General features: G+C 41.2%; 6 protein-coding genes and 1 pseudogene across 7 annotated transcripts in view; all 7 read left to right on the top strand.

Moving 5' to 3' along the window:
• The window catches only part of LOC108638296 (keratin, high-sulfur matrix protein, B2D-like), a 14,277-nt gene extending 13,432 nt beyond the window's left edge, over window positions 1–845 (top strand). Inside the window, exon 2 of the mRNA XM_018065087.1 lies at window positions 14–845. Coding sequence (XP_017920576.1) covers window positions 14–422 — 409 coding nt within the window. The 3' untranslated portion in view covers window positions 423–845. The remainder of the gene's footprint in view (window positions 1–13) is intronic.
• Window positions 1–5,851, top strand: part of LOC108638291 (keratin, high-sulfur matrix protein, B2D-like) — an 11,317-nt gene extending 5,466 nt beyond the window's left edge. Inside the window, exon 2 of one of the 2 annotated variants that reach the window (XM_018065079.1) lies at window positions 5,501–5,851. The gene's annotated coding sequence lies outside the window, so the exon portion shown is untranslated. Of the gene's footprint in view, window positions 1–429; window positions 842–5,500 lie in introns of those variants that run through there. The other variant, XM_018065080.1, reaches the window with a different exon arrangement.
• On the top strand, window positions 4,906–5,851 carry LOC102183595 (keratin, high-sulfur matrix protein, B2D). The gene has a single exon (XM_018065086.1). It carries the CDS (start codon window positions 4,945–4,947, stop codon window positions 5,491–5,493), a length of 549 nt encoding a protein of 182 aa, XP_017920575.1. The 5' UTR covers window positions 4,906–4,944; the 3' UTR covers window positions 5,494–5,851.
• Window positions 7,813–9,018, top strand: LOC102178483 (keratin, high-sulfur matrix protein, B2D). The gene has a single exon (XM_018065081.1). The coding sequence runs from the start codon at window positions 7,860–7,862 to the stop codon at window positions 8,436–8,438; it is 579 nt and encodes a 192-aa protein (XP_017920570.1). The 5' UTR covers window positions 7,813–7,859; the 3' UTR covers window positions 8,439–9,018.
• On the top strand, window positions 33,223–33,537 carry LOC108638301 (annotated as a pseudogene).
• Window positions 47,204–47,812, top strand: KRTAP3-1 (keratin associated protein 3-1). The gene is given in 1 exon segment (NM_001285774.1): window positions 47,204–47,812. A coding segment is annotated over 1 exon segment (297 nt). The 5' UTR covers window positions 47,204–47,254; the 3' UTR covers window positions 47,552–47,812.
• On the top strand, window positions 56,807–57,333 carry LOC100861179 (keratin associated protein 3.1). The gene is given in 1 exon segment (NM_001285773.1): window positions 56,807–57,333. A coding segment is annotated over 1 exon segment (315 nt). The 5' UTR covers window positions 56,807–56,847; the 3' UTR covers window positions 57,163–57,333.

Raw genomic sequence — 57,772 nt, 5'->3', positions numbered from 1 at the left:
CTTCCATCCAAACCAGCTGCTGCCAGCCAACCTCCTGCCAGACCAGCTGCTGCCAGCCAACTTCCATCCAAACCAGCTGCTGCCAGCCAATCTCCATCCAGACCAGCTGCTGCCAGCCAACCTGCCTCCAGACCAGTGGCTGTGAGACCGGCTGTGGCATTGGTGGCAGCATTGGCTATGGCCAGGTGGGTAGCAGCGGAGCTGTGAGCAGCCGCACCAGGTGGTGCCGCCCTGACTGCCGCGTGGAGGGCACCAGCCTGCCTCCCTGCTGTGTGGTGAGCTGCACACCCCCGTCCTGCTGCCAGCTGTACTATGCCCAGGCCTCCTGCTGCCGCCCATCCTACTGTGGACAGTCCTGCTGCCGCCCAGCCTGCTGCTGCCAGCCCACCTGCATTGAGCCCGTCTGTGAGCCCACCTGCTGAAAGCAAGGCTGCTGATTTTCAACTTGAAAGTTCAACTTCAGTCCATGAAGTAATTATCTCTTCCACCATCCTTGAACCATTAACAAGTTCTTGAACTTTAATCAAAATTTTATGAGGGGTTACCAAATATTTGGGCTTCATAGACTTATCTGATTCCATTCAATACTAAAAAGATGTTGATTTCTCCTCTAAGCTGACCAAAATACAAATATGACCCAGTAAATGGGAAAACCAGTTTGAGTCAGGATTGACTTTCAGCAAGCCTCCTCTTCACAGCTCGTTGCTGCCAAGGCTGAGGAAGAACCATCTCTCCTTCTCAGATACATTCACCTCCTAAACTCCACCATTTTGCAAACTGCACTTCTTATGAAAAGGGAATAATATACAAAGATCTAATAAAATATATACATTTGATACAGCAAACTTATCTCTTTTTCTTCACTGAGTGTTGCACAAAAGATTCTAATCTGACTATATTCCATGCTATTCTTCTTATACCATGTTAGGAAATATGATCAAATCCCAGAGAGGTTAATCCCCATAAAAAGCACAAACTAAAAAAAAATTGAGGGTTTATCAATAGGGGGGTGATTGAATAAAATGTTGTATGATCATACTCTGGAATATTACATGCTGCTTAAATGACTAATATGCACAATCAAGATGAAATGGATAAATTTCTAGAAACACACAACATACTGAAACTGAATCATGAGTAAATAGAAAATCTGAACAGATGTATAATTAATAAGGAGATGAAATCAGTAATAAAGTTTCTCAACAAAGAAAATTCTGGTACCAGAAGTTTTCACTAGTGAATTCTGTAAAACATTTAAGGAAAAATTAAGCACTAGTCCTCCTAAGATTCTTCCAAAAACTTGAAGATAAAGAAACTCTTCTAAATTCATTCTGCTAGACCAGCATTACTCTAATACCAAAGCCAAACAAAGAAAATACAAGAAAGGAAAGTTACAGACCAATATCCCTGATGAATACTGACACAAGAAATATCAGTGAAATATTATCAAACAGGATTCAACACCACATTTAAAAAGACTATACACCATGACCCAATGAGATTTTGTCCTAGGATACAAATATGATTTAATATATGAAAATCAATCAATGTAATACATCATATAAACAGAATTAAGTGAGGGAACATTTGGTTATCACAATAGATGCAGAAAAAGTATTTGAGGTAATTCAATAACCTTTTGTAATAATAAAAAAAAAAAACACTCACAAACTAGAACTAGAAGGAAACTGCCTCAGCACAACAAAAGCCATACATGAGAATCCCACATGAATATCATACTCAACAGTGAAAAACTGAAACCTTTCTTCTAGGTCAGGGACAACAGAAGGATGTCCACTTCACTTATTCTATTTAATCATAGTACTAGAAGGCATAGCCAGAGCAATTAGGCAAGAAAAAAAATAAAAGTCATAAGATTTACAATTGTCTCTATTTGCAAATGATGTGATATTATAAACAGAAAATCTTAGATTCTACCAAAAAAATGTTACAAATTTAGTTAAGTTTTTGGATATGAAATCAATACATAAAGTTTCTTGCACTTCTATACACTAACAACATTCTGTCAGAAAGAAAATTTCAAGAAACAATCAAATTAACAATAGCATTAAAGAGAATAAAATACTTATGAATAAACTTATCCAGGATGTGGAAGGTCTGTACACTGAAAAGTGTAAGATGTGAATGAAAGGAACTAAAGAAAGATACAAATAAATTAAAGCTAGTCCATGCTTGTGGCTGGAAGAATTTAATATTGCTTAAATGTCCATACTACCCAAAGCAATCTATAGGTCAATGCAATCCTTATTAGAACATAATCGCATTTTCCTCAGAGATAGAACAAACTATCCTAAAATTTGTGTGGAACCACAAAAGGCCCTGAATATCCAAAGCAATCTTGAGAAAGAAGAACAAAGCTGGAGGCATCTTACTCCCTGATTTCAAACTACACTACAAAGCTAGAAACTACACTACAAAGCTAGAGTAGTCAAAACAGCATGGTACTGACACAAAAGCAGGCATAGAGACAAACATGAAACAGAACAGAGAGCCCAGAAATAGCCCTCATCTATATTGTCAAGAGATTTGCAGGAGAAGTGCCAAGAACATTCAGTAGGAAAGGACAATCTTTTTCCACAAATGGTGTTGGGAAAACTGGATATCAACATGCAAAAGAATGAAGCTGGACCTTTATCTTAAAACTTCTACAAAAATTAACTCAAAATGGATCAAAGACTTAAATAAGAGTTAAAACTATAAAATTATCTAAAGAAAACATACAGCAAAAGCTTCATGATACTGGATTTGATGATTTCTTGCATATGACACCAAAAGAACAGGCAACAAAAGTTAAAAATAAACTGAACTACATAAAAATTAAAAACTTCCCCTGCATCAAAGGACACGCAAAGAGTCAGACACAAACTTAAGTGACTGAACAAAATAACAATTAACAAAATGAAAGGGCAATCTGCAGAATGGGAGAAGATATTTGCAAATCATAGATTCCAGAATATATAAGAATCCCTACAACTCAACAAAAGGAACACCAACTCTAAAACAACAACAAAATTTGGGCAAAGGATATGAATCCACATAACTCCAAAGAAGATATACAAATGGCAAAAAAAAAAAAAGACCACATGAAAAGATGCTCAGTGTTATTGATAATTAGGAAAATGCAAACCAAAACCACAATGACATACCACCTCACATCCATTTGAACAGCTATTCTTAAAACACTCAAAAAGTATTGGCAAGGACATGGAAAAATTGGAACCCTTGTGCACTGCTGGTGGGAATGTAAATGATATACCCACTATGGGAAGCAATATGACAGTTACTCAAAAAATCAAAGATAGAATTACCATATGATCTAGCAATTGTACTCCTAAGTATACACCCCAAAAAATTGAGAGCATGTTCTTGAAGAGATATTTGTACACTCATGTTCCTGCATGATTAATTATAATAATTAAAAGATGGAAGCAGCCCAAGTGTCATTGATGGATGAATGGATAAACAAATTGTGGGATATGCACATAAAGGAATCTTATTCAGCCTTAAAAAAGAAGGAAATTCTGTCATACTCTTCAAGGTGGATCAATCTTGAAGACATTAATGCTTAGTGAAATAACCCAGCCACAAAGGACAAATACTGTCTGATCCAATGTAAATGAGGTACAAAGAGTGGTTGAATTCATCAAAACGCAGAGTAGGATAATGATTGCAAGAGTCTGGGGAGGGGAGAATGGGAAGTGGTATTTAATGATACAGAGTTTCAGTTTTGTAAGATAAGAGTTCTGGAGATTGATTGCACAACAGTGTGAACATACTTAACACTAGTAGAGTGAACTATTAAAATTTGTTAAGATGGTAAATTTTATGTTGTATATATTTTATTAAATTTTTTAATAATAAATAGGTATAGTGTGTTAGTCATTCAGTCATGTCAAATCTTTGCAACCCCATGGACTGTAGCCTGCCAGGCTCCTCTGTCCTTGGAGTTCTCCAGGCAAGATTACTGGAGTGGGTATCCTCCCAGCCCAGGGATCAAAAGCAGGTCTCTTGCATTGCATAAACAGGTATAAGAGATTCCAACTCTACTAAGTTAAATGATGTATATGTGCATACTCTGGTTTATGTTTGCAAAAGCAGGGAGAAATGTGATAGAACATGCCCTAAAACTGTTAACATTGATTATCTCTGAAGAACTAGTTTTGGGAGGGATGCGTATGTTTTGGGAAAAGGGAGAATAACATTAATTTTTCTTTATATGTCTGCATACTCTTTGACTTATTAAAAATGTGTCTTCATTGCTATCTTATTACTTTTAAATTAGCAAAGGTCAGAAAACAATCTACAGGAAAAGTCACTAAGGGTTTCGGTTGAGAATGTGTGCATTAATAACAAAAATACTAGTTAGAGAGAGTGCTGAGGATCCTGTAGCTTACACAAATGGAGCATAGAAAGGCATGCTTCTTTTGATGTTGATGACTCAGGTGATAGTTCATGTTCTGGTGACACTAATAGACATTCCAAGTCTAGACAAATTGTTTACAAAATCATGATCCTTAATTGAATGACCACTTAGGAAGGGAATGTTCAGTTTAGACAAAGTCTGCCTAAAGGCTATCAAAGAACATTTATGACAAAGCAAGCCAGGGCAACGGTTAGCCAAAGTCTAATCTATCACACAACTTCCATGATGAGTCTTGGCTTGACCCAAAGGGCAAAGAAGAAACATAATGAGATTTAATTGAACAATGACAAAAGCAGGCTATTCAAAATGCTATTTATAACCTTAACAACTCAAATATTAGCCAATCAGAGACTGAATTTCAATGGTATCCAGGAAAAACGCTAAATGTTAGGGAAATAACATAGCTCTACAGGATATATAAAAGGACAGATGTAGGAGGTGTAGCCAAAACTCAAAAACTTCTCTTAACAACCCTCCTCTCAAACCCAACTCCTGATACCATGGCCTGCTGTTCCACTAGCTTCTGCGGATTTCCCATCTGTTCCACTGGTGGAACCTGTGGCTCCAGTCCCTGCCAGCCGACCTGCTGCCAGACCAGCTGCTGCCAGCCAACCTCCATTCAGACCAGCTGCTGCCAGCCAACCTCCATCCAGACCAGCTGCTGCCAGCCAACCTCCATCCAGACCAGCTGCTGCCAACCGATCTCCATCCAGACCAGCTGCTGCCAGCCAACCTGCCTCCAGACCAGTGGCTGTGAGACCGGCTGTGGCATTGGTGGCAGCATTGGCTATGGCCAGGTGGGCAGCAGCGGAGCTGTGAGCAGCCGCACCAGGTGGTGCCGCCCTGACTGCCGCGTGGAGGGCACCAGCCTGCCTCCCTGCTGTGTGGTGAGCTGCACACCCCCGTCCTGCTGCCAGCTGTACTATGCCCAGGCCTCCTGCTGCCGCCCATCCTACTGTGGACAGTCCTGCTGCCGCCCAGCCTGCTGCTGCCAGCCTACCTGCACTGAGCCCATCTGTGAGCCCACCTGCTGTGAGCCCACCTGCTGAAAGCAAGGCTGCTGATTACTTAAGAATGAAGGGGGAAGCAAAACAAACCTGCGCTGATCTCTGAAGAACCGTTCAATTTTTCTTGGGTGCTAAGTATCATGAAGTTTCTAAGCTGCTCAGAAATGAAAGTCTTAGGACACTTTTGAATGTTCTGAAATAGCACACTGAAAACAGGCCTCAACCACGGTGTCTGGATTTCCTGCCTTGCTTGAGCAGAGTACCAGACTTGAGTAGCTCTTCATTTCAGTGACATCTCCGATCTCTTTCCTCTCTCTTGTTCCCATATATTTTCAGACCTGCTTTCTCCTTCAATATCCTCTGTTAATTTCAAATAAAATATTTAAACTTGCAAAGCAAACTGAGTTATTTTCTTCCTTCTACCTTCAAGAGTGAATTTGACAGTAATGCTAAGGCATGAGCATAAAGTCTAAGCCAGAGAGATTAAATACAAATTACATTATACTTAAATCTATTGCTTAGCAAAATGCTCCATGCATTAAATAATCTTTGTAGTTGTTCAAATACTTACCTGATCTAATCTGTTGTGAAAAGAAAGAAAGTGAAGTCATTCAGTCGTGTCCAACTCTTTGCAACCCTATGGACTGTAGCCCACCAGAGTCCTCTATCCATGGGGATTCTCCAGGCAAGAATACTGGAGTGGGTTGCCATTTCCTTCTCCATGGGATCTTGCCAATCCAGAGATCAAATCCAGGTCTCCCACACTGCAGGCAGACTCTTTACCCTCTGAGCCACCAGGCTCTTTTTACCTAACATTTTCAGATTGATCAAAGCTACAGATGTAGTCCTATCATATTTTAATCTCTTTCTGCTTAACAGACTAGATGTTCTCCTTCATGCAGGCCCCATATCTAAAGAAATTGTATTACCTATTAACTAGATTTCAAAATATCAACCAGATACTATCAGATACTATCTATTTTCCAAGATCATTTATGTTCAGTTCCTATACCTTAGCCTATTATATTCTTCCCGCTGATTCCCAAATTGCTCTCTAAGTTTCAAACCCAACACTAACTGCCATTAACTGTATTTTTATGGTGTATCTATGGTCTCAATGAGAATAGAACAAATAGCTGCAGAGATAGCCAGTGAGTTCTACCATCACCATTCTAATGGATGTGTCAGACACATCCATTAGAAATCTGAAACAACTATGTATTTTATACTTTGCAGCCCAATCTGAAAAATGTTCTCAATAAATGCACACACATCTGGAACAAAAAATACCTCTTAAAATTTAATTTTTTCAGTTCTTAAGTATGTGAGCACAACATACAAAACACAATAGGAGAAAACGTAGAACACATTGAGAACAATATTTTTGAGACAATTACAAGCTCCCGGCACTCACCTCTATCATTCAGTTGGTGGCAGTGATAGGTCACACACAAGATTACTTATTTCAGAGAAGAATAAAGTAGATACAGTGCACCCTTCAAAATGTCAGAGCTTATCGATGCTTCTCCTTAAGACTTAGTTCAACTATTAAATACAAAAAGATGTCAGCTTTTCCTGTTCCCTTTTGACAATAATAAGGACTGCTTCATGAGAGGCACTACAGCTTAAAAGTTCTATTTAATCATTTATAAGTGGTATAGACACTCATGAATCATGCCTTTTACTCCACCCATTGAAAATCAGATTCAATAAACATTTATTAAGGTTCTACCAGAAGCGAAGCACTGTGGTGGTGATCTTTCTGTATACTATATCATTTGGTTCACAAGGAAATATTTCTGGCCTGGAACACAAGTAATATTTACACATTTCAAATTGGTTGAAATCAAAGGAAAAATGATGGTGATTTATTTGATGTTGGAATAAATGAGTTGGAAGCTTTTAATTATGTGTGACCAAAGGTACCTTTCAATTCAGTGGATGTCTTGATGTTCTAAATTCAAGAGAATTCAGTCTATATATTCAAGAGGGGGAGAAAAAAAAAATAGCTAAAAACAGCACAATTACTCTTAGCCTTAGAGACCTGGACAGAGAATCACATGGAATAACTACCTCTACAAAATGAGGGTGTTGACATGGACAAAAATGGGAGGGCTCTTTGAACATGGAAAACCACAAACCTATTCCAAAGAGCAAAGGACCAATATGAGGAGTCCAAATGAAACTATAAAACGAAGTAATTTCTAAACTGCTGTTCATAATGTATCATAGGTATTTTAATGTAAGCCAATCAGAGGACCACTGAAAAACAAATTTATACAAAAACAAGGAAGATATGCCAAGAATTTTATAAATAGCAGCTAGCGCAGATATATAAAAGGCCTGACACAGAAGTCACCACCCAAAATCCTCCAAGCATTGCAATTCTCAGCCCAACTCCTGACACCATGGCCTGTTGCTCCACCAGCTTCTGTGGATTTCCCACTTGCTCCACTGGTGGGACCTGTGGTTCCAACTTTTGCCAGCCAACCTGCTGCCAGACCAGCTGCTGCCAGCCAACCTCCATTCAGACCAGCTGCTGCCAGCCAACCTCCATTCAGACCAGCTGCTGCCAGCCAACCTCTATCCAGACCAGCTGCTGCCAGCCAACTTCCATCCAGACCAGCTGCTGCCAACCGATCTCCATCCAGACCAGCTGCTGCCAGCCAACCTGCCTCCAGACCAGTGGCTGTGAGACCGGCTGTGGCATTGGTGGCAGCATTGGCTATGGCCAGGTGGGTAGCAGCGGAGCTGTGAGCAGCCGCACCAGGTGGTGCCGCCCTGACTGCCGCGTGGAGGGCACCAGCCTGCCTCCCTGCTGTGTGGTGAGCTGCACACCCCCGTCCTGCTGCCAGCTGTACTATGCCCAGGCCTCCTGCTGCCGCCCATCCTACTGTGGACAGTCCTGCTGCCGCCCAGCCTGCTGCTGCCAGCCCACCTGCACTGAGCCCGTCTGTGAGCCCACCTGCTGTGAGCCCACCTGCTGAAAGCAAGGTTGCTCATTTAAAATTGCCCAGGACACAGTATCTCTGAACAATTTATCGCCTCAACCACCCATGGACAGCTAACAAGTTCTTAGTCTCCCATTTGGGTTTTTGTTATGGGCGCTACCGAGTATATGAGTTCTATCTGATTTCATTCTACAATGAATATCTGGACTTTCCACGGCAGATGCTGCGTACCACCTGCTCATCATCAAATTGCTTTGGCTATACTATTTCTGATTTTCATGCAAGATTGAATATTGCTGACATGTTGTGGAATTTATCCTTTTGAACTGTCCACAAGCCTATTTCTCCTGCTTTATGATCTATTTTTAGCTTCTGTTTGTCCCCAAATTTTTGCAACATCAAAGGCACCAGAGTATAGATAAGTGACATTTTCAGATGTCACCAATGAGAATAGAAGCTCTTCACCCACTGTTCAGCTTCTAAGAAGGAAACGAGACTTTTCCATTTTTTAGCACCTGATTCCATCCTCCTCTTTGCCTGTTGGCTATTTCAATTATATCTGTGATTCAGTGTCTTCTGTAATTTTTTAATAAATGTTACATACTGGGCAAAGAAATCACGGTCTTTGTGTCCACTTACACATAAAATGGGTTAATTTCTTCTGATTAAAAGATGCCTATTTTAAAGAAATACATTTGTTTCTTTCTGAAAGGGACTGAAGTCATATACAGTGTAATAATTTAGTCATTTTTCCAGTAAAAGTTTATTGACTACCACTTCTAAAGCAAGAACTAAGAAGATCAGAAAGATGAAAAATTGGTTCTTATCCTTGAGGACTTTATTATCCAACAAGAAAAAGTATATGTGAAAGTAGTTACATACAATATGGCAAGATAAATTGTATTCCCTTAGCAGCTGATAGAAGAAACTCTCTCTGTCTCAGGGGCAGACGCTTTTGTGGCCAGTATGCCTTGACAGTCAACTTTCTTTCTCTTTTTTTTTTTCAAACCTGGCTGTATCTATTTATTTTATTTTTTTGGAGGCTAATTACTTTACAATATTGTACTGGTTTTTGCCATACATTGACATGAATCAGCCCTGGGTTTACCTGTGTTCCCCATCCTGAACCCCCCTCGCACCTCCCTCCCCATCCCATCCCTCTGGGTCATCCCAGTGCACCAGCCCCAAGCACCCTGTATCATGCATCGAACTTGGACAGTGAACTTTCAACAGGTACATCCACATGGAAAGAAGTGTGTTAGCAACCCCAAAAGCCCAGAGAAGAATGTAAAATAAATTACACATGAAACAAAGAGAGGAACATTTTTTACTCCATAAAGGGAGTGAAGAAAAAAGAGAGGAGAGATCTAGTTCAGGAAGTTATGAACATTACTCTCTTTTTTGTCCTTTTGCATTAAATCACCAAACTAACAAAATTCTCGTGTATAGATCATCTTTCCTACGAAAACCAGTGAAGGAAGTCAGTTTCCTGTCTGGATTGATTCAAGGAAAGATGGAGTTCAGCCCAGGAGCCAGACAGAAAAGTGGGACCACAAGAAAGTAATGCCTCAGGAACACTCAGAAATTGTAGAGGTGATTTGATAGGCATTACTGTGGAAAGTAATATCTTGGTTATGTAGACTTCAGAGAAAACAGAAGGACCAGCAACAGGATTTCAAAATGGAAGTGATCACTTTGAAACAAGAAGGGACTATCCTGGGGGAAGCATCAGAGAAGGCTTCACAAAGAGGTGATCTTTGAAGTGGACCTTGAAAGTCATTCTAAATGTAAGGAAAAGAGTTAAACACCTTGTCAGTCGTATCACTAGCAAATATTTTTTTTCCATTTGGTAGGTTGTCTTTTCATTTTGTCAATGTTTTCCTTTTTTGTGCAGAATCTTTTAAATTTAAGTTATTTATTGGTTTATATTTGGTTTTATTTCTTTTGCCATAGGACACAGATCTAAAAAAATATTACTATGGCTCATGTCAAAGAGTGTTCTGCCAATATTCTCTTCTAGAAATTTTAAAGTTTCTGGTCTTACATTTAGGTGATTTTGAGTTTATTTTTGTATACAGTGCAAGCAAATGTTCTCATATCATTCTTTTATGTGATATGTAAAAAGCCACAGTCATCAAGACAGTATGGTACTGGCACAAAGACAGAAATATAGACCAATGGAACAAAATAGAAAGCTCAGAGATAAATCCACACACCTATGGACACCTTATCTTCGACAAAGGAGGCAAGACTATACAATGGATTAAAGACAATCTTTTTAACAAGTGGTGCTGGGAAAACTGGTCAACCACTTGTAAAAGAATGAAACTAGAACACTTTCTAACATCATGCACAAAGATAAACTCAAAATGTATTAAAGATCTAAACGTAAGACCAGAAACTATATAACTCCTAGAGGAGATCATAGGAAAACACTCTCTGACATACATCACAGCAGGATCCTCTATGACCCACCTCCCAGAATATTGGAAATAAAAGCAAAAATAAACAAATGGGATCTAATTAAAATTAAAAGCTTCTGCACAACAAAGGAAACTATAGGCAAGGTGAAAAGACAGCCTTCTGAATGGGAGAAAATAATAGCAAATGAAGCAACTGACAAACAACTAATCTCAAAAATATACAAGCAACTCCTGCAGCACAATTCCAGAAAAATAAATGACCCAATCAAAAAATGGGCCAAAGAACTAAATAGACATTTCTCCAAAGAAGACATACGGATGGCTAACAAACACATGAAAAGATGCTCAACATCACTCAGTATCAGAGAAATGCAAATCAAAACCACAATGAGGTACATTTTCATGCCAATCAGAATGGCTGCGATCCAAAAGTCTACAAGCAATAAATGCTGGAGAGGGTGTGGAGAAAAGGGAACCCTCTTACACTGTTGGTGGGAATGCAAACTAGTACAGCCACTATGGAGAACAGTGTGGAGATTCCTTAAAAAAACTGGAATTAGAACTGCCTTATGACCCAGCAATCCCACTGCTGGGCATACACACTGAAGAAACCAGAATTGAAAGAGACACGTGTACCCCAATGTTCATTGCAGCACTGTTTATAATAGCCAAGACATGGAAACAACCTAGATGTCCATCAGCAGATGAATGGATAAGAAAGCTGTGGTACATATACACAATGGAGTATTACTCAGCCATTAAAAAGAATACATTTGAATCAGCGCTAATGAAGTGGATGAAACTGGAGCCTATTATACAGAGTGAAGTAAGCCAGAAAGAAAAACACCAATACAGTATACTAATGCATATATAGGGAATTTAGAAAGATGGTAATGATAACCCTGTATGTGAGACAGCAAAAGAGACACAGATGTATAGAACAGTCTTTTGGACTCTGTGGGAGAGGGAGAGGGTGGGATGATTTGGGAGAATGGCATTGAAACATGTATAATATCATATAAGAAACGAATCGCCAGTCTAGGTTCAGTGCAGGATACAGGATGCTTGGGACTGGTGCACTGGGATGACCCAGAGGGATGGTACGGGGAAGGAGGTGGGAGGGGGGTTCAGCATGGAGAACACATGTACACCCGTGGCAGATTCATGTTGATGTATGGCAAAACCAGTACAATATTATAAAGTAAAATAATAATAATAAAATAAAATCTGAAAAAAATACATGATATTCTACATGATATGATATAAAATGTCCACCCAACCTGTCCAGTTTTACCAGCACCACTTACTGAGGAGACAGTATTTCTCCACTGCATATTTTTGCCTCCTTTGTGATAGATTAATTGATCATAGGTTTATAAGCTTATTTTCTGGGCTCTCTATTTTGTTTCTTTGATCTATGTATCTGTTTTTTGGTGCCATAGCCATGCTATTTTGATTCCTATAGCTTTGTAGTATTGTCTGAAGTCAGGAAGAGTGACACTTTCAGATTTGTTCTTTTTTCTCAAGACTGCCTTGGCAATTCTGGGTCTTTTGTGGTTCCATGTAAATTTTAGGATTATTTGTTCTAGTTCTACGAAAAGTGTCATCGGTATTTCGATAAGGATAACATTACACCTGTATCAGTTTAAATCGGTTTCTTTTTTACTTTCTCTTTCTGATAGATTATTACTGGCATATAGAATAACAACAGATTTCTGTGTATTAATCTTTGTTCTGCAACTTTATTGAAGTCATTCATTAGTTTTATTACTTAATTGGTGGAGACTTTCGGGTCTTCTGTGTCAGGTATCATGTCATCTGCAAATAGTGACAGCTTTACTTCTTCTCTTCCAATTTGGATGCCTTTTGTTTCTTTTTCTCATCTGATTGCTGTGGCTAGGACTTCCAGTACTATGTTAAATAGAAAATGTTGCGAGCAGGCATCTTTGTCTTGTTCCTGAATTTAGAGGGAATATATACAACATTTCACTGTTGAGTATGATGTTAGGTGTGGCTTTGTCATAAATGGCCTTTACTATATTGAGATATGTTCCCTCTGTGGAAACTTTTTTTGATGAGAGTTTTTACCAAGAGTGACTATAGAGATATACAACTCAATATAAAAAAAAAAAAACAAGCAACCCAAACAAAATATGGGCAGAAGACTTGAATAGACATTTTTCCAAAGAAAACTTACAGATTGCCAACAAGCACAGAAAACATGATTAATACAGCTAACTATTAGAGAAATAAAAATCAAATCAACAATGATCACTCACACCTATTAGAATGACTGTCATCAAAAAATCTACCAATTACAAATGTTGGTAAGGATATGGAAAAGAGGGGACCCTTGTACAGTGTTAGTAGGAACATAAATTGGTGCAACCACTACAAAAAACAGCATGGAGTTTCCTCAAATATCTAAAACTAGAACTATCATACAATCCAGCAATTTCACTCCTAGGTATTTAGCTGGAAAGACTGAGAACACTAATTTGAGAAGATATATGTACCCCAATGTTCATAGCAGTGCTATTTATATTAGCCAAGAAATGGAAATAACCTAAGTGTCCATCAACACATGAATGGATAAAGAAGATGGGTGTATGTGTGTGTGTGTGTGTGCGTGTGCGTGCACATGCTTAGTCACTCAGTTGTGTCTGACTTTTTGCAACCCCATGGACTGTAACCCACCAGGTTCCTCTGTTGATGGGATTTTCCAGGCAAGAATACTGGAGTGGGTAGCCATTCCCTTCGCCAGGGGATCTCAGTAACCCAGGGATCTAACCTAGGTCTTCTGCATTGCAGGTGGATTCTTTACTGTCTGAGCCCCCAGGGAAGCCCATATATGTGTGTGTGTGTGTATACATGTATATATATACACACACACGTATTTATATAGGAATATTACTCAGCCAGAAAAAAGGAATGAAATTCTGCCATTTGCAGCAAATGGCAAATTTCCAGTGGATGGACCCAGAGAATTTGCAGCAAATTTGCAGTGGATGGACCCAGAGAATATTAAGCTTTAGTGAAATGAATCAAAGAGAAAAAGATAAATACTGTATCCTTGACATACCATCAAGTAATTTCTCTCGTGAATGGATTACTCAGTAAGCTAAAAACCTAAGCACATGATGGAGCTAGCACAGAAACATTTATATCAGGTTTTTTTGTAATTTCCAAAAATTATAAGCAGTCAAATGTTCTTCAAGACACAAATGGATAAACAAATTGTCTTATATGAATACAATAAAATACTACTTCTTTATTTTAAAAAACGACTTATCAAGCCACAAAACGACATGGAAGAATCCTAAATTCAAATTGCTAAATAAGAGTAGCCAATTTGAAAAGGTTATATACTATGTAATTCCAGCTAAATGACATTCTGAAAAAGACAAAACTATAGAGATGATAAAAAGCTGTCAAAGTGTCCTGCCTACTATGCCCTGCAGATGCCTGTAGTCCAACACTGAAATATAAGTTTGCATGCCAGCTCAGTCACTAAGTCATATCTGACTCTTTGTGACCCCACGGACTGTAGCCCACCAGGCTCTTCTGTCCATAGGATTCTCCAAGCAAGAAAACTTGGAGTGGCTTGCCGTTTCCTGCTTCAGGGGATCTTGCTGACCCATGGATCAAACTCAAGTCTCCTGTATCTCCTGCATTGTCAGGCAGATTCTTTACCACTGAGCCACCTGGGAAGCCCAAAATACAAGCTTGTGGGTTAAAAAAAATAAAATTACGGAAATAAAAAGATGCAGGAATGGTCTATGAAATCCAAACATGAGCCAGATGTGAGCTTCTGAGAAAGCTTCCCTTTGTTGATAAAAGAGACACATATTGCTGGTGCTCCTACTTCCGCTTCACCCTGACTCTTTGTACTTTAAATGATTCCTGAAGTGAAGTGAAGTTGCTCAGTCGTGTCCGACTCTTTGCAACCCCATGGACTGTAGCCTACTACACTCCTCCATCCATGGGATTTTCCAGGCAAGAGTACTGGAGTGGGTTGCCATTTCCTTCTCCAGAGGATCTTCCTGACCCAAGGATCGAATCCAGGTCTCCCGCACTGTAGGCAGACACTTTACTGTCTAAGCCACCAGGGAAGTCCAAATGATTCCTAGAGCCACAAAATCCCAAGAGAATGGAGGAAGCACTGATCCTGACATAGCTGAACCTCTGAACCAATGCCTCCCTGTAAGAATAGGTCCTTTGATTAAGCCAGTATTTGTTGGCTTTTCTAAAACTGGAAACCTAGAACATTCCTAACTTACACTAAGCAATAGACTGCAGTAGGCTTTCAAAATGGTAACTTCCTATATATGACACATAAGAGTACTTGAGGTTCATAAGTTGAGTGATGCCAAAAGGACATCAATCATAGATGCTAAAGCAATAGTGGGCAGTGTTTTCACTGATATTCATTGACCATAATATGAGTAGGTAGATAACAAATGCAGGGATAATGGGCAAGAAAAAGATGAGGAAGAATGACGGTGAAGACACTTATGCAGGAGAAAGATGAGAACCAACGTGACCTTATTTAGTACCACATGTGGTGCTACATGCTAACTATACTTCATGTGAACTTTATTTCATTTAATACTTGCTACAATCCTGTGAAGTAGATGTGGTTATTCTGTCTTGTAGCTGAGAAAAGTATATATATAAAAAGCTAAATAGCTTGTTTAAGTCACATATTCTTATAAGTAAAAACAAAACAGAAAACAGGAAAACTGAAATTGGAACTCAATTCTGCCTGACTCCAAAATTCACAAAGACTAAAATTAGGAATTAGATGTAAATAAAAGTGTGCTGAGGCTCAGCAGATTTTTAAGATAGCTATTTTGGAAGCTCTGGGCTTCAGAACACGTTCCTTCTTTGAGCCAGTTCTTACGTTATTGTCTCTCAGCCCATCTGGATAATCCAGAACACTGTCCACATTTTAAAGTCAACTCATTAGTCACCTTAACTACATCTGCAAAGCCCCTTTTGTACTGTAAAGTAACAAATTCATGGGCCTAAAACAATGGTTCAGAGGTCATGAGGATCAAAATTCTGCCTACCACAGGGATTACTAGACACTGAGATGACACTAAATTCTGGAGACCCAAAATGTCATTCTGATCAAATTCACCTCTCCCAAATGTGCACACCAAAATTACAACTATGTATAGAATAACTTTCAGGTGAGAAAGACCTGAAGACTAGAAAAGATTTGCTACAGCTAAATATACTAAGAAGGAGCCACAGCGAGATGGGTAGGAGGGGCAGATACATAGTAGAGTCAAGATCCAAACCCCCAGTGAGTGACCCACAAACGGGAGGACAATCACAATTCAGGAATTCTCCCCAAGGAGCAAAGGGTCTGAGCCCCCAGTTGGGCTCCCCAGCCAGGGGGTCCTCTACTAGGAAGATGAACCTCTAGAATGTCTGGCTTTGAAGGCCAACAAAGCTCAAGAACAGGAGAGCCAGGGGACAGTCAGAAACAGAGGCTCCGCTCTGAAAGGGTGAACACAAAGCTTCACATGATCCAAGTCCCAGCACAGAGGCAGTTCAGTTGAAAGGAGCATGGTTCAGATCCCCCTGCTGATCTCAGAGAGCCTCCTAGGGAGGCAGGAGGCAACTGGGACTCTCCCTGGAAACACAGAGTCTGACAGCAGCATTTTTGAGAACTGCTCCAAATGCTACCAAGTGCAGTTTTGAAATCCTCACTACCAAGATCACTACCAAGTGCAATTTTGAAATCCTCCCTGTAGCCAACTAGCTACAGGGGCTTACCTAACTACCAGGGGGCTGACACAAGTCCTGAGAGCTCCTTAGCCATACAGCCAGCCATGGGGGCACCTGGACCAACCGTTAACTAAGTCTTCTGATGTCTGGTGGATAGTTGGAGTCTTAAGCTGTTTTGTCTTATTATATTTACAACTTTTGTAATAAGAGGGCCAAACGAAATAACTTTCATTTCTGATTTTGTTTATTAGAGTCCTCTTTTTTCCCGAGTCTAGCTAAATATTTATCCATTTTGTGTATCTTTACAAAGAACCAGCTCTTAGTTTCATTGATCTTCTCTATTCTTCGTTTAGTGTCTATTTCATTTCTTTCCACTCTAGTTGCTTTTCCTTTCCTTCTACTAACTTTGGGTTTTGTTTGTTCTTTCTTTTTCTAGTTCTTTCAAGTATACGGAGAGGTTGTTTCTTTGAATTTTTTCCTGTTTCCTGAGGTCAGTTTATATCACTATAAACTTCACTTTTAGCACTGCTTTGGCTGTGTGACTTAGATTTTGGATCACTGTGTTTCCATTCTGATTTTTCTCCAGGTGAATTTTATGTCCTCTTGGATGTCTTCAGAGACCTACTGGGTATTTTAGTAAGATGTGTTTAGTATCTCGGAGATTTGTACTTTCACTTTCATTGCAGCATTATTCACAGTATCCATAACATGGACATCACCTAAATGTCCATCAACAGATGGAGAAAGAAGATGTGGTATTTATATATAACGCAATATTATCCAGCCTTTAAAAAGAAGGAAATCATGTGAATTATAACATGAATGAACCTGTAAGACATTATGATAAATAAGCCAGACATAGAAGAGCAAATGCCAGATGATTGCACATATGTGATGAATCAAAACTCATAGAAGTAGAGAGTAGAATGCTTGTTACCAGAGGCTGGTGGTGGGTGAATTGGGGAGATGATGGTCAAGTGGCAAAAGTTTCACGTCTGCAAAATGAACGAACTTCTTTATTTGAAATTTCATTTATTCTTAGAGACCCACTGTACACTACAGGGTCTATAGTTAACAATAGTGTACTCTATACTAAGAGATTCAGTGAAAGGAAAGATATCAAGTTTTGTTATCACGAAAAGAGAGAACAGAAGGAAACTTTTGGAATGGCTATATTTATAGCTTTGTTATGTATATTAGATATCTATAGCTTTTATATGTCAATTGTATCTCAATAAAATGTTTTTTATCAAATAAATAAATGAGGTTTAAATAGCTTGCTTAGAGTCACACAGCTCATACATGAAATCTGAACTATGAACCAAACTCTGACTCTAAAGCCCATGAAGAGGCAATGAAATTAAGAAACTGGTGTAGGGAGATTCGACTGATTTGAAGATGGCTGTTTGGGGAGCTGTGGGTTTCTCTGTGCCAGTCGTGAAGCTGTTATCTCTCAGCTTCACACCCTCCCTTCAGTACTCAGCTTGTCGTGTTGTGACAGTGCTCTGCCAGTTTCGCTGCGGCTTCACCAGCTGCCCTGTGTCAGACTTTGCCACTAGAGGGTGACAGAGGAAAACTGCAAAGCTGGAGGAAGAAGGGATGATTCCTTTCTTTTTGCTTTCTTCTACTTAATGGGGGGCTTCCCTGGTGGCTCAGAGGTTAAAGCGTCTGCCTGCAGTACGGGAGACCTGGGTTGGAGACCTGGGTTCGATCCCTGGGTCGGGAAGATCCCCTGGAGAAGGGAATGGCAACCCTCTCCAGTATTGGGGCTTCCTCATTTCAGTCCTCTGTGCTGAGGATTAGGACCCCAGTAACTTCTCTTCACAGTCTGAGCGCCGAAGAACTGATGCTTCTGAACTGTGGTGTTGGAGAAGACTCTTGAGAGTCCTTTGGACTGCAAGGAGATCCAACCAGTCCATTCTGAAGGAGATCAGCCCTGGGATTTCTTTGGAAGAAATGATGCTAAAGCTGAAACTCCAGTACTTTGGCCACCTCATGCGAAGAGTTGACTCATTGGAAAAGACTCTGATGCTGGGAGGGATTGGGGGCAGGAGGAGAAGGGGACGACCGAGGATGAGATGGTTGGATGGCATCACTGACTCGATGGACATGAGTCTGAGTGAACTCCGGGAGTTGGTGATGGACAGGGAGGCCTGGCGTGCTGTGATTCATGGGGTCGCAAAGAGTCGGACACGACTGAGCGACTGAACTGAACTGAACTGAACTGAACTTCTCTTCACTCCAGTATCAACAGATGTTTTCCATTGCACCACCTAAATTTGGTATGCAGTTTAGAATCATCAGCACCAGTCAGTCAGGTCCCTAAAATGCCTTGTTTCAGCTCTACAGGATGACCTCCTCTCTAAATTTCTAAGTCTTAATTCTTCCCTTCTCCTTTCAAAGAAAATATTCCTATGGATTTCTGAATTTCCTACATTTATAGTAGCTCAATATCTATGTTTTATTCTTTTAGTTACCTAACAACTTAGTTTAAGAAAACTTAGGGTTATCAGAGGATAAGAGGAGAAGAGATAAATTGGAAGATTAGGACTAACATATACACACTACTATATATAAAATAGATAACTAATAAGGACCTATATGGGAAAAGAATCTTTAAAAGAGTGGGGATATATATATATATATAACTGATTCACTTTGCTGTACACCTTAAACTAACACATCATAAATCAACTAAACTCCAATAAAAATTTTAAAAATAAAATGAAATTTTTCATGCAAAATCCACTCAATTCAAATAATAAATCTTGTTCTTGTCTCTAGACTGGACCCTGTTATACTCATAATGCCTTTAAATTTTCAGATTATTTAGTGAACCAGTTTTCAGACTTTTCACTTACTCCTGTTATTTAATCACAGTAGACACTTATGGAAAAAATTAGTCTCTGAGCTTTGGAGGTGACAGCCAGAGAATTACAACATTTCAAGCCTGAGAGGATCTGGTGGAGGAACTAGAAAGATTACTTAGTGTCAGTTAGTTTTGTAGATAAGTAAGTTTTACCTAACTCCTCCATGTAAAATAAACTTTGCCCTTTTTTAATTACAGACTTATCTCCAAAACCGTAACTCTGACCTATGAAATCTGCTTTCCATCATGATTATTCTATTAAGTGACAATAAGCAAAATTGGTTTTAAAAGCCCAAGGACACAAAGGGATTTTGAGAAGCTGCAAGGGAGAAAATGTTGAATCATCACATCAACTGAAGCATATGAGATTTGGATAAGGCTGGGGATTTGAGTGTTAAGTAAAATTGTTTTTGTGAGGTTGAGAGAGACTCATTCAAAGCCCCAAGTATTAGTCCACATTGAACCTTTTCATTTCTAGCACATTCCTTTTTTTCCTTCTTTGTTCCTGCACTATAAATATGAGACTGAGAAACAGGATATACTATCTGATCTTAAAAATCAAAATTTCTGTCTTTTAAATGGCTAATATTTAATACATAGCATTTCAAGACCTTTGGTCTCTTGGTTTTTTAATATTGTATTTACTTTAGGTAAAGGAGACAAATCAGATCTTTTACCAGAAGGATCAGAGGATTCTTGGTCTGGATATGGCCAGAGCAAAGTAATGCAATTATGTCATCTGTAAGACAGTACTCGGACTTCCCAGGTGGCTCAGTGGTTAAGAACCTGCTTGCCAATGCAGGAGACGTAGGAGACGTAGGTTTGATCCCTGGGTTGGGAAGATCCCCTGGAGGAGGAACTGGCAACCCACTCCAATATTATTGGCTGGGAAATCCCATGGACAGAGGATACCTGTGGGCTACAGTCTTGGGGTTGCAAAGAGTCAGACACAACTGAGCAACTGAGCATGCATGCAAGATAGTACTCATTTGTTCAGAAGATGAGACCTGTAAATCTAGAAGGCAAAAAAAGAAGGATCCTGTGTTTATGACACTGTGGGAAGAAAGGGTGAAAGAACTCAGGATTTTCAGAGAAACTGAGGTCAGGAAACATGAAGAAGTGTGAGAAGAGTCAAAGATGATAGAAGTTTAGTCCCGAAAGAGCTAAGTTCAGTTCAGTTCAGTTCAGTCACTCAGTCGTGTCCGACTCTTTGCAACCCCATGCAAAAGAGCTAAAAGTCGGAGGAATTCATGGTTCTCCTCCTTGGTGGTGAGTGGGGAGAGGAGAGAGACAATATAAGACACCTGAAGAGAGAATTGAGGAAACTCTGAGGTTAGTATTTTGAAACTTCACCCCATCACTTACTGTTTTATTGAACAGAAAAGACAAAAAGGAGAAAGAGAGGCACACAAAGTTGGGAACAGAGGTTGGTGTGAATCAGCTGCTGAGACTAGGAGTAATATTAACCAATATGTTGTTTTATGTGTTCATATGAACTAAGCCAAACAAAAAACTTGTTCTATTCAACTGTATTTTCTACATATTGATTACTCTAAAGATACTTTTACCTGTAGGAAAGGACAGAGGGCAAGATAAGAAAAGGAATCAGAAGACTTGAATTGAAAATCCCAAATCTACCCACTTACTGATTGACTGTGACCTTAGACAAATCTTATAGCTTCTCAGAAGTACTGTTTTATCTTGTCTTCTATATGAGGGTTTTAATATCTCATAGTGTCCCTATGAGTATCAAATAAGTTTACCAATAGTAATATGCCTGGCACATGGCAGGTGCTCAAGAAATGAGGTTTTTTTTTTTCCCTCTTCCTCCTCTTGATTTCAGTGTACGTCCTTAGAAACAAAAAATCCTATTGACTATCGGAAGGATCAATTCAGTTCAGTTCAGTCATGTCGGTCTCTTTGCAACCCCCTGGACTGTAGCATCAATATCCAAATACTCATGTGTGGGGAAAAGGCTGAAAAAACTAAAAGACAACTTTATAGGATGATGTTTTACTCCAGTTGGTTGGTTGGTCCTTCTTTATCCAACTCATCTGTATTGTAATAAGAATTAAATGACATAATATATTTAAAAAACACTTAGAACTGTATCTGTTCCAAAGTAAAAACTGTACTGTTCTTTTTTCAAACACTTCTTCCCAACTGATCAAAAAGCCAAATTTCTACTGAAGAACACTGACCAACTATGATTACGTGCTATCCCAACACATCTTATTCCCTAGCTAAAGTGTCTAACCAGATTTAAATATGAATATCATCCCTTCACAAAAATCACAGATATTAATGAGGAATAGAGAATGGGACAAATTCGATACTCAAGCTAACAGAGATTTTGCACTGGTTGCTCTAAGTAGTAGATCTTACCAGGGATTTGAGATGATTGAGTCCACAGAAGGGCAACATGGCAGAAGGTACTTGAGAAGCAGGCATGGCCTCCCAAGACTCTCTCACGGTCCCATAACTGCAAGCCACTAGTCCTTCCTTTGCGGTGGCAGAGTTGCTACTTATTACAAAATCATAGTGAAGGCTACGAACAGCCAGAAGACTTTTCAGACATAAGAGACTAGAAAGCTGTATTTCCAGATTTACGTCCAGATCACTTCACTAGTGGATGGAGAGAATACCTAAAATGATAAGAAAAGAGCTCCAGCTTCCCTCAGCTTACTTAATAATAAGTACCACACCTATAAGAACCATTGGAGCACTTACTATGTTCCAGACAGTGTTAAATATTTTAATGCATTATTTAATTTATTCTTAAAAGAGTCATCAATGTGATGGTCATATTTTACATATGAGAGGATTGATAAAATTACTTCCCTGCTTTAGAAAAACAAATACCAGCGTCTTTCGATAATCTACCTGATTAAGTTCAAACTCCTCATCCCAGGAGTCAAGACTCTCTGTGTTTAGCTTTTATCTCACATGATTATTTCCTAGAAGCACTGCACTACTCATTGCTTCTTGTTTTCAGTTTTTTCTCTTCCATTTCTGTGCACTTACTGCTGCTGTTCACTACAGATGGAATAACAGCACTGCCTTGCGTTCAAGTCCTATGTGTCCAACGAACCCCTGTATAATCTAAATTACCTGAGTGTACACTTATCTCCTGCTCAAGCTTGAATGCCCCAAATCTCCTAGGACAGTGCAAGGCAAAGAGCAGGTGCTTAACAATGATTCAGTTCAGTTCAGTTCAGTTCAGTCGCTCAGTCGTGTCCGACTCTTTGTGACCCCTTGAACAGCAGCACGCCAGGCCTTCCTGTCCATCACCAACTCCCGGAGTCCACCCAAACCCATGTCCATTGAGTCGGTGATGCCATCCAACCATCTCATCATCTGTTGTCCCCTTCTCAATGATTGGTTGAAATAAATGAAATTATTAATTTCACCTTGAAAATATAACAATCAATAATGGAGAGACTGTACATTAGTGTATGGCAATTAAGAATACAGACTTTGGAGCCAGACAGCCTTGGTTCAGATCCCAACTCCACTATTTACCACTTACTAACCTTAGGCAATTTAACTTCTCTTTGTCTCAGTTTTACTTATCTATAAAACAGAGGATAGCTTTAATACCAACCTCTTAGGGTTGTTGTAAGAATTAAGTGACATAAAGTATGTAAAGCACTTAGAACTGTATCTGTTATACAGTAAACGCTACCTGTGTTTGCTGATGTTATAAAAACCAGTTGTATATTTAGCAAACTAAGCTAGTGATTCAAAATATATTTTTAAGTCATAATGTCTACTAATATTTAAATACATAATTAATTCCCTTAATTAAAATTTTTTCAAGTACTGTAGGAGCTCTGTGGAAAACCAGTGGTTATTTCATTCAATTTCGTATTAAAATTTGTCTAACCAATGAACAAAAACATCTCTGATTCAAAATAAAATCACAAGATACAACTGTTATTAGCAAATAATTCCATGGACAAAAAAAGTCTAAGGTTTACTATAGAATGATTATAAGTTTAAATATTTCAACAGTTTACTTGACATAGTGATTTTTGTTATAGTAGTTTTGTTATGTTTGTTACAGTAAGTTTTGTTCATAGTAGCATGAAATTTTTATTTTCCCAGTGCCTGGAATATATTAGGCATTCAAGTTTCATTTTTCTGAGTCAGGTTAACGTTCAGTTCAATTCAGCTGCTCAGTCGTGTCTGACTTTTTGTAACCCCATTAACTGCGAGGTTAATGTTAGTTAGCAAATATATTTAGGCTTTACTTAACTACATATACTTCTCTGTTACTACCTGCATATTCTATATCTTACAGTGATACATGAGAATTAAACTGAAAACCTAAGATCCCTAAGAAAAATAGGCAACGCTTCCAACAGAAGCTGGCTCATGCTGGGTGAGTGCTGTGAGAGCCACTCTGGCATGTTGCAATGGGAACATATGTGTCCAAGTGAGACAGGGCAGAAGAGCCACCTCCGTTAGGTCTTATGCATGTGAGGTAAGTCACTTTGGTCATGTCCAACTCTGTGCAACCCTACAGACTGTAACCTGCCAGGCTGCTCTGTCCATCGGATTCTCCAGACAAGAATACTGGAATGGGTCGCCATGCTCTCCTCCAGGTTAGGCCATATACATACACAAATATAGCCAATATCATCTGTCCTCAAGTGGCAAAACCACATTTTTTCCATTTGAATGAAATCAATTTGAGAATAATTTTCAGTGCAGGTTAAAAATCTAGAAAGAATTATATCAGTCTTTTTTATTTCTTTTTTCCAAATCTCTCCATAGAAGATGCATTTTATAATATGTCCCAGAATCCCCAGAAAGTAAATATGAAAATCTTTGACAATCCTTTTCATAGTAAAGCTATTTGACAAAATTATTTGTCTTTAATTTTATACAAAATCAATGTATCATTACATAATATAAAATAATTTATGGGATCGATGGTTGCATAATGTGTGACTTGTTTATATACTTTCTTTCTTTTCTATAACAAAATTACTTATCAGATTGCCTCTTCAACAGGGAGAGTTAGAGATCAACGTAATGCATGCCCTTTAAGAGAAAAATGATGTTTTTCCTTTGTATTTCTGAATATATTCTCCTTGGCTTTTCGCTTCTCTTCTTTTCACAGCTATTTGTAAGGCTTCCCCAGACAGCCATTTTGCTTTTTTGCATTTCTTTTCCATGGGGATGGTCTTGATCCCTGTCTCCTGTACAATGTCATGAACCTCATTCCATAGTTCATCAGGCACTCTATCTATCAGATCTAGTCCCTTAAATCTATTTCTCACTTCCACTGTATAATCATAAGGGATTTGATTTAGGTCATACCTGAATGGTCTTGCGGTTTTCCCAGCTTTCTTCAATTTCAGTCTGAATTTGGTAATAAGAGGTTCATGATTTGAGCCACAGTCAGCTCCTGGTCTTGTTTTTGTTGACTGTATAGAGCTTCTCCATCTTTGGCTGCATAGAATATAATCAATCTGATTTTGGTGTTGACCATCTGGGGATGTCCACGTGTAGAGTCTTCTCTTATATTGTTGGAAGAGGGTGTTTGCTATGACCAGTGCATTTTCTTGGCAAAACTCTATTAGTGATCACTCATGTAGAGCCAGACATCCTGGAATGTGATGTCAAGTGGGCCTTAGAAAGCATCACTACAAACAAAGCTAGTGGAGGTGAAGGAATTCCAGTTGAGCTCTTTCAAATCCTGAAAGAGGATGCTGTGAAAGTGCTGCACTCAATATGCCAGCAAATTTGGAAAACTCAGCAGTGGCCACAGGACTGGAAAAGGTCAGTTTTCATTCCAATCCCAAAGAAAGGCAATGCCAAAGAATGCTCAAACTACCGCACAATTGCACTCATCTCACATGCTAGTAAAGTAATGCTCAAAATTCTCCAAGCCAGGCTTCAGCAATACATGAACTGTGAACTTCCTGATGTTCAAGCTGGTTTTAGAAAAGGCAGAGGAACCAGAGATCAAATTGCCAACATCCGCTGGATCATGGAAAAAGCAAGAGAGTTCCAGAAAAACATCTATTTCTGTTTTATTGACTATGCCAAAGCCTTTGACTGTGTGGATCACAATAAACTGTGGGAAATTCTGAAAGAGATGAGGATACCAGACCACCTGACCTGCCTCTTGAGAAATCTGTATGCAGGTCAGGGAGCAACAGTTAGAACTGGACATGGACAACAGACTGGTTCCAAATAGGAAAAGGAGTATATCAAGGCTGTATATTGTCACCCTGCTTATTTAACTTATATGCAGAGTACATCATGAGAAATGCTGGACTGGAAGAAACACAAGCTGGAATCAAGATTGCCAGGAGAAATATCAATAACCTCAGATATGCAGATAACACCACCTTTATGGCAGAGAGTGAAAAGGAACTAAAAAGCCTCTTGATGGAAGTGAAAGAGGAGAGTGAAAAAGTTGGCTTAAAGCTCAACATTCAGAAAATGAAGATCATGGCATCCAGTCTCATCCATGGGAAATAGATGGGGAAACAGTGGAAACAGCATCAGACTTTATTTTTCTGGGCTCCAAAATCACTGCAGATGGTGATTGCAACCATGAAATTAAAAGACGCTTACTCCTTGGAAGGAAAGTTATGACCAACCTAGATAGCATATTCAAAAGCAGAGATATTACTTTGCCAACTAAGGTCTGTGTAGTCAAGGCTATGATTTTTCCAGTAGTCATGTATGGATGTGAGAGTTGGACTGTGAAGAAGGCTGAGCACTGAAGAATTGATGCTTTTGAACTGTGGTGTTGGAGAAGACTCTTGAGAGTCCCTTGGACTGCAAGGAGATCCAACCAGTCCATTCTGAAGGAGATCATCCCTGGGATTTCTTTGGAAAGAGTGATGCTAAAGCTGAAACTCCAGTACTTTGGCCACCTCATGCGAAGAGTTGACTCATTGGAAAAGACCCTGATGCTGGGAGTGATTGGGGGCAGGAGGAGAAGGGGACGACAGAGGATGAGATGGCTGGATAGCATCACTGACTCAATGGACGCGAGTCTGAGTGAACTCCGGGAGTTGGTGATGGGAGGCTTGGCATGCTGTGATTCATGGGGTCTCGAAGAGTTGGACACGACTGAGCGACTGAACTGAGCTGAACTTGGGGTCTTCACACAACTAATCCCCTTTGCCCACTGCCATCCCTCTATTTCTCCCAGGCTAGCCGCTATCGAGGTCACCTTATAGATAGGGTGCCCCACAAAGGGCACAAGAATAGCAGTCAGGGATCTGAAAATGGTAGACAGGGCATTGTTCAAACTGGTGCCTCAAATGCCGCCAGTAAAACGTTTGTCATATGGGCCTTGGGTATTTGGGTTAAATATCTGCTGCTTCATGCCCAGTTCTCTCACCACGTGGGTCAACTTGGCATAGGTATGCCATGTACTCACAGTATATCCAGGAGCTCCCCTGTGTTCGACCACACGGTATGGATGGCAGCGTTAATCCATTCCGTCTGCTGTTCTCGGTCTCTCAGTCATGTCCGATACTTTGCAACCCCACGGACTGTAGCCTGACAGCACCCTCTGTCCATAGGGATTCTCCAGGCAAGAATATTAGAATGGGTTGCCTTGCTCTCCTCCAGGACATTTTCCCACCCCAGCGATCAAACCCAGGCCTCCCACATTTCAGGCAGATTCTTTACCACTTGAGCCACTAGAGGATCCATTCCATAAGGATGTGCATTTGGTTTAGGCACAGATGCTGGGAGGGATTGGGGGCAGGAGGAGAAGGGGACGACAGAGGATGAGATGGCTGGATGGCATCACCGACTCGACGGATGTGAGTCTGAGTGAACTCCGGGAGTTGGTGATGGACAGGGAGGCCTGGTGTGCTGCGATTCATGGGGTCGCCAAGAGTCGGACACGGCTGAGCGACTGAACTGACTGACTGACTGACTGACTGCATGAGCCGCCTAGCATTCTGAAACTTTTTTCTCAATGAGGAGTGAGTGGTTATAGATGCCAACCGTTCTATTTCATCCCCAACACATATGATACTGTCCACCTCTGTGTCCCAAAGTTTCAAGAGCCATGCTGCCAAGTGTTCCCCCTTGCTTTTGCCAAAATTGCATACCCGAGTCTACCGACTCCGCCAGAGTATATGGTCGATATGTCTTGCTCGGTCACACTGGGGGTTTCTTGAGGATGTCTCCCCTGGGCTATAGACTGCTCATCCTTCACTTTCTGCCACCCAGCAGGCCTCACTGCCAAGCAGGGACCCACAGTCTCATAATGCTCATTGTCACCTTCAGTTACTGCCTCACTGTCAGAGATGCCGAGTTCTTCAGAGCCACGGGGTTCTGCTCTGATGCCAATATATGTTGCTTCAGTTCTTCCAAGCATCTCTGCACATGGCACACTGGCATGGCATCATGGAGGGCACTATCCATATTCACCTTCAGGGCAGCCAAGGGAATCCACCCCAAGGTTCCAGCGGCAGTCCATGTCACCTTGTTCGGCAAATGGGAACTCACTGCCTCTAACGATTTTTCACTGCTATCTGGTGACTCGTCCACCACCTCCCAGTCTTACACTGGAGCCCACATGGAGAGGATCGCAGCCACATGGGACCACATGCTATCTCATAGCCACTGGCTTCCTCCACCCAGTGGAGCCTCAGGCTCCCCTGTCTGCTGGGTATGCTGCCAACTATGCCAATCGTCTTGCTGTTCACATTGTCTGCACTGCTCGCTGAACCCAGGGTAGGCAAGGCGCCAGCTAAGAGGCTAGAAGGAGACTCAAGGAGCCGTAGGACCTGCAGACACAGCCTAATCTCTCCTGGCTGACACGGCAGCCATAACACAGCCTCTCTCCTGGCTGATGCAGCTGCCACAGCAGTAGCCACAATGTAACAATAACATAGCCATAAAGGCTAAGCGGCTTCTCTTGCAGTTCAATCAGTAAAGAATCTGCCTGCGATACAGGAGACCGGGTTCGATTCCTGGGTTGGGAAGATCTCCTGAAGAAGGAAATGGCAACCCACTCCAGCATTCTTGCCTAGAGAATCCCATGGACAGAGGAACCTCGCAGGCTACAGTCTATGGGGTCAGACACGACTAAGCAACCAAGCACAGCCATAGCGGAGCTCTAACACAGCCTCATTTAACATAATCATGGTGTCACTCCAGTGTAGCCCCAGTGTAGCAGCAGCCAGGGCTCCAGGGGTCCCACACAGAGTAAGCCAAGTTGAAATGAGAACCTGATGTACATGTGCAGTCCTACAAGTGATCTCAGCTGTTACATAAACCTCAGCCATGCATGCACAGCGCTGCAGGTGAGCTCAGCTCCTACACAATCATTATTTACCAAATGTGGGGCAGGAGGGAGATACCATGGGGCATGAGAGCCTGACCATGCCATTTTGGCTAATCTGTTTTTTTCCTACAGGGCACTTTCTGCAATGTTTCAAAAGATGGACATCAATGGCAGTCCTGATACCAGTCATTCTTTCTTCCAACCCATGTCATAAAGGAGTTTCCAGAAATTTTAAAGATCTTGCAATTCAGGAAGTAAAGACAAAGTGTTTTTACTTGCAAGCATTTTTATTAGGATGACAAAGTGGAAAGGTATCTGTATCCTGCTTTTGCGAAGGGATGAAGCACTTCATTGGGCTTAAAGAAAATCGGGTTGCCATGAAGTGTGAACCCTCCCACCACTGACATCCCTGCCTACAGGAGGTACTGTCTTGGGAGGGGTTTCCCGACAGCAACCCAGAAATGCACCAAGTTGTTGGGAGGTGGATGCTAGTAAGGTTCCCACAGACTCACAACAAACAGTGACTAACACACATACTACTGATCTTTTATCACAGTCCAGCAAGTTGGTAGCAAGCACATATTTCATCTATGTATTGGAGCTTCCAAATCTTCAGCCCTGCTCCCTCTCTGCAGTTCCCACTCTGAGTTCATCACAGACCCTCTCCCCTATCACTCCAGACAGCCGCTTTTTGGTTCAGGTGCCCTCTCACCTAGGAGAAAAACCTGACACCTAAACATGATCCTTGATCAATTTAACCTACCATCTCTACTTTCAAAATTGCCTCCCAGACTCTACCGCCTCTTACTGGTTCACTAAGCACTGACATCACTGTTCATCCTTTCACCTGGACCACATACTTGTTCCGCCCGTTCCCACTTTGGCCCTGCTGCAGTTTGTTTTCTATAGAACATAACTCATCTGATCTCTCCCTGCTGAAAATTATCCAGTAGATTCTCAACGCCCCTAGAATACTATCTAAACTCGGCAGAACAACTGCCAAAATCCTTCCCGGCCCGTACCTACCTACCTCATTATTGCAGATCTCAACCTTTCCCTTTCTCTATCCTCCTGGCAAAGACCATCCCTGACCACCTAATCACAACAGGCACACTCCCTGAACTATCTCCCAATTACTCTCTGTCACATTACTCTGTTTTACCTCCTTCAGGCACTTGTCACCGTCTGCAGTTGTGATTTATTCATCTGTTTACATTTGTGTTATCTGTATCCTCCACTAGAATGAACCTTACAAGACATGAACCATGTCAAGACATGAACCATGTCAACCAATGAACCATGACAAGAAGAACCTTAGCTGACCTGCTTATATCTATGTGCTTAGCACCTAACATGGTGCTGGATGTTTTGCTGAATGAATTATTAAATGAAAAAAAAAAAAAGAATGACTAATTTATAATTATATAAAAGTTAATTCCACAGAATACTGATTTTATTAAAAAGTGTGAAGTACTGCTGTTAGATGAGCCACCATCTGCTAGTTCTACACTTTGAATTATTATTTAATACCCCCACTCTCAGTTTTAACACCTGAAAAATAGGTGTAGTAATTGTCTTGATCTCATCAGGGTGTTAAGAAATAAGGAAGAAGACGTGCATAAAATACTTAGCACTATGCTTGGCACATGGTATATATTCAATAAATGCTAACTATTAGTGGAGAGTAAGATTAGAATATTCTAGTTAATTTTTAAAAGAAGAATATTTGCTTTATTGTGGAAACCGGTATGCCCCCCCTCCCCAAACAGTGGACCTTAGAAAGCTGATGTGTGCAGGAATCCCATATATATCCCCTTTTCTCTGTTCCCACCAATTATGATACTCTCTCAGCCAGAAATCATGCCCTCCTCATCACTCCTTCAGGGTAATCAAGTAGCTCCCAACCATTGTTCCTGCCTTCAAATTGTCTCCTTTCTACAGCATAGTACGTTGGTTAAGAAAATAGGTTCTAAAACCTTACGGTCTCAAGAACTTAAATAACCTGGTCCCCTCCTCCCATCATTCTTACACGCAACTAACCTTAAGGGCATTCTTCACTCTCGTTAGAACAACACGCCCACAGTGAGAGGGAACACGGCATAGTGATTAAGAGCAGGGCAATTAGAGCCAGACTGCTTGGCTTCAAATGCCAGCTCCTTCACTTACTCACTTACTAGTTACTTAGCCTCTCCATGCCCTGGATTCCTCATCTGCAAATGGCAGGGAGAGTAACACTGCGTATGTCATAAGCTTTGGTGAGAATCATAGAGTATGTGTACAGCACAAAGCTTGACACTTAGCAATGATGATGACGATGACATTAAGCCTACACCAGAAACTACTCATCTTTCTAAAACGCATATCCAATCATGGCATATTCATGTTCAAAACCTTTTAATGTCCATTGTCAACAAGATGGAATGAAGAATCCTAAGTTTAGGACACTTAAGTGCAGTGCCAATTCTTCCTACTGTGGTGATAAGCCACCTTTGCAATTTTATATCCCATTATTCTCCTCCAGTGCCTCCCTACAGGAGATTCAAAATCTGTGCTTTAACCAACTGACACTTTTTGCCATCCCAAGAAAAACACCACGGCGTTTTGTTTCTCTACTTTACTTGCTGAAATTCCCTTCCTATTCCCTTTTACTTGTAAAGTTCCTGTTCGTTCTTCAAGACCCACATAAACGTTCCATTTTCACCAAGTGCTCCCTACATCTTCCAGGGAAAGGCAGGGGCTCCAACCTCTAAACTCCCACATCTTATCCAGAAAACCTGGATGCACAACTTGTGTTATCTGGCACTTGTCAGTTTATTTCTCTGTGACCTCTCCTATGGCCTCCTCAAAGGCAGGAAAATATTTGTATCTTTTTTTGCATAATCCCTGATTTACAGCAGGTGCTCAAGCAATGAGTGTTTGACTGATACCTACTGAAGTGATGTGGACAGCAAACAATTCTAGCAGAGTGATCCAAAATCACAAAATCATTCTAGTAAGAAGATGGCTAAAATAAAAGCAGTTTTCACGTTGAGTATCTTTTGGATCCTTCATTGTATTAATCTGCATCTCTTTAAGCTTCTGACTCCTCTATGTTGTACAATTTTCTACTTCATTTTAGAGGCTGAGTCATTTTGTTTGAAGATGAGTCAAGAGAATGTATTTTTTGAAAGATTTCAAAGGAAAATATTTCTAAAGATTTACCACCTTAATATTTTTCCTCCTTTAAAAGAATGCTAAAATAGCATTCTAAGTTTCATGCCTTTACTTATTTAAATAATTTTATTTTTAAGATTCTAGTGATTTAAATGTAACTGGGGGATCTCCCCATGTGTACTCCATAGAAAACTAATCTATGAAAACTAACAAATAAAAATGATTCTATGGTCAAATAAGTTTGGAGAAAAATACATGCTGTATCTCTTTATTGAAAAGTCATGGGACTTCCCTGGTGGTCCAGTGGTAAAGACTCTGCCCTCCAGTGCAGGGGGCCTTGGCTCGATCTCTGGCCAGGAAACTAGATGCCACAACTAAAATCTGGCACAGCCAAATATATTTAAATAAAAGAAAGAAAGAAAAGTCACAAAGCACTTTAGCATATTAAAGGCTCTGAAAGGTCAATACAGGCAAAGAACTCAGTATTTCCCAAACTTATTTACCAGAGGACCCTTTAATGTTCTTTGAAACAAGTGTTCATGAAACTCATTTTAGGAACTACTGCACCATTCAGCCTCTAAATGGCCCAATATGTTTAGTTTGGGGGCCATAAATAATATTAATTCATACCATGTTCGGATAGAATTTTAAAGAGTCTCCATCACTGTCACTCATGCAGATCTGAACTCATCTACATGCCCCTGACAAGTTTTCATTCAAAACACAAATGAAGGGAATGGAGAGCAAATCATTTGTTACAGCTCTATTAAAGAAAAAAAAAAAAAAAGTGGTCATTAACGCAGAACCAGAATCTCTTTCCCTGTTGATTCCATCTGTTCACACAGTCTCTTGGAGCCATGTGAAATCTTAAAATAGTATAACTTTTTCAGCCAGAGGGCTGATTCATCATAAAGAATGTTTGGTTTCTGGTAGAACAGCAATTGAAAAGCTTAGCTCTCTCTCCATCTGAAAAGTAGGCAAGAAAACGTGAAAACCATCTGCAGATACCTAGCATGCCAGGTCATTGTTAGTGATGTTACAATGATTAGAAGATAATAACTCAGTTCCTTTGAAGACTGAAATGAAATGTCCACGCAGTGACAAACAAAAGAGCCCTAAATTTGGCAACAAAACAATCTAAACCCTTTTTTATGAGGTGAGGAGTATGTCTTAAGTAGTAAACACTTAAGTAATTAGCTGCTTTTATGGAGATACCTATAAACTGAAACATGCGGGAAAAATCTCGGTAATAGGCTGACGCCCTGGGAGGTGGGTATATAAGAACCAGGGGAGAAGACAGAAGCATCGAGACACCAAGACTTCTCTCATCAACCCAACAAAACCCAGCTCCTGACACCCATGGCTTGCTGTGCTCCCCGCTGCTGCAGGCGTCCGCACTGGTCCTGCCACCACCATCTGCTCCTCTGACAAATTCTGTCGGTGTGGAGTCTGCCTGCCCAGCACCTGCCCACACGACATCAGCCTCCTCCAGCCCACTTTCTGTGACAACCTCCCCCGTGCCCTACCATGTGCCTGACACCTATGTGCCAACTTGCTTTCTGCTCAACTCTTCCCACCCCACTCCTGGACTGAGCGGGATCAAACCTGACTACCTTCATTCAGCCTGGCTGTGAAAATGCCTGCGAGCCCGCTGTTTAAACAGCCACATCTTTGCACGGGTTCAGTGATGTGCTGCTCAAGTCTTAATGCATCATCTGGCCTTCAACACTCACTATTACCTACAATCAAATTAAATCAATCCCAATAGCATGGGCAGTGTCTTCATGCATTTGCCCAACTTCTTGATTCTTTCTTCTTTTGCATAGAATTGGAGACCTTCTTCCTGTCTTTTAGATTCTATCACTATTCTTTGGAAATGAACCATTTTGACTATTTCAACAATTAAACTTCATTCTTTACCTAGCAAATATGGTTTTTGTGATTATTTGTTCATGTGTTTCTTCTTAGGGAAAGTGAAATGCCTACCTAAACTTGAACTTCATCATACTGCCCAAGATTTACCCCAGCAGAATGAGAGCTCTCATGGTTGGAATCATTGAAAAATTAGATACTGCTTCTTGTTGATGGGCTGAAAAGTAAAAAATTCAACAGGTTATTTTTTGGATTCACCACCCTTTTTCAAAACTGAGATATACTTGCTTTGCAATATTATATGAGTTTCAAGGTGTGCAACCATAGTGACTCAATTTTTATAAGTTATACTTCACTTATAGTTATGATAAAATATTGGGCTATATTTCCTGTGCTGTACAATATAGTCTTGTAGCTTATTTATTTTATACATAGTACTTGGTACACAGAACTACACAAAAAAAGGTCTTAATGACCCAGATAACCACAAAGGTGTGGTCACTCAGCTAGAGCCAGACATCCTGGAGTGTGAAGTCAAGTGGGCCTTAAGAAGCATTACTACAAACAAAGCTAGTAGAGGTAATGAAATTGGCAGCTGAGCTATTTCAAATCCTAAAAGATGATGCTGTTTAAGTGTTGCACTCAATATGTCAGCATATTTGGAAAACTCAGCAGTGGCCACAAGGACTGGGAAAAAGAAATCCGTTTTCATCCCAATCCCAACAAAAATGGCAATGCCAATGAATGTTCAAACTATCATAAAATTAGGCTCATTTCACATGCTAGTAAGGTTATGCTCAAAATTCTTCAAGCTAAGCTTCAATAGTGTTTGAACCAAGGAACTTCCAGATGTACAAGTTTGGCTTAGAAAAGGCAAAAGAACCAGAGATCAAATTGCCAACATTTTTTTGGATCACAGAGAAAGCAAGAGAATTCCAGAAAATCATCCACTTTTGCTTCATTGGCTACACAAAAGCCTTTGACTATGTGGATCACAACAAACTGTGGAACATTCTTAAAGAGATGGGAATACCAGATCACCTTACCTGTCTCCTGAGAAACCTATATATATGTTGCTTCATTCTTCCAAGCATCCTGCACATGGCACACTGCATGGCAGTCATGGAGGGCACTATCCATATTCACCTTCAGGGCAGCCAGGGAATCCACCCCAAGGTTCCAAGCGGCAGTCCATGTCACCTTGTTCGGCAAATGGGAACTCACTGCCTCTAACGATTTTTCACTGCTATCGTGGTGACTCGTCCACCACCTCCCAGTCTTTACACTGGAGCCCACATGGAGAGGATCGCAGCCACATGGGACCAATGCTATCTCATAGCCACTGGCTTCCTCACCCAGTGGAGCCTCAGGCTCCCCTGTCTGCTGGGCATGCTGCCGAACTATCCAATCGTCTTGCTGTTCACATTGTCTGCACTGCTCGCTGAACCCAGGGTAGGCAAGGCGCCAGCTAAGAGGCTAGAAGGAGACTCAAGGAGCCGTAGGACCTGCAGACACAGCCTAATCTCTCCTGGCTGACACGGCAGCCATAACACAGCCTCTCTCCTGGCTGATGCAGCTGCCACCAGCAGTAGCCACAATGTAACAATAACATAGCCATAAAGGCTAAGCGGCTTTCTCTTGCAGTTCAATCAGTAAAGAATCTGCCTGCGATACAGGAAGACCGGGTTCGATTCCTGGGTTGGAAGAAGATCTCCTGAAGAAGGAAATGGCAACCCACTCCAGCATTCTTGCCTAAGAGAATCCCATGGACAGAGGAACCTCGCAGGCTACAGTCTATGGGTCAGACAACGATAAGCAACCAAGCACAGCCATAGCGGAGCTCTAACACAGCCTCATTTAACATAATCATGGTGTCACTCCAGTGTAGCCCCAGTGTAGCAGCAGCCAGGGCTCCAGGGGTCCACACAGAGTAAGCCAAGTTGAAATGAGAACCTGATGTACATGTGCAGTCCTACAGTGATCTCAGCTGTTACATAAACCTCAGCCATGCATGCACAGCGCTGCAGGTGAGCTCAGCTCCTACACAATCATTATTTACCAAATGTGGGGCAGGAGGGAGATACCATGGGGCATGAGAGCCTGACCATGCCATTTGGCTAATCTGTTTTTTTCCTACAGGGCACTTTCTGCAATGTTTCAAAAGATGGACATCAATGGCAGTCCTGATACCAGTCATTCTTTCTTCCAACCCATGTCATAAAGGAGTTTCCAGAAATTTTAAAGATCTTGCAATTCAGGAAGTAAAGACAAAGTGTTTTTACTTGCAAGCATTTTTATTAGGATGACAAAGTGAAAAGGTTATCTGTATCCTGCTTTGCGAAGGGATGAAGCACTTCATTGGGCCTTAAAGAAATCGGGTTGCCATGAAGTGTGAACCCTCCACCACTGACATCCCTGCCTACAGGAGGTACTGTCTTGGGAGGGGTTTCCCGACAGCAACCCAGAAATGCACCAAGTTGTTGGGAGGTGGATGCTAGTAAGGTTCCACAGACTCACACAAACAGTGACTAACACACATACTACTGATCTTTTATCACAGTCCAGCAAGTTGGTAGCAAGCACATATTTCATCTATGTATTGGAGCTTCCAAATCTTCAGCCCTGCTCCCTCTCTGCAGTTCCCACTCTGAGTTCATCACAGACCCTCTCCCCTATCACTCCAGACAGCCGCTTTTTGGTTCAGGTGCCTCTCACCCTAGGAGAAAAACCTGACACCTAAACATGATCCTTGATCAATTTAACCTACCATCTCTACTTTCAAAATTGCCTCCCAGACTCTACCGCCTTACTGTTCACTAAGCACTGACATCACTGTTCATCCTTTCACCTGGACCACATACTTGTTCCGCCCGTTCCCACTTTGGCCTGCTGCAGTTTGTTTTCTATAGAACATAACTCATCTGATCTCTCCCTGCTGAAAATTATCCATGAGATTCTCAACGCCCTAAGAATACTATCTAAACTCGGCAGAACAACTGCCAAAATCCTTCCCGGCCCGTACCTACCTACCTCATTATTGCAGATCTCAACCTTTCCCTTTCTCTATCCTCCTGGCAAAGACCATCCCTGACCACCTAATCACAACAGGCACACTCCCTGAACTATCTCCCAATTACTCTCTGTCACATTACTTCTGTTTTACCTCCTTCAGGCACTTGTCACCGTCTGCAGTTGTGATTTATTCATCTGTTTACATTTGTGTTATCTGTATCCTCCACTAGAATGAACCTTACAAGACATGAACCATGTCAAGACATGAACCATGTCAACACAATGAACCATGACAAGAAGAACCTTAGCTGACCTGCTTATATCTATGTGCTTAGCACCTAACATGGTGCTGGATGTTTTGCTGAATGAATTATTAAATGAAAAAAAAAAAAAGAATGACTAATTTAAATAATTATATAAAAGTTAATTCCACAGAATACTGATTTTATTAAAAGTGTGAAGTACTGCCTGTTAGATGAGCCACCATCTGCTAGTTCTACACTTTGAATTATTATTTAATACCCCACTCTCAGTTTTAACACCTGAAAAATAGGTGTAGAATTGTCTTGATCTCATCAGGGTGTTAAGAAATAAGGAAGAAGACGTGATAAAATACTTAGCACTATGCTTGGCACATGGTATATATTCAATAAATGCTAACTATTAGTGGAGAGTAAGATTAGAATATTCTAGTTAATTTTTAAAAGAAGAATATTTTGCTTTATTGTGGAAACCGGTATGCCCCCCCTCCCCAAACAGTGGACCTTAGAAAGCTGATGTGTGCAGGAATCCCATATATATCCCCTTTTCTCTGTTCCCACCAATTATGATACTCTCTCAGCCAGAAATCATGCCCTCCTCATCACTCCTTCAGGGTAATCAAGTAGCTCCCAACCATTGTTCCTGCCTTCAAATTGTCTCCTTTCTACAGCATAGTACGTTGGTTAAGAAAATAGGTTCTAAAACCTTACGGTCTCAAGAACTTAAATAACCTGGTCCCCTCCTCCCATCATTCTTACACGCAACTAACCTTAAGGGCATTCTTCACTCTCGTTAGAACAACACGCCCACAGTGAGAGGGAACACGGCATAGTGATTAAGAGCAGGGCAATTAGAGCCAGACTGTTGGCTTCAAATGCCAGCTCTTCACTTACTCACTTACTATTACTTAGCCTCTCCATGCCCTGGATTCCTCATCTGCAAATGGCAGGGAGAGTAACACTGCGTATGTCATAAGCTTTGGTGAGATCATAGAGTATGTGTACAGCACAAAGCTTGACACTTAGCAATGATGATGACGATGACATTAAGCCTACACCAGAAACTACTCATCTTTCTAAAACGCATATCCAATCATGGCATATTCATGTTCAAAACCTTTTAATGTCCATTGTCAAAAAGATGGAATGAGAATCCTAAGTTTAGGACACTTAAGTGCAGTGCCAATTCTTCCTACTGTGGTGATAAGCCACCTTTGCAATTTTAATACCCATTATTCTCCTCCAGTGCCTCCCTACAGGAGATTCAAAATCTGTGCTTTAACCAACTGCACTTTTTGCCATCCAAGAAAAACACCACGGCGTTTTGTTTCTCTCTTTACTTGCTGAAATTCCCTTCTATTCCCTTTTACTTGTAAAGTTCCTGTTCGTTCTTCAAGACCCCCATAAACGTTCCATTTTCACCAAGTGCTCCCTACATTTCCAGGGAAAGGCAGGGGCTCCAACCTCTAAACTCCCACATCTATTCCAGAAAACCTGGATGCCCAACTTGTGTTATCTGGCACTTGTCAGTTTATTTCTCTGTGACCTCTCCTATGGCCTCCTCAAAGGCAGGAAAATATTTGTATCTTTTTTTGCATAATCCCTGTTTTTACAGCAGGTGCTCAAGCAATGAGTGTTTGACTGATACCTACGAAGTGATGTGGACAGCAAACAATTCTAGCAGAGTGATCCAAAATCACAAAATCATTCTAGTAAGAAGATGGTAAAATAAAAGCAGTTTTCACGTTGAGTTATTTTGGATCTTCTTGTATTAATCTGCATCTCTTTAAGCTTCTGACTCCTCTATGTTGTACAATTTTCTACTTCATTTTAGAGGCTGAGTCATTTTGTTTGAAGATGAGTCAAGAGAATGTATTTTTTGAAAGATTTCAAAGGAAAATATTTCTAAAGATTTACCACCTTAATATTTTTCCTCCTTTAAAAGAATGCTAAAATAGCATTCTAAGTTTCATGCCTTTACTTATTTAAATAATTTTATTTTTAAGATTCTAGTGATTTAAATGTAACTGGGGATCTCCCCATGTGTACTCCATAGAAAACTAATCTATGAAAAACTAACAAATAAAAATGATTCTATGGTCAAATAAGTTTGGAGAAAAATACATGCTGTATCTCTTTATTGAAAAGTCATGGACTTCCTGTGGTCCAGTGGTAAAGACTCTGCCCTCCAGTGCAGGGGCCTTGGCTCGATCTCTGGCCAGGAAACTAAATGCACAACTAAAATCTGGCACAGCCAAATATATTTAAATAAAAGAAAGAAAGAAAAGTCAAAAGACTCACTCATCTCACATGCTAGTAAAGTAATGCTCAAATTCTCCAAGCAGGCTTCAGCAATACATGAACTGTGAACTTCCTGATGTTCAAGCTGGTTTTAGAAAAAGGCAGAGAACCAGAGATCAAATTGCCAACATCCGACTGGATCATGGAAAAAGCAAGAGAGTTCCAGAAAAACATCTATTTCTTCTTTATTGACTATGCCAAAGCCTTTGACTGTGTGGATCACAATAAACTGTGGGAAATTCTGAAAGAGATGGGAATACCAGACCACCTGACCTGCCTTCTTGAGAAACTCTGTATGCAGGTCAGGAAGCAACAGTTAGAACTGGACATGGAACAACAGACTGGTTCCAAATAGGAAAAGGAGTATATCAAGGCTGTATATTGTCACCCTGCTTATTTAACTTCTATGCAGAGTACATCATGAGAAATGCTGGACTGGAAGAAACACAAGCTGGAATCAAGATTGCCAGGAGAAATATCAATAACCTCAGATATGCAGATGACACCACCTTATGGCAGAAAGTGAAAAGGAACTAAAAAGCCTCTTGATGGAAGTGAAAGAGGAGAGTAAAAAGTTGGCTTAAAGCTCAACATTCAGAAAACTGAAGATCATGGCATCCGTCCATCACTTCATGGGAAATAGATGGGGAAACAGTGGAAACAGCATCAGACTTTATTTTTCTGGGCTCCAAAATCACTGCAGATGGGTGATTGCAACCATGAAATTAAAAGACGCTTACTCCTTGGAAGGAAAGTTATGACCAACCTAGATAGCATATTCAAAAGCAGAGATATTACTTTGCCAACTAAGGTCTGTGTAGTCAAGGCTATGATTTTTCCAGTAGTCATGTATGGATGTGAGAGTTGGACTGTGAAGAAGGCTGAGCACTGAAGAATTGATGCTTTTGAACTGTGGTGTTGGAGAAGACTCTTGAGAGTCCCTTGGACTGCAAGGAGATCCAACCAGTCCATTCTGAAGGAGATCATCCCTGGGATTTCTTTGGAAAGAGTGATGCTAAAGCTGAAACTCCAGTACTTTGGCCACCTCATGCGAAGAGTTGACTCATTGGAAAAGACCCTGATGCTGGGAGTGATTGGGGGCAGGAGGAGAAGGGACGACAGAGGATGAGATGGCTGGATAGCATCACTGACTCAATGGACGCGAGTCTGAGTGAACTCCGGGAGTTGGTGATGGGAGGCTTGGCATGCTGTGATTCATGGGTCTCGAAGAGTTGGACACGACTGAGCGACTGAACTGAGCTGAACTTGGGTCTTCACACAACTAATCCCCTTTGCCCACTGCCATCCCTCTATTTCTCCCAGGCTAGCCGCTATCGAGGTCACCTTATAGATAGGGTGCCCCACAAAGGGCACAAGAATAGCAGTCAGGGATCTGAAAATGGTAGACAGGGCATTGTTCAAACTGGTGCCTCAAATGCCGCCAGTAAAACGTTTGTCATATGGGCCTTGGGTATTTGGTTAAATATCTGCTGCTTCATGCCCAGTTCTCTCACCACGTGGGTCAACTTGGCATAGGTATGCCATGTACTCACAGTATATCCAGGAGCTCCCCTGTGTTCGACCACACGGTATGGATGGCAGCGTTAATCCATTCCGTCTGCTGTTCTCGGTCTCTCAGTCATGTCCGATACTTTGCAACCCCACGGACTGTAGCCTGACAGCACCCTCTGTCCATAGGGATTCTCCAGGCAAGAATATTAGAATGGGTTGCCTTGCTCTCCTCCAGGACATTTTCCCACCCCAGCGATCAAACCCAGGCCTCCCACATTTCAGGCAGATTCTTTACCACTTGAGCCACTAGAGGATCCATTCCATAAGGATGTGCATTTGGTTTAGGCACAGATGCTGGGAGGATTGGGGCAGGAGGAGAAGGGGACGACAGAGGATGAGATGGCTGGATGGCATCACCGACTCGACGGATGTGAGTCTGAGTGAACTCCGGGAGTTGGTGATGGACAGGGAGGCCTGTGTGCTGCGATTCATGGGGTCGCCAAGAGTCGGACACGGCTGAGCGACTGAACTGACTGACTGACTGACTGACTGCATGAGCCGCCTAGCATTCTGAAACTTTTTTCTCAATGAGGAGTGAGTGGTTATAGATGCCAACCGTTCTATTTCATCCCCAACACATATGATACTGTCCACCTCTGTGTCCCAAAGTTTCAAGAGCCATGCTGCCAAGTGTTCCCCCTTGCTTTTGCCAAAATTGCATACCCGAGTCTACCGACTCCGCCAGAGTATATGGTCGATATGTCTTGCTCGGTCACACTGGGGGTTTCTTGAGGATGTCTCCCCTGGGCTATAGACTGCTCATCCTTCACTTTCTGCCACCAGCAGGCCTCACTGCCAAGCAGGGACCCACAGTCTCATGCTCAGGGAGCAGTTCCATTCTCATAATGCATTGTCACTTCAGTTACTGCCTCACTGTCAGAGATGCCGAGTTCTTCAGAGCCACGGGGTTCTGCTCTGATGCCAATATATGTTGCTTCAGTTCTTCCAAGCATCTCTGCACATGGCACACTGCATGGCATCATGGAGGGCACTATCCATATTCACCTTCAGGGCAGCCAAGGGAATCCACCCCAAGGTTCCAGCGGCAGTCCATGTCACCTTGTTCGGCAAATGGGAACTCACTGCCTCTAACGATTTTTCACTGCTATCTGGTGGACTCGTCCACCACCTCCCAGTCTTACACTGGAGCCCACATGGAGAGGATCGCAGCCACATGGGACCACATGCCTATCTCAATAGCCACTGGCTTCCTCCACCCAGTGGAGCCTCAGGCTCCCCTGTCTGCTGGGTATGCTGCCAAACTATGCCAATCGTCTTGCTGTTCACATTGTCTGCACTGCTCGCTGAACCCAGGGTAGGCAAGGCGCCAGCTAAGAGGCTAGAAGGAGACTCAAGGAGCCGTAGACCTGCAGACACAGCCTAATCTCTCCTGGCTGACACGGCAGCCATAACACAGCCTCTCTCCTGGCTGATGCAGCTGCCACAGCAGTAGCCACAATGTAACAATAACATAGCCATAAAGGCTAAGCGGCTTCTCTTGCAGTTCAATCAGTAAAGAATCTGCCTGCGATACAGGAGACCGGGTTCGATTCCTGGGTTGGGAAGATCTCCTGAAGAAGGGAAATGGCAACCCACTCCAGCATTCTTGCCTAGAGAATCCCATGGACAGAGGAACCTCGCAGGCTACAGTCTATGGGTCAGACACGACTAAGCAACCAAGCACAGCCATAGCGGAGCTCTAACACAGCCTCATTTAACATAATCATGGTGTCACTCCAGTGTAGCCCCAGTGTAGCAGCAGCCAGGGCTCCAGGGGTCCCACACAGAGTAAGCCAAGTTGAAATGAGAACCTGATGTACATGTGCAGTCCTACAAGTGATCTCAGCTGTTACATAAACCTCAGCCATGCATGCACAGCGCTGCAGGTGAGCTCAGCTCCTACACAATCATTATTTACCAAATGTGGGCAGGAGGGAGATACCATGGGGCATGAGAGCCTGACCATGCCATTTTGGCTAATCTGTTTTTTTCCTACAGGGCACTTTCTGCAATGTTTCAAAAGATGGACATCAATGGCAGTCCTGATACCAGTCATTCTTTCTTCCAACCCATGTCATAAAGGAGTTCCAGAAATTTTAAAGATCTTGCAATTCAGGAAGTAAAGACAAAGTGTTTTTACTTGCAAGCATTTTTATTAGGATGACAAAGTGGAAAGGTATCTGTATCCTGCTTTTGCGAAGGGATGAAGCACTTCATTGGGCTTAAAGAAAATCGGGTTGCCATGAAGTGTGAACCCTCCCACCACTGACATCCCTGCCTACAGGAGGTACTGTCTTGGGAGGGGTTTCCCGACAGCAACCCAGAAATGCACCAAGTTGTTGGGAGGTGGATGCTAGTAAGGTTCCCACAGACTCACAACAAACAGTGACTAACACACATACTACTGATCTTTTATCACAGTCCAGCAAGTTGGTAGCAAGCACATATTTCATCTATGTATTGGAGCTTCCAAATCTTCAGCCCTGCTCCCTCTCTGCAGTTCCCACTCTGAGTTCATCACAGACCCTCTCCCCTATCACTCCAGACAGCCGCTTTTTGGTTCAGGTGCCCTCTCACCTAGGAGAAAAACCTGACACCTAAACATGATCCTTGATCAATTTAACCTACCATCTCTACTTTCAAAATTGCCTCCCAGACTCTACCGCCTCTTACTGGTTCACTAAAGCACTGACATCACTGTTCATCCTTTCACCTGGACCACATACTTGTTCCGCCCGTTCCCACTTTGGCCCTGCTGCAGTTTGTTTTCTATAGAACATAACTCATCTGATCTCTCCCTGCTGAAAATTATCCAGTAGATTCTCAACGCCCCTAGAATACTATCTAAACTCGGCAGAACAACTGCCAAAATCCTTCCCGGCCCGTACCTACCTACCTCATTATTGCAGATCTCAACCTTTCCCTTTCTCTATCCTCCTGGCAAAGACCATCCCTGACCACCTAATCACAACAGGCACACTCCCTGAACTATCTCCCAATTACTCTCTGTCACATTACTCTGTTTTACCTCCTTCAGGCACTTGTCACCGTCTGCAGTTGTGATTTATTCATCTGTTTACATTTGTGTTATCTGTATCCTCCACTAGAATGAACCTTACAAGACATGAACCATGTCAAGACATGAACCATGTCAACCAATGAACCATGACAAGAAGAACCTTAGCTGACCTGCTTATATCTATGTGCTTAGCACCTAACATGGTGCTGGATGTTTTGCTGAATGAATTATTAAATGAAAAAAAAAAAAAAGAATGACTAATTTATAATTATATAAAAGTTAATTCCACAGAATACTGATTTTATTAAAAAGTGTGAAGTACTGCTGTTAGATGAGCCACCATCTGCTAGTTCTACACTTTGAATTATTATTTAATACCCCCACTCTCAGTTTTAACACCTGAAAAATAGGTGTAGTAATTGTCTTGATCTCATCAGGGTGTTAAGAAATAAGGAAGAAGACGTGCATAAAATACTTAGCACTATGCTTGGCACATGGTATATATTCAATAAATGCTAACTATTAGTGGAGAGTAAGATTAGAATATTCTAGTTAATTTTTAAAAGAAGAATATTTGCTTTATTGTGGAAACCGGTATGCCCCCCCCTCCCCAAACAGTGGACCTTAGAAAGCTGATGTGTGCAGGAATCCCATATATATCCCCTTTTCTCTGTTCCCACCAATTATGATACTCTCTCAGCCAGAAATCATGCCCTCCTCATCACTCCTTCAGGGTAATCAAGTAGCTCCCAACCATTGTTCCTGCCTTCAAATTGTCTCCTTTCTACAGCATAGTACGTTGGTTAAGAAAATAGGTTCTAAAACCTTACGGTCTCAAGAACTTAAATAACCTGGTCCCCTCCTCCCATCATTCTTACACGCAACTAACCTTAAGGGCATTCTTCACTCTCGTTAGAACAACACGCCCACAGTGAGAGGGAACACGGCATAGTGATTAAGAGCAGGGCAATTAGAGCCAGACTGCTTGGCTTCAAATGCCAGCTCCTTCACTTACTCACTTACTAGTTACTTAGCCTCTCCATGCCCTGGATTCCTCATCTGCAAATGGCAGGGAGAGTAACACTGCGTATGTCATAAGCTTTGGTGAGAATCATAGAGTATGTGTACAGCACAAAGCTTGACACTTAGCAATGATGATGACGATGACATTAAGCCTACACCAGAAACTACTCATCTTTCTAAAACGCATATCCAATCATGGCATATTCATGTTCAAAACCTTTTAATGTCCATTGTCAACAAGATGGAATGAAGAATCCTAAGTTTAGGACACTTAAGTGCAGTGCCAATTCTTCCTACTGTGGTGATAAGCCACCTTTGCAATTTTATATCCCATTATTCTCCTCCAGTGCCTCCCTACAGGAGATTCAAAATCTGTGCTTTAACCAACTGACACTTTTTGCCATCCCAAGAAAAACACCACGGCGTTTTGTTTCTCTACTTTACTTGCTGAAATTCCCTTCCTATTCCCTTTTACTTGTAAAGTTCCTGTTCGTTCTTCAAGACCCACATAAACGTTCCATTTTCACCAAGTGCTCCCTACATCTTCCAGGGAAAGGCAGGGGCTCCAACCTCTAAACTCCCACATCTTATCCAGAAAACCTGGATGCACAACTTGTGTTATCTGGCACTTGTCAGTTTATTTCTCTGTGACCTCTCCTATGGCCTCCTCAAAGGCAGGAAAATATTTGTATCTTTTTTTGCATAATCCCTGATTTACAGCAGGTGCTCAAGCAATGAGTGTTTGACTGATACCTACTGAAGTGATGTGGACAGCAAACAATTCTAGCAGAGTGATCCAAAATCACAAAATCATTCTAGTAAGAAGATGGCTAAAATAAAAGCAGTTTTCACGTTGAGTATCTTTTGGATCCTTCATTGTATTAATCTGCATCTCTTTAAGCTTCTGACTCCTCTATGTTGTACAATTTTCTACTTCATTTTAGAGGCTGAGTCATTTTGTTTGAAGATGAGTCAAGAGAATGTATTTTTTGAAAGATTTCAAAGGAAAATATTTCTAAAGATTTACCACCTTAATATTTTTCCTCCTTTAAAAGAATGCTAAAATAGCATTCTAAGTTTCATGCCTTTACTTATTTAAATAATTTTATTTTTAAGATTCTAGTGATTTAAATGTAACTGGGGGATCTCCCCATGTGTACTCCATAGAAAACTAATCTATGAAAACTAACAAATAAAAATGATTCTATGGTCAAATAAGTTTGGAGAAAAATACATGCTGTATCTCTTTATTGAAAAGTCATGGGACTTCCCTGGTGGTCCAGTGGTAAAGACTCTGCCCTCCAGTGCAGGGGGCCTTGGCTCGATCTCTGGCCAGGAAACTAGATGCCACAACTAAAATCTGGCACAGCCAAATATATTTAAATAAAAGAAAGAAAGAAAAGTCACAAAGCACTTTAGCATATTAAAGGCTCTGAAAGGTCAATACAGCAAAGAACTCAGTATTTCCCAAACTTATTTACCAGAGGACCCTTTAATGTTCTTTGAAACAAGTGTTCATGAAACTCATTTTAGGAACTACTGCACCATTCAGCCTCTAAATGGCCCAATATGTTTAGTTTGGGGGCCATAAATAATATTAATTCATACCATGTTCGGATAGAATTTTAAAGAGTCTCCATCACTGTCACTCATGCAGATCTGAACTCATCTACATGCCCCTGACAAGTTTTCATTCAAAACACAAATGAAGGGAATGGAGAGCAAATCATTTGTTACAGCTCTATTAAAGAAAAAAAAAAAAAAGTGGTCATTAACGCAGAACCAGAATCTCTTTCCCTGTTGATTCCATCTGTTCACACAGTCTCTTGGAGCCATGTGAAATCTTAAAATAGTATAACTTTTTCAGCCAGAGGGCTGATTCATCATAAAGAATGTTTGGTTTCTGGTAGAACAGCAATTGAAAAGCTTAGCTCTCTCTCCATCTGAAAAGTAGGCAAGAAAACGTGAAAACCATCTGCAGATACCTAGCATGCCAGGTCATTGTTAGTGATGTACAATGATTAGAAGATAATAACTCAGTTCCTTTGAAGACTGAAATGAAATGTCCACGCAGTGACAAACAAAAGAGCCCTAATTTGGCAACAAAACAATCTAAACCCTTTTTATGAGGTGAGGAGTATGTCTTAAGTAGTAAACACTTAAGTAATTAGCTGCTTTTATGGAGATACCTATAAACTGAAACATGCGGGAAAAATCTCGGTAATAGGCTGACGCCCTGGGAGGTGGGTATATAAGAACCAGGGGAGAAGACAGAAGCATCGAGACACCAAGACTTCTCTCATCAACCCAACAAAACCCAGCTCCTGACACCATGGCTTGCTGTGCTCCCCGCTGCTGCAGCGTCCGCACTGGTCCTGCCACCACCATCTGCTCCTCTGACAAATTCTGTCGGTGTGGAGTCTGCCTGCCCAGCACCTGCCCACACGACATCAGCCTCCTCCAGCCCACTTTCTGTGACAACTCCCCCGTGCCCTACCATGTGCCTGACACCTATGTGCCAACTTGCTTTCTGCTCAACTCTTCCCACCCCACTCCTGGACTGAGCGGGATCAACCTGACTACCTTCATTCAGCCTGGCTGTGAAAATGCCTGCGAGCCCCGCTGTTAAACAGCCACATCTTTGCACGGGTTCAGTGATGTGCTGCTCAAGTCTTAATGCATCATCTGGCCTTCAACACTCACTATTACCTACATCAAATTAAATCAATCCCAATAGCATGGGCAGTGTCTTCATGCATTTGCCCAACTTCTTGATTCTTTCTTCTTTTGCATAGAATTGGAGACCTTCTTCCTGTCTTTTAGATTCTATCACTATTCTTTGGAAATGAACCATTTTGACTATTCAACAATAAACTTCATTCTTACCTAGCAAATATGGTTTTGTGATTATTTGTTCATGTGTTTCTTCTTAGGGAAAGTGAAATGCCTACCTAAACTTGAACTCATCATACTGCCCAAGATTTACCCCAGCAGAATGAGAGCTCTCATGGTGGAATCATTGAAAAATTAGATACTGCTTCTTTGTGATGGGCTGAAAAGTAAAAAATTCAACAGGTTATTTTTTGGATTCCCACCCTTTTTCAAAACTGAGATATACTTGCTTTGCAATATTATATGAGTTTCAAGTGTGCAACATAGTGACTCAATTTTTATAAGTTATACTTCACTTATAGTTATGATAAAATATTGGCTATATTTCCTGTGCTGTACAATATAGTCTTGTAGCTTATTTATTTTATACATAGTACTTGGTACACAGAACTACACAAAAAAAGGTCTTAATGACCCAGATAACCACAAAGGTGTGGTCACTCAGCTAGAGCCAGACATCCTGGAGTGTGAAGTCAAGTGGGCCTTAAGAAGCATTACTACAAACAAAGCTAGTAGAGGTAATGAAATTGCAGCTGAGCTATTTCAAATCCTAAAAGATGATGCTGTTTAAGTGTTGCACTCAATATGTCAGCATATTTGGAAAACTCAGCAGTGGCCACAGGACTGGAAAAAAATCCGTTTTCATCCCAATCCCAAAAAATGGCAATGCCAATGAATGTTCAAACTATCATAAAATTAGGCTCATTTCACATGCTAGTAAGGTTATGCTCAAAATTCTTCAAGCTAAGCTTCAATAGTGTTTGAACCAAGAACTTCCAGATGTACAAGTTTGGCTTAGAAAAGGCAAAAGAACCAGAGATCAAATTGCCAACATTTTTTTGGATCACAGAGAAAGCAAGAGAATTCCAGAAAATCATCCACTTTTGCTTCATTGGCTACACAAAAGCCTTTGACTATGTGGATCACAACAAACTGTGGAACATTCTTAAAGAGATGGGAATACCAGATCACCTTACCTGTCTCCTGAGAAACCTATACATGGGCCAAGAAGCAATGTTAGAGACTTACATGAACAACTGACTGGTTTAAAATTGGGAAAGGAGTATGACAAGGCTGTATATTGTTGCCCTGTTTATTTAACTTCTATGCATAGTACATCATGTGAAATGCCAGATTGGATGAATTACAAGCTGGAATCAATTGCCTGGAGAAATATCAACAACCTCAGATATGCAAATGATACCACTCTAATGACCGAAAATGAAGAGGAACTAAAGAGCCTCTTGTTGAGGGTAAAAGAGAGGAGTGAAAATAACTGGCTTAAAACTCAACACTCGAGAAACTAAGATCATGGCATCCAGTCCCATCACTTTAGGTCAAACAGAAGGAGAAAAAGTGTCAGCGATGACAGATTTTATTTTCTTGGGCTCCAAAACCACTTCTGACAGTAACTATAGCCATGAAATTCAAAGACATTTGCTTTTTGGAAAGAAAGCTATGATAAAACCAGACAGCATATTAAAAAGCACAGACATCACTTTGCTGACAAAGATTTGCATAGTCAAAGCTATGGTTTTTCCAATAGTCATGTACAGATTTGAGAGTTGAACATAAAGAAGGCTGAGTGCTGAAGAATTGATGCTTTCAAATGATGGTGCTGGAGAAGACTCTTGAGAGTCCCTTGGACTGCAAGGAGATCAAACCAGTCAATCCTAAAGAAAATCAACACTGCATATTCATTGGAAAGACAGGCAATGAATCTCCAAAACTTTGGCCACCTGTTATGAAGAGCAGACTCATTGGAAAAGATCCTGATGCTGGGAAAGATGGAGAGCTAAAGGAGAAAGAGGTGGCAGAGGATGAGATGGTTAGATATCATCACTGACCTAATGGACATGAATCTGAGCAAACTCTGGGAGATAGTGAAGGACAGGGAAGCCTGGAGTGCTGTAGTCCATGGGGTCCCAAAGAGTCAAACTCAGCTTAGCAACTGAACAACTATAAGCTCATTTATTTTATACAGAGTAGTTTGTACCTCAGTCCCCTGCCCTATCTTTTTCCTTTCCACTTCTCTGTCATTGGTGACCACTAGCTTGTTCTCCTTATCTGTGTATCTGTTTCTTTTTTTGTTATATCCACCAGTTTATTTTTTAGATTCCACATGTAAGTGATATCAAACAGTATTTGCCATTCTCTGAGTTATTTCATTAAGTATATTACACTCCAAGTCCATCTGTGTTGTTGCAAATGGCAAATTTTTCATTGTTTTTTATGCTTGAGTAGTATTTCATTGTTTCCCTATATACCATATCTTGTTTATCCATTCATCTGTTGATGGACACTAAGTTTCTTCCATATCTTGGCTATTGTAAATAATGCCCCTGTGAACATTGTGGTGCATTTTTTTTTTCAAATTAATGTTTTCGTTTTCTTTGGCTATATATCCAGGAGTAGAATTGGTGGGTTATATGGTAGTTCTATTTTTGGTTTTGGGGGGAACCTTCATGTTGTTTTCCTGAGTGGCTGCATCAATTTACAGCCCACCAACATTGAACAAGTGTTCCCTTTTCTGCAGATCTTTGCCAGAAGTTTTATGTTTTCTGGTCTTTCATTTAGGTCTCTAATCCACTTTGAGTTTATTTTTTTTAAATACAGTGTTGGAGAATGTTCTGCTAATAATGTCACCTGTCCAGCTTTCTTTGCACCATTTATTGAAGAGACTGTCTTTTCTCCACTGTGGATTCTTGCCTCCTTTGTTATAGATTAATTGACCATAAATGTGTGGATTTGTTTCTGGGCTCTCTAGTCCATTCCATTGACCTATGTGCCTGTTTTTCTGCCAGTACCATACTGTTTTGATTACTGTTGCTTTGTAATATGTTCTGAATTTTAGGCTTTACTACAGGATAACCATTGGCACTATGCCAACCCACCTCTTTTTCAGCCAAAAACAAAGGAGTTTGATGTTTTCATACATGCTTATAAGGGATAAATATTTAGGTTTTATATTTAATATCAAAAATAAATCTTAGAGTCCTTTTATTACCACTGTGGGCCTTTAGTCATTCAAGGGCCCTTGGCTAGCTAAAAAGCCCCAAATGTAAATCAGGTGATATGTGTTCCAGTTCTGGCTCTGCCTCAGGCTGCTTCTGTAACCCTGATCAAGTCACTTAAACTCTTTGGGTCTCAGGTCCTACATCAGTAAAATGGGTTGGTTGACCAAGTGCTCTCTAAAATCACTTTCAGCTTGAACATTCTGTGATTCTAGGTTATCTAGAAACATTTTAAGTAACAGATACTCCATGCTGCTAATCAACCCTATCTTACTGTATTACTTTTACCTCTTTCAGTCATAATGGCTAGTTTTTGGTGAGTATATCCTGCACACTCTAATATGTGCTGTATGTGTTTTATCTCATTTATCCCTAACAAAAAAAACTAACAGGCAGCTACTGTTATTCTTCCGACTATATAGGTGAGAAAGCTGAGATGGAGAAATTACTTGCAAAACTTAAATAAATAGCAACAGAGGCGCTATCTGAATTCGGAGTCCTTCCTCTTTCTACTATACCAAAGCATCTGCCTCCTCTGCAGACAGCAACATGCCCAAGAGAAACACGACCACACACAGCTCTCTTTATCCAGGAGAAAGTACATGCTACTTGACAATACATGCTCTACTTGACAACACATGCTTCTAGATTGTCTACTTGGTTGTATATGGCAACAGTTTTCTCTGGTTGTTATAGCTTAAGACAAAATGAGTATACACAATGAGTCTAGGAAAAACTGCTTATGTTTCAAAGGTGAAAACAAATCATGTTTCTTTAAGTCAGACTTTAAATACCAATGAGCAACATCAGCACAGGAAAAATACAGACTGGTTCATTAACCTTGCATTAAAATGTAGAATGTTTGGCAACTCAGATTTCAATTTTCTGGTGAGTTTCAGTGACTTAGTTTAAGATAAAACAAACTCCCCTTAAAGATAGTTTACCCTTGATAATAGAATAGAAAATCAGATCATTTCATTTTCTTTCAAAGATCTGGCCTCCAGATCTTTGTTTCTATCTTTATGGATGGACTGTAGCCTAACGTAGACTCTGATCACCACACTTATGATCACAACCAGTCTCCTCGCTGACCTTGAGTCAAGTATCCCATGCCTCTTCCTCCACACAAACTATACTTCTGTCAGAACAGATTCCTATTTCTCTATAAATATTGGCTAAATTGAGTTACTCATAACTCTTCGATGACAAGATTTTTGTTTCTTAACGAATCAAGTCTAAATTCTTCAGTGTGACTCTAAGACCCTCAATAATCTGGGACAACCATCTTCATCAAACACTACTTGGTACTTGTCTTGGGCAACATGAATCCTGTACTCTAGTCGGAGCAGTTCCCCCTATTCAGTGGTCAAGAGCAAGGTCTCTGAAACCAGACTGTCTTGCTCTAAATGGTACCTCTTGGGCTTCCCTGGTGGCTCAGATGGTAAAGAATCCGACTGCAATGCAGGAGACCTGGGTTTGATCCTGGGGTGGGAAGATCCCCTGGAGGAGGGCATAGCAACCCACTCCAGTATTCTTGCCTGGAGAATCCCCATGGGCAGAGGAGCCTGGCAGAAAGTCCATGGGGTCACAAAGAGCCAGACACAACTGAGCACAGCACAGACTCTATCACTTACTAGTTTTGGGTGCTTGGCCATGCCATTTAATTTCCCTATGCCTCTGGTTTCTCAGATGTTAAGATTAAAACCAGTAAGTACCCTGAAAAATATCTGACCAGTAGACCACAAACCTACCCAGATCATGAAAACCCAGAAAAGACTGAGAAATTATCACAAACCAGAGGAAACCAAGGAGACACGATGGCTAAATGTAATGTGGTGTCTCAGACTAGATTCAGGAACAAAGGACATTAGTGGAAAAACTAGCAACAGGTGACTAATGTCTGAAGTTTAATTAATAGTGATGTACCTTAATTTTGACAAATGCACAATGGTATCATAAAATGTAATCATTAAAGGGAACTTGAGTGAGAAATACATAGGAATGCAGTACTATCTTTGCTGCTGCTGCTGCTAAGTCGCTTCAGTTGTGTCCGACTCTGTGCGACCCCATAGACGGCAGCCCACCAGGCTCCCCCATCCCTGGGATTCTCCAGGCAAGAACACTGGAATGGGTTGCCATTTCCTTCTCCAGTGCATGAAAGTGAAAAGTGAAAGAGAAGTCGCTCAGTCGTGTCCAACTCTTCAAGACCCCATGGAGTGCAGCCTACCAGGCTCCTCCGTCCATGGGATTTTCCAGGCAAGAGTACTGGAGTGGGGTGCCATTGCCTTCTCCGACTGCCTTTCTGCAAATCTAAAATTATTCAAAAATAAAAAGCTAATTTTAAAAAAGTATATAAATCTTAAAACTGTAGTGAAAATTAAGTTTATTAAAACACATCCAGCCCTTAGAAAACTGTATGCTGACTGTCAGTTCAGAAAATGGAGATCATGGCATCTGGTCCCATCACTTCATGGCAAATAGATGGGGAAACAGTGGAAACAGTGTCAGACTTTATTTTGGGGGGCTCCAAAATCACTGCAGATGGTGACTGCACCCATAAAATTAAAAGACGCATACTCCTTGGAAGGAAAGTTATGACCAACCTAGATAGCATATTCAAAAGCAGAGACATTACTTTGCCGACTAAGGTCCATCTAGTCAAGGCTATAGTTTTTCCTATGGTCATGCATGGATGTGAGAGTTGGACTGTGAAGAAAGCTGAGCACTGAAGAATTGATGCTTTTGAGCTGTGATGTTGGAGAAGACTCTTGAGAGTCCCTTGGACTGCAAGGAGATCCAACCAGTCCATTCTGAAGGAGATCAGCCCTGGGATTTCTTTGGAAGGAATGATGCTAAAGCTGAAGCTCCAGTACTTTGGCCACCTCATGCGAAGAGTTGACTCATTGGAAAAGACTCTGATGATGGGAGGGATTGGGGGCAGGAGGAGAAGAGGACGACAGAGGATGAGATGGCTGGATGGCATCACTGACTCGATGGACATGAGTCTGAGTGAACTCCGGGAGTTGGTGATGGACAGGGAGGCCTGGCGTGCTGCGATTCATGGGGTCGCAAAGAGTCAGACACGACTGAGCGACTGAACTGAACTGAACTGAAGTATACCTTTTACTAATAATACTCTCTGATGCTGGAATGAGGAAGGTTTCTCCTTTGACTGGTTTCTATTGTGTGCTGTGTGCTTAGTAGTTCAGTCGTGTCCGACTCTTGCGACCCCAAAGACTGTAGCCGGCCAGGCTCCTCTGTCCGTGGGAATACTTGCCTGGAGAATGGAGTGGGTTGCCATTTCCTTCTCCAGGGGATCTTTCTGACCCAGAAATCGAACCCGAGTCCCCTGCATTGCAGGCAGACTCTTCACCGACTCAGGTAGGAGGGAAACCCCTCAGTACTGGTTTTGTACTAGACTCCACCAATAGAGGGTGCTAGAAGGAGTCTGCAAGATGAGAGGAGGAAAGAAAGGTCTTGTTGCCCCAGCAATAGTCCTACATTTGGCAGCAGCAGCGAGTTCTACCAGCTTCTTTACTCTTAAAAAAAAAAAAAAAATATATATATATATATATATATAAAATTTAACTTCTTCAGAAAAACCAGAGTCAGCAAGGTGACCTCCTCCCACCATCTCCTTTCCAAGCCCTGGCCCCACAGGACCTCTCCTCTGAGCTTCTGAGTTAAGAGCAGGAGTGGGGCAACACCTGGGGCCTGAGCCCAGCCCCACAGGACCACTCTTCCAAGCTCCTAGGTCCACTCATCCTCAACATCTTCTCTTCATTCCCAGCTCTCTAGCTGATAGCTGCTTCTTGTGTTCATTACCTGTGTGTGTTTTTTTTCTTTCTCAGTCCTCGCATACCCATGTAAACCAGTTCCCTACCTTCAGACTCTCTCTGTTGAAATACCTACTGTGTGAGGATGTTCCTGTTTGCTTACTTTCCTGACCACACTTAATACAGAAGCCTTCATAAATGCCAGTTATGATTATTTTCCAAACTTCCTTAAATGTTTATTCCATGTGTTCAAGGCACCAGATTCCATCTGGTGATTCAGGTTCTATGCTAGGTAACAAAGAAACCAGGAAAAATGAGACATATTTCCTGCTTTAAAGGAGATTACATCCTAGTAAAGAGAACCAACATGTGTACAAAAACAATGTCACAAAGTTTTTTGGGTGGATATAGGATACAATTGAGGTAAAAAGGATGGCATGACCAGTTCTGCTGGGACCATGCAGAGAGTAGGGGCAGAACAGCATCACAGAACTCACTGTTTTCCTTGCCCCAAAAGCACTTACCTCTTTTCTAAGTGTTTCTCACCAAAACAACTTATTCCAAATCCTCCATGAAGACTTCTGGTCATTTCAGCCCTTTTTCATCACATTTCATCTTGTGGGAGTTCTCATAGTCCCTGGAGGAGAAACTGCTATTTATTAGACTTATCTAATAAGCACAGTGATGAATGATTTGCCTGATTAATTCTCACTTGGTCTTTAATACTAATACTACTAATAAGACTATAACAGGTGATTCTATTTTCCCCAAATTTGTAGTTGAGAAAACTAAAGCCCAAAAAGTCTAATAACTTGATCTAGGCCTCATAGCATGTAAGTGCTAGTCATGATTCAAAAGTACCCCTGAATCTCTTTCATTTCACTGTCATGTACTAAATTATGTTGTTTGAACCATTTGCAAAGGAATTTCTAGCCTTTTCCATCAGACCCACATACTCCTTGTGGGCAGGCACCATGTCTTCTATTTTTTTTTTTTTTAATCTCTACCAGACTCTTCAGAATATGTTAGAGAATCAATAACTACTTGACTTATAACAAATGGTTTTGCTGATCTGTCTCCTTTACTCTAGTTACATACTAGCTTTAGCTATGACTTGTTAACACCGTAACTGAAGTAAAATGGAAGGGAATTTTTAAAGGTTCCTGTCTGATAGACAGTGATTATCAGCTTAGGCAGCAGTTTTGGAAAATGGAATGAACAGGTTCGCAGTTTAGTTTTCCTTAAAAAAAATTAAAAAGAACTTTTCATGCTGCTTTGCAAAGAAAGCCAAATTTATTTTTCAGGCCACATATAGACTCACGAACCTATATTTTAATATGTTCTGACTTCCGGCTGAAAAAATGGCATCCTTTCTAAAACTGAGAGTTTATTTATATTTATGCATAATTGCACATATAGATAATGCAGTGAAACAATAGAAAATCATCTAGCAGGCTCTGAACTCTCTAATCAAAATCATGTTACCTATACTCGATATTTGTTTATTGTCTCAAATCCATGAAAAGATAGCAAGGTGAATCTGCTGAGGGGAAAAAAATCCCACGGATTTTGACTTCCCAAATATATCCCTGCTGTGTCCTGTGTCCTAAGTCGCTCAGTCATGTCCGATCTTTTCGACCCCATGGACTGTAGCCTGCCTGGCTCCTCTGGCCATGGGATTCTACAGGCAAGAGTACTGGAGTGGGTTGCTGTGCCCTCCTCCAGGGGATCTTCCCAACCTAGAGACTGAACCTGCGTCTCTTTATGTTGCCTGCATTGGCAGGCGGGTTCTTTACCACTAGCACCACCTGGGAAGCCCAGGGCATATCTTTTGAGAGGGATCATCTCTTAGTTCTAAGAGAAGTCACTTCTAACTCTTCACACCCAGGAGTGATCATTTGTAAGAACCTGTTCTGGCTGGTAAAAAAAAGAGGAAAGTCAGAGTAAATACTGGTGTATTTACCATGGTTAAGTACGTAGAGAACCTATATCAACACCATTTTGAAACTACAGTAGGAAGCAAGTTCAAGTGTAGCAACAACCAAATAAAACTGAAGGAGTGCTCATCCTGCGGCAGATAAATAAGTTAGTGACTTATTTGTAGGGGATTAGACAAACAACAACAGGAAGCATTCTGATGGAAGGCAGCCACGTTCCCTGAGCTGGATCGCTATAAAAGACTCCCCGAGGACTTAGTAGAACAGCTTCCTTTGCAACAAACATCTGCCTGATCCTTTGTCTCTATGTCTTGCTGTGAGTCTCGTCTCCAGGGATGCTACAGCGTGCCCACCGGGCCCCCCACCACCATCTGCTCCTCGGATGTACGCTGTCAGTGTGGAGCCTGCCTGCCCAGCACCTGCCCACACGAGATCAGGCTCCTTCAGCCCACCTGCTGTGATACCTGCCACCCACCCTGCTGTGTGCCTGACTCCTGCGTGCCCGACTCCTACGTGCCAACCTGTTGGCTGCTCAACAGCTGCCACCCTACTCCAAACCTGAGCGGAATCTCTGTCACAACCTGCGTCCAGCCCTGTGAGGGTGAAGCAAAATCCTACTAGCCAAAGACAATCTCAATGAGCTTTGCCCGCGTTGCCCTAAGGGACTGCAACTGTCATCAAGAGCTGCTCAGCTTTGCAGAAGTGTTCTACGTTTTGAACAATGATTTCAAATCAGAAGTGGAAAAAATGCTATCATGGACCTCCTTAATTTAAATAAACACCACTCTTTCCCAAACCATGGGCTGTCTCAATGTCTAATGCCATAATAACCCGACTCTTGACACATGTATGCATCATGAACCCATAAATATGTCCAGCAGAATTACACTTTCTGATGAAATCAACATAAATCTCATAGCCAAAAAGAGGTCGCACAGGGATAGGTAAATATGTGAAGAAAACTGCCTGGATAATAAAAGATATTATATTAAACTCTAAGTTTAGAATCACTTTAAATTCCAAGGTCAGTATCTATTTTTAATTTTAATTTTTTCCCTGCCTCTGTAAGTAACTCACTTACATCCCTAAAGAGGCTAAGGAATTGGCAATTAGAGATCAACAAACTTGCAGAAGAGACCCCAAACACTGAGCTGAGCCACATTTTTTTTTTCATTGTTTAGTTTAGGTGAAGCTTTGAGTGTAAAACAGAACAGTTTTTGAATGTAAATCA

Source organism: Capra hircus, chromosome 19, assembly GCF_001704415.2.
Source record: "Capra hircus breed San Clemente chromosome 19, ASM170441v1, whole genome shotgun sequence".
Taxonomy (NCBI): Eukaryota; Metazoa; Chordata; class Mammalia; order Artiodactyla; family Bovidae; genus Capra; species Capra hircus.
This window is presented reverse-complemented; position numbering and strand designations above follow the sequence as displayed.

Excerpts from the sequence above, each read along its gene's own strand:
- LOC102183595 (XM_018065086.1), top strand. The coding sequence starts at position 4,945 with ATGGCCTGCTGTTCCACTAGCTTCTGCGGATTTCCCATCTGTTCCACT.
- LOC102178483 (XM_018065081.1), top strand. The coding sequence starts at position 7,860 with ATGGCCTGTTGCTCCACCAGCTTCTGTGGATTTCCCACTTGCTCCACT.